Source organism: Sander lucioperca, chromosome 11 (assembly GCF_008315115.2).
Source record: "Sander lucioperca isolate FBNREF2018 chromosome 11, SLUC_FBN_1.2, whole genome shotgun sequence".
Taxonomy (NCBI): domain Eukaryota; kingdom Metazoa; phylum Chordata; class Actinopteri; order Perciformes; family Percidae; genus Sander; species Sander lucioperca.
In genome coordinates, this window is record NC_050183.1 from 1,592,022 (window position 1) to 1,662,912 (window position 70,891).

Here is a 70,891-nt window from a genome sequence, read left to right on the forward strand (position 1 = left end):
TGCTGCACTGATTTTTAGCTTACTTTTTTGAAAATGTGTATCTTGCAAGTCTTTCAACTTTCTGGAAGTGCAGTAATAAATTGCTGGAGTACCACTTAATGCGTATGGTATTTGGCATGACTGAAAACCTTTCCTAATCTTAACCAAACCTTAGTTTCGTGTGTCTTCCTCCTACCAGTGTGGTTGCCAGATCTGTTCATATGGGTTATGGGTTATTTTGGATGCACAAGCAGACAACTGTTTTGTTGGGGGGGGGGTTGTTAGTGTTAGTTTAGGTATGCTGAGCTGTTGCAATTGGCATAAGGATTTTTTATTTATTTTTTAGAAAAGTTTAAAAGACTTCTGATTCCTCACTTGCTGTAGATGTTTTCCACCACTGCCCATTACTTTGATTGCCCATGGCTGTTCTACAAGACAGTGTCAGTGTGGAAGTCCATGTTTTGCCTTGGGCTCTGTGTTTCAAGTGTTAATCCATTTTGTATTTAGTTTTAAAGCTACATTTACCATTTGGTTACTTACAATGCAGTTAAACCTGTTTTGTCCTTAATTCATCATTATCGTGAAAAGGTTGACAGATCTAGTTTCAAGATGCATTTAAAAAAATATCTTAAACATAAAAATTGCACACCAGGCAATATTTCCTCATTCTTAGATGAATTTGATTCAGTGTACAAAGTGGGATGTCATTTGGGCTCTGTGGCTGACAAGAAAGAAACATTTTCCTTGTTAAGGTTTTTACCACATATGCCCATACAAGGCCAAGGAATGAAGGAATGTATCTGGCAAGAATTACTCTGAATTACTTGGAATTATATAGAGACAGTCATTATTCATGGCCTAGAAACACCAAGAGCAGTAAGCTTTGTACTCAAACAGAAAAGTCTTATATCTCGAGAAAACTGTTCTTCTACAGTTGTTTCTAAAAATAAAAATAAAAAAAAAAATTCTAAAAAACTAATTTGGACTTTGGTCTCAAATGTCAGCTAAAACACTCGCAAAACAAGCTCAGTACTGTAGGGATAATGGTTCTGTAATGGGAAACAGAGCGTATGAATGATGGCAGAGAATAAAACCCCACAGTGCTATCTGCTCTGTGATGCTCTCAAGTGAATTTTACAGTAATGATTAAGGATACATGAAACCATCCGCAATGGAACCATTAAAGCCTCCCTGTAAACATGTCCATTTGAGCACAATTAAATCACATTCCAGCACTAGCTGAGAAATGATGATAATGTTTTATTATTATAGTTTGGAGTCCTCTGACAGGGCACCTCTCATTCTAGCGGATCCACACACTAAAATTTGCATAATGCTCAGTCAGCCACCCAGGCCTCAACCTGCAAATATGAGCCTGAAAAAAAAAAGAGGGCGTTCACTAACCACTGCATCCACGGAAGTTCCCCACATAATGAATTGGGCTCTCTGCCTGTGTTCTTAATGTAACCTTTATGGGTTTAGGGGGCAAAAATCAGTCTGAATGACTTTCCTACCATTCTGTATCCTTCATCTGACTGTGGTTGTGTTTACACAAAATGGATGAGCCATCGACATGAGACCTCTATGATGGTAAATGTGTCCTCCTATGTGACATTCCATGTCATGCTTAAGCAGAACTCAGCTCTACTGCCTGTGTCAGAACTTGTTTGCTGAGATGCGACCAGGCCATGACGATAAGCTCATCCAAAGAGAAGACACCTCTTTCCCCCTAGTGTCTCTGCTGTTCCAGTGCATCTTCAAGGTGTAGTATGCTGGGGATGAAGCTGGTTGTATTCTAAAAGAAAGCTATGGTTTATGACAACTAGGTTTTGTTTTTGTAGCTTAGGCCCTCGGATCCTTCTGTCATGATAATGTTGTGCCCACCAAAGTAAATGCTGAGATCTCAGAACTGTGTGTATAATATAAATAGCTTAAAAATAGGTCCAATAGGGTCACAAGTACAAGAAGGCCAGACAAGGATTCTGCCAGATTACAGTAGCTACCTGTTTATACACAAGTGAGAACAAGAGTGGGCCCACCTTTAATGTCACTAATAATCCCTATTTGCACATGAAAACCGTGAGTGCTCACAGTTAGGGTATGTTCGTTAGGTCAAAGGTGAAGCAGGAAGTCTGTAAACTGTAATGGATGTTGTCTTATCCATCCATGATGTTACACTCTGGGTAGTCTATATCCACGACGTTTCACTTCCTGGATTGCTCCGTTGTCACAAGAAATCCCGCCCGATGCATGTCGTTTCCTTCCACTTTCTTTGTGTTGGAATTTTAAACTCTGGTTGATTTATGAGGATTATGGTTAACTGCTCCTCAGATCTCTGCATTGTAAATTAAGACAGTTAGCTAGACTATCTGTCTATCTGAGTTTTCTCTCGCATGACTAAAAGAACTTTTGAACGTACACATTCCACCAAAACAAGTTCCTTCCTGAGGCTATTTTGCAGCGGCTTCGTGCAGAGCTTAGCGCCGCCCATGACGATTGTGATTGGTTTAAAGAAATGCCAATAAACCAGAGCACGTTTTTCTCCCATCCTGGAATCCTATGTGGAGTAGCCAGACCTTCCTCCGCAGCGTGTGGAGGATGGTCTGGCAAAGCGAGACTACACTCTGAGTTAAAACTTTGTCATTTGCTCATTTTTTGCATGGGCTCCAAGCTGTCTGCCTTTCTGTTTAGTTGTTTGTGTTGGCTTGTGTTGATTTCATGAGAATAGGTCTTTTAAGGCAATGCAAGAAAGGAAGAAACTAAAAAAAACACTAAAAAAAGGAGCCCAATCTCCTCTATTACAATGACCATGTGGACTTAATTGTGGCCTTTGTGTTACTGTTGAACTGTGAGAGCGTGGGATTATTTAGGGGGGGCAGGGGAGCATAATTAACAGATCTCCAGTGGGCCTACAAAGTTACTTTTAAATGACAGTAGCTGAGAAGTTGAGCTGTTGGATTAATGTGAGTGCAATAATGATCTTGGACCTAATTGTTTTTTTCTGGGAGTTCTTTTGCTCCAGGATCTGAAGCCAAGTTAACTTGAGAGGGGAACAATAAATTGGAGTACTGTCGTGAAAAGGAAAGATAGGCCTACTCTATTTGGTTTACTTCTCATCCACAGTTCAATGACTCAGCAAGTACGATGAAATCTGTGGCATGTTCAGGAAGAACTAGCAGTTAAAGGTACAATATGTAATACTGACAGCTAGTGTTTAAAATAGTTACTGCATTACAAATTCAAAATACTGGAGAGAGTCGTCTCACCCGCCCCCTCCTGCCCAGACTCGAAGTTCACGTTGGTTGCCAGGCTGAGACCACAGCATCCAACAATGTTAGACAGTGGAGTAGCTAATGTTAGATGCTGGCTATATTGACAGTCATAAAAGCCCATGCTCACACGGAGCTCTGTACCCAACTGACAGGCACACTTTTTCGGCTTAGAATTACAGTAGGAACCGCTAAAAACCTGACAACCTCGTCGTGCTCTCCACACGCCAGGATAGGAACTACTAAAAATAAAACCTTACCGTCCTATTCCACCCGACTGAACACACTTCATTGGCTCAGAATTGCGGCAACACTTGCTAAAAACACTGCAAACTCACGGTCCTCTCTTTCCGATTCACAGCCTCCCTCTCTTGGCTTAACAGTTAGCAGGGTTAGGGTTAGCATAGCGTCATTTGCCAGGACCAGTCGGGATCACTTTACTGGCTGTGTCTCAATTGTTTTTGCGATTAACCAACTCGGGTACTCTAGCTATATAATTCAATGTGAGTACACAAATTAGAGTTTAGATTCTCGGCCCAAGCCCGAGCCCGACCCGAGGTCCGGTCGGGCTCGGGTCGTTATTTTCCGCTGCATCCTCGGGCCGGGCCGGGCCCGGGCCGAACCCTTGATCAAGCAATTTTTTTTTTTTTATCCATTACCTTATTATCCTATTTGGGTGGGGAGATAGCTATGCCATAATCAGAAATATTATATATATAATAAATATATAGGCTATATAAAAGTAACAAATGTGTACAAAAGTTAGGCTGCAGTTACAAAATGCAGCACTTCATGCGCGGAGTCTCCTCCTCTCGCACGCATCACACCGGGAGCTTGAAGATGTAAAGGAAAAAAAGAAAAACAGGAGAATTAACTTTGAGCAAGTGTGGGGGAAAGTCTGAGGTATGGAAGCAGTTTAAACAAGTCGTGGGCAGTGACAACAATATGTTGTTCATCATTGTTTTTGTTTTTTTTACGTTTCTTCATTCGGATCCACTTGCGATCCGTTCCATTCTAAACAAACAGCGCAGTTTACAGCTTCGTCCTTGTTGTATTATTCTAAACAGATTTCTGCAGTTCAAACAACTCTGAATTGTAGTTGAGAACGTCAGTTATAACGGCCCACGTATTAAAAAATTGTTGGGTTTAAATCGGGCTCGGGCTCATAATTACAGTTAATGTGTCGTGCCGGGCCGGGCTCGGACGCAACGTGCTCGGGCTCGGGCAGGTTCGGGCTTGATCTTTTGGGCCGATCTAAGCTCTAACACAAATGCTTAAATTACATAAAATGCCCGTCCCTTGTAGCTGTGATAAATTAGCCCGAAGCTAATGCTTACCTGTTCAGGAGTAAATTAGCCAACTCAGCGTCCTTAAGCTGTCTCCATCTTTCAAATACATCTCCAATATTTACCATAGACTGTATATAAGAATGGACCAACAGATCCCGTAGCTCTGGACGGAGACCAGTGAAGGCCGTTAGAAGCATTTTTCCGGTGATGGCTGAGCGTTACTGCGCAGCTGCAAACTGAGAGAGACGACGTAAATGTGCCGTGAGCAACGTGTCTGAAAGTTGTAAGTCTTCTGGTAGCTGTGCCAAGAGAAATCTCAATCATTCCGAATATTGCAGAGACGGAGAGCGTAGGTAAGGAGATAACATAGGCACAGGCTAGTAATTGCTAACTAAAACGCTAGTTAACATTAGTAATTACACTTAAACAGCTAATGTGAGACGAAACTGCCTGCGCGCTTCTCCTGTACTATACGGTAATTCCTCTATTATGCGACAGTAAGTCGCGTGGTTATGACACAAACGTTAGCCTATTTTTACAAAAACGTCTGCTACGGAGCCATAACGTGAGGTACAAGGTAATGGAGTCTTTTATACATTGTCGTGTTTCTTTAGAAATAAACAATGGACAAATATAGTCTTTAAACGCTTCAGATGTAAAGTTATTTGCTGTTAAAGTGGCGCCAAAATGAATGGCAGTCAATGGAATGCTAACGGGAGGTGATGGCTTATTAACATCAAAATGGGGCCATAGGAGGTTCGCGGTCCGAGGAGAAGCTTACCCCCTTGATACTTACCCGGGGTTTGTTTCCATGGGCGTAAATCCCAGGGGGCGGGGGGGTCAGGACCCCCATCTAAGGGTTGTCCCCCCCCTAGAAAACCATGCTGTGTATTGTAAATAACATAAATATGTATACTTAAAATATCTGTGTAAGTAGTAAAACAATACAAACCCCAAAAAATGCTTTTTAAGTTTAGGAACATTTTGAGTTCCCCCTCCTTTGCCTCACAGTGGTTTGGTCCACTGCCTGCTGTACTAGGAATCGGATCGTCTGCACAGTCACATCGGTAGTGACAGGAATGTAGCTATAAGTAGGCGGTTCAAGGCTATTTTATTCACATTAAACATCGGATGACGTTGTTCTTTTCTCAAATGGAAATGATGCTGAGTAATTAATGAATTAGTCATGACAAAAAGTTTGCTATGTTAGTAATATAATGTAACGTTACCTAGCTTGTTTAATAGCTTGTTGGATAAAAATGCACCCACTACAACTAACGTTACCACGGCGATAAGCCTAACGTTATGTGTGTGAACTGATATTAGGGTTTTTATCATAGACTGTATATTGAAGATCTACAGTTGTGTTTTGTTTAATATGATGTTAAGTGGCTGATCAGTGGGTTTGCTGCAGACAGTGTGGCTCATGTGGCCGTCAGGGTTAGCAGATGAGCTTTACCAGTGGCTCACTAATTAACATTATGATCAGCTAATTTAACAAGTGTACAAAAGTATTGTATTTCTTTTATATGGGGACACTTTTTCAAATTAAGTCATTATGTTTTAAGGTATTTTTGTGGCTTGATTGTAAACAACTTAAAATAAATACATGGTTTTAAAGAAGAATATTTTGGTCAATTTAGCAGCTTTTTCAATGAATCAAGAGAACCACTGAAAAGAAGAATAATGGTACAGTCTCCATGCTACACTAATGATAGTATTAAGGCTTTCATCTGTGTACACATGTCCTCTACGAGTATAATTGTGGCTGTATTATTTGTGTCCCCTTCAAAAATTGCTCTTCAGAAATGTTACGTTTATTGTCCCCCCCTACTATTAGATCAGATTTACGCCCATGTTTGTTACGTCTCTGGTCATGCAACTGTTAGAAACTTGCAGGTTTTTTTTAGGTTGTGTAGAATCTATCTCCGTTGATCCCGTTCGTTTGTGTGCTGCTTCCATGGCTGTACTACAGCTGTAGCGTGCTGGGTTTACGTTTCTACAGGTATATCTGGCATAAATTTCAAAAATAAAAAATACTGACATTAGCATTGTTGTCAAAAAAGATAGTATTTCAGCTTAACATGTTTCCTTAATATCTGATGAGGCATTGGTGTCATTTTTGGATTTATTACAGTACATATATTACATATTGGACCTTTAAAAGAGAGGCATCTAACATGTTTGATTCTTACAAACAGCCATCAGCCATGCGGCCTGTCAAGGTGTCCATCTCCTTGCTAGCATAAGCAAAATGGCAGCTCAGTGAAATGTATTAAGAGACTGTCTTTCCCCGTAAAAAGTTCCCATAAGTTGTTTGTTCAAGCAGCAATTACGACTCATACTTACGTTTAAAGTGGCGGCACCCTCTAGTGGCCTCCAGTAATTATTACGGGAGCAAAGCACGAAGTAAGGTGATGATGCATTAGAGCGCCATATTCCGGTTGTGGTGGCGAATGGGTAAAACAAACACAGGACATTAACCCAGGGGACTGGGGTTAATTTTTTTTAGAACAAACAGACCTACGTCAAGTTCTGCGTCGTGTGCGTTACCAGAAGTGAAGTAACATAACCCAAACCACGATCTTTCTCTAAACCTAACTAAGTAGTTTTGGTGCCTAAACCTAACCAAACTGCAACCGTTTTACAACGTTTTACAACGTTAACAAAGGGTTTTTAAACCACAACCGTTACGTTCTGTGGTTTATCTGTGAGGACAGAAAACGCTCCTGTAGTTCATATTTCCTGCCACTACTAGGGGCGTTAATTTATGAAATGCTCCTATGGGTCGTATTAGAGGGTATGAATAAACGACCTATGAGGAATAGTTGTGTATTAAAAATAGCAGTATGAGTCACATCTTTCACCATGAGTAATTGGTAACTTCTGTTTCAACATGCCTAAAGTACACAGATGGGGATGAAGTTAGAAGAGACCTTCTTTTTCAGCTATATTTCAAGGTGCATTCATGCCTAAAGGAGGCAAAGGAAATCAACAACAACTCTCAGCATTTCCCAGATAATGTTTTGTCAATGTATCATTGCTTTGCTTTAAGAACAAAACATTTGTTTTGTCTGCGCTGCATCTATGGAGACATTTACTACAGGTATGACCCTGTGGCTGAGTTTAGGCGAAGTTCAGTTAGTTGTTTTCTTGTGCAGCTTTGGTGCACTATCTTTTCCACTACACTTTTACAGCTCATTAGAGTAAAAACGAAACAGCATGCTTGGGGCTGGTGTTCGTAGACAGATGTATGTCAGCCATAGTGTCACACAGTGTGTGTGTGTGTGTGTGTGTGTGTGTGTGTGTGTGTGTGTGTGTGTGTGTGTGTGCGTGTGTGGGTGTGTGTTTTTGTTTTTTTATGGATTCTCTCTTTGTGTGTTTGTTATATTAAGTGTATCTGAATATACTGAGCATTAATCACTTTCCACTTCTGCCTCGCTCGACAGATTAAGTCAGACAAAGTTGTGCCAGGGAACTGTTTTCTGTTCCAACAGCTGAAAACTCTCTTGGTTGTTTACCACTGAGCAGCTTTAATGGACTTCTTTTAGAGAGCCGTTAACCAACATCCTGATTTACCAGCAGCTAGGTGGATGGTGCACATTGTTTTGCACCTGGATAAAATATTAAATAAATATGAATTTAAATAAAATGTCTTATGTATGAAAAATTATGGCTCATGTTGCACAACATCAGAATCATGGTTTGAAGTCATGAAGGTGAGCAATAGTCCAAGTTTGCAAAAATATGTAATTTAATTATTGGCAGAGACAAAAGATATTCTATAGGCGAGTTGCACTGATTAGTATGTATTCCCCTCATTTCCCATTTAAGAATTTTATAAAAGAAAGAGAGAAAAAAAGAGACATTTAAGATCACTTTCTTGGTGATTAGAATCACTCTTGTGGTAAAGCACGAGTGCATAATTGCTGATCACTATAATCTATGGAGCAGTTATGGGATTCAGGTGGTGTGGTGATCACAAGCATGGTTGTTCTGTGTGCATGGTGAATAGATGTCAGATTCAGGTTAAGGTATGGTGATTTTGTTTCCATTTAACGTAATACTGTGTTGGATAGGATAGATTGTTGAAGTGGCTTCTGGGCCTTTACATAAAGTAATATCTCAGCTGTATATAGGCTGATTTTGTGGTTAGTGTTAAGAATTTGGGTTTCTGTTGTGTTGGTGTTTTGTCAAAATTGCAGACTCAATACAAATGCCGAACAGAGATAGAGAGCCCGAACACCTTTTCCTGTGAAACTTTGTGAAGTTAATCTACAAAGGATGATGCTATCAAGAATTTTGGGTTCACTTTCTCAAAAGCTTTTTGTCAAGTGATGTTCTGGCTGTTTCATATGGAGCGATTGGTGGTTGGCCAAAAGTGATTGTAGAATTCGTTAGGTCTGTATTGGATAAAGTGATTGCCAACTATAACCAAGGTCTAATTCACACATGTTAATTTTTCAATGGATATCCATTTTCTTAAAATACTTGGGAAACTTTGATTGTCTAGGTGTTAATACCTGTATTAAAATCTCTTATCACGATTTTAGCAATTGAACAGTTTCTTAGGAGAGAGAAAACGTAATCATCTAAATTTGGGATATAGGTATCAAATATGGTATATCATTAATGTAATAATAATTAAACTACAGTACCATAAAAGTCTTTAATGACAAAGCTATGAGATAATGTTAATGGATTAAATTAGATACCTCTCTTTGAAGATAAGAGGAATTGTAACAAATTAACAAATATCATATTCTAGTTTGCCAAAATGATTAAATCCTTTTTTTTTAAAGATTATTTTTTGGGCATTTTAGGCCTTTATTTGTATAGGACAGCTCAGACATGAAAGGGGAGAGAGAGGGGGAATGACATGCAGCAAAGGGCCGCAGGTTGGAGTAACCTGCGTCCGCGAGTATATGTATTGTGTGAATGTAGATACCTTTGGTATATGCACTATGGATGGCCGTGTGTGTGTGTGTGTGTGTGTGTGTGTGTGTGTGTAGTCATGTACAATAAATGCAATAACAAAATAGATAGAGGTGGGTTATGTGAATGTGAGTAAATGTATGGATGTGTATGTATGGATGCAGAAAAGAGGGGCCACTGGTGAAGTGTTTGTGTTAGGAGAGATATGAAAAGGGATGACAATTGTCTTAGTTAATGTTGAGGAAATCACTCAGAATTCTTTTAAGGTGTTAGCCGGAGTGCAGTGTAATATAATTTACTAGGATACGGTGATCTTACATACACAGATCTAGCTACAAAGAGATAAATGGAGCAGAGCAGATCATTTATACTGTGAACAGAATGGTACAGTAGGAACTGATGCATGCAAATTAAATTGTGAGGTTAATAGGGGTTTCAGGCTGCTCTGTAGTTAAACAATAGAACCAATATTTGGTTTACAATGACATATAGAGAGCAATGAAGTCGATGTGATGAGATCAGAGGGGGTTAGATTGCATGTATGACATCACAAAAGCAGAGAATGGGGCGCTTCAAGGTGTCTCTGATGAGTCTGTTGTTCTTATGTTCTTGTGTATCTCCTAAATGTGCATTATTTTCCTTTATCACATATACAGATTCCTGTTTAGGCAATAGAGAGTATACTGCGCTGTAATTTGTTAGTTTTGAGAAAACTACAAGTGTGTATGTGTATGCAGGTTGTCTGTAAATATATATGGTTATGAAAATTTGAATAGTATTGTGGAAACATGCTGTGTCTGTGCTGAGATGAGGGGAGCAAGAAGGAGTATGGGTGGAAAATAGATACAGATTGACCACCGCTGAGCCCATATAGATATAAAGGTGCACAGTGAAGAAATGTTTTGAATTATAGTTAATAGGTGATCAAATAATTTTCATTAAAGAATTGACCATCTACATACAATTTGTATTTCATTGTTCTTCCACCATTAAACATGTCCTATTTTCCAGGTTCTTGCATCTCTCCACAGGCTTACTTTTTCAGTTTTTTTTCTCCGCGATGGTATGGCCAGTTTTTTTATGCCGTGGTGTCACCAAGCGTGTTATTTTATTCGACAGTAAGGAACATCATCATGAAGGCATAACGCTTGTGTAGAGCCATGCTATCCCCAAGAGATCACCCTGCTTGTTTTCCTTGTTACATTTTGCTGAGGTTTTTGTTTAGTGTGTTTGGTGAGCTGTTCCTGGCTGAAAATGAGACTGTCCTTCAAGGGCTGGAGCTTTTTGTGTAAAGACCTCAATAAAATGTAATTCTGGATTCAAGAACGGAAAGATTTAAGTCTAAGAAAGGATTTTATTGGTGCACTGTTTCAGGAAAGGTCTTCTGTGAGTTAATGAGATATAGCTTTGTGTCTGGAAACTGTGCAAAGTCGTTGGTAGCATAAGGGCAGTTGGATATTGTGTTTAAATAGACCTTTAAGAAGAATAACTACAAGAGTGGTCTCAGATAGAATTTAACATTGATGAACTAAGGCTCAAGAGTGAAAACAAAAGGCCTCCCTTTTGTCCGTGTCTTCCTCTTTCCTTTAGACTTGCACCCTCTCAATCTCAATATTTCTTTAAATTCTGCATCCACATCATATATTTTTATAACAGACCTTGCCATTTGTTTCAGAACAATATTTTAATGTACTTTGTGTTTGTCTCTCATTGTGGGTGAAATGCTTCTTTGATGCATTTCTGTGGGTCTGATCTAAACTAATCCGCAGCTGTCTGAGATCCGTTTAATGAATGGATGGTTGATTGAATGCAGCGTTTATAAACTTTGTGTGCACTTTCAAGTCAGGAACCCTGATGAAGCCAGCTTCTCTGGACAAATGTTGGTTTAGTTAAGCTACATGGAATCCCTTAGTGTGCTTCAGTGTGTTTTCCAAGTTTTATAGCTAGGTCTGTGTGTCTGCACCTTAAATCGTCAAGAGTCCTTTTGTTTCCTAATTCACAAATTTTTACTTTTTATATATTATTATATATATTTTAGTGTACAGGTATAGATAACATGTACAGTATGTTGTTTCTAAGATGTGATCTATGTACAAAAAAGACAAGGCCATCTTGATATTAACACACCACAGGTGAATCTATAACCTTTAACCTCCACCACTGTGTGCTTCAGGAACCACATCTTGCCAGCCCTGAGTTGAGACATTAGAGTGGTGACCTGAGTACATTAGCATCTGACCCTTAATGCAATTAGCTACCAAATGGACCACTTTAGAGTGCAACCTAACAGAACCTGCCTGTTTGTTCCCAGCAGCTGGACGCTTCATTTTAGAGGCAGGGAGGAACCGCAAGGCCACCACAAACAGTGATGCTTTGCAGATTGCCTTGATGATGAGGACATCATTCTTCTAGCTTTTGTTCACGTTCTTCCAGTTAGCATTTTATTTGGTTGTGTTTTTTTTGTTTTTGCAGCATGTTTCTATATTTGGTTGTGTTTTCTGAGTTTGCAGCATTTCGTTCTCTAAATGCTGCACATGTGTTGCAAAATTGGGTGTTTTATATGTTTTGCTATTGTTTGATCTATTTGCATGTGTTTTTTAGGCTGCAGTGTCTTTATCGTCATCACCACCAAATTCCATATGACAGCAGCAAACATTTTGCGCATGTGCAGAACGGATCGTGCAGGCAGAACGGATCGTGTACCGACAGACTGTATGGTTGTTGTCAGTGTGCGATTTACCATGTGTCAACACTTTACGACCAAACATTACAACTTTTTTATTAAATCTTTTTTTATTAAATCTTTATTATACAATAGTCATAGCTACAAACATTTGAAACTTGTCACTGATCCAAAACAGTGTAGCGACATCGTTGTTGTGTTGTTTACGTTAATGTTTTTACCTTTAATACTTCGTCTTGACTAATAACCATAGACTGTCTATTATTAATGCGATGAAGTGTAAACGTACATAAGTGTCCTTTTGACGATGGGATGACAGCTCTCCCAGCCACCACTGTACACCACTATTGTAGCTACATGCCAACGGCAGTAAACACTATAGTAGCTACATGCCAACGGCAGTAAACACTATAGTAGCTACATGCTAACGGTCATTTTAGCTGGCAATGTTGTTAAATTCTCCCCAATTCCGGGTCACATTCCTGTCCGATTGTGTAGTGTTTGGTTCAGAAGCCTTTATCTGTGATTTTTGACGTTAGAAAGTGCTGCTTCGTTCCACAACAATCTAACGTTAGCATACTCATAGCTAACTATTGTAGCTGCATGCTAACGCGACATAGCGGAGCATATAGCTAGCTATTGACGTATGTAGCAGGACTTTATACCGTAAAAATCACCAATAAAGGCTTCTAAACCAAATACTAAACAAATACAAATACAGTAAAGTGACCGGAATTAGGGGTGAAATGTCCAGCATTGAGCTACATAATAGTTTGCTAGGAGTTAGCTGGTCTCTCACAGAGGTCTCATTTGTAGCCCTGTTTTTACCTGATACTTTTATAAAAGTACAAACACATGAAGTGAGAGGTATACACATGCTTAAACTTTATTTAAAACATGGTTAACCTGAAGCAGCAACACCAAAGCAAGGCTTCTAGCTCAGGCTAGCTAGCGTTAGCAAATTACCTTCAAAGTTGCAAAGAAATGACGAAACGTAAAATTTGAAGCCTTTATTTAATTTGCTACATGGTGTTGTACTGGATGGCCGGACGACCCTCCGTATATCATTAACAGATACTTTAGGCAACTCCAGCAAACACCTTGTAAACTTCATCTCTGCCATCATAACGGTCTACTGTCACTGTCTAATGTTTTCTTCCGGTAACCGGGAATGTCCAAACATCCTTACGCCAATGCGTGCATAGAGCTGTGAAGTTTGCCGGTGTTCGCGCAAGCGTAGAACTGATCAGGCAGTGCACAGAACGGATTTTACAGGCGGTACGGAAAAAGGAATAAGATTTATACACACATTTTAATTTTCGAGTTCCATCTACAAATACATCAAAGACAATCGGATAACGAGATTGTTTTTCGTTTTTCGATTTTTAATATCAAAACAAAAAACGAATAATGGGTTGTTTTCCGTTTTTTGTTTTCCTATTTATAATGGTAATTGGGAAACTGGCCGTTTTTCGTTTTTGTTTTTTTCCTTTCAAAACGAAAATCCGTTGGCCACCAAGTACACGGACCGTTTACCCAGGCTATTGTTTAGACGCTCCTGTAGATGGACTAATGGAAAATATTGACAATAATGGTTCATTTGGTGTGTGTGTGTGTGTGTGTGTGTGTGTGTGTGTGTGTGTGTGTGTGTGTGTGTGTGTGTGTGTGTGTGTGTGTGTGTTCTCGTTTAACTACATTCGTGGGCTCCTAAAACCAGGAATACACTATACTTGAGGGGTCCGGATAGCTTTGTGGGGCCAAAATGCTGGACCCTACAAGTTTAAAGGTCTGTTTGAGGGTTAAGACTTGGTTTTAGGATTAGGGTTAGAATTAGGTTATGGTTAGGGTGAGGGTAAGGGTTAAGGTTAGGCATTTAGTTGTGATGGTTAAGGTTAGGGTAAGGGGCTAGGAAATGCATTATGTCAATGGCGGGTCCCCACAAAGATAGTGAAACGCACTATGTGTGTGTGTGTGTGCGTGCGCTGAAGTAGACCAGAGCCAAAGTAAACAACTATTATTAAGTCTTTATTGTTAAATCTTTGCAGGTAAAAATTAGATAATTGAAAAACTTTGTAAATAGCATCTCCAAATTTAGCGCCGAAACCAAATGGAGTTTTTACAGTAAGTGAGAACGCATCTGACATGGACAATCTCCTGTTGTGTGTGAAAGGGAAAATTATGTCGGGACCTAATTCCTCAGATATTGTCCAAAGTTCAAATGTCAATTGGGCTTACCATAGGCTACTTCACCTATTGGCTAATGTATTTTTGTGAAGGAAGCACCATCTCCAATTACATCAAGGCAAATTTCTTGCAAGTGAAAACTTATTTTGCAATACAGCTGATTCTGATCTTATTGTGACATGCTGTAATGGAATGGTTGGGCGTTTTCCAGTGGAATCTAGACATTCCCAACAGGAGGAGGGGGAGGGGCACTCCCATCGCTGGAGATTGGCTGGAGATTGGGAGGGAATTGGAAGGCAGTCGAAAGGCCTTTGGTTAGGAGGGGAAATTCTAGGTGGCTGCATCTATAAAAAACATTTTCAAAAGATTTTACCCCACATTTATCCCCAGAGAGAGAAACTTGTAATTATTCATGGGTAATGTTGAATAATATAAGTAAGTTAACACTAAATGAGTATTATTGCGTTTATTGTTGTTTGTGTATCGTTAGTCTTTTGGAAAACCAAACCTATTGTGGTGGTGGTGGTGGGGGTATGTAACGGTTGTGCTTAATAAATTTGTTAGCCCTAAAATTGCATGTGGCACCAGCCTGGACACCGGGGTTCGTGTCCCATTTGAAAACAAAAATAGACAGTGAGCGTTATAAAAACAAGCCGATGACGATAGTTTTGTGGGATATATCCTATCATCTATTGGCTTGACCTCTGTGAGACTATTCTGAAAGCAGTTACATGAATAGGGTTCAGTTCACCATGTTCTAATGTTTAAATGAGACACACAAGGATATATAAATTTTCTAACAATCGCTTCATTCACTTAGATGACATGAGAGTAGAAAGAGGCTCCATAGAAAAGGAGGATTGCTCAAGGTAGGTTGAAGCAGATACACTATCGTATCACATACATCGTATGGTTTGGAGGACTTGTTGTTCAAACCACCACTGGCCAGGCTAGCGGTTTTCCCCCAGCTTCCAGTCTTTATGCTAAGCTAAGCTAATCGCCTCCCCAATATAACTCTGTACTTAACGCACAGACATTGAGAGTACATCAATCTACTCATCTAACTCTCAGCAAGAAAGACAATAAGCATATTTTTCAAGGTTTTGAACTATTCTTTTAAGACTGTTTACTTAATGTCTACTGATGCACATTATGCCAAGAAAAATTGCAGTTAGCAGACTATTTTCCTCAGACTCAACACACATTTATGGACTGTACATATTCATCAGGCAAGAAAATGACAACTGACTTTTATCATTAATAATCCTGTAATCTCTCTTTTACCTTTATTCCTGCTAGATTCTCCTTGTAACTGATTTGGAGGCCTGCGCTTAGCTGAAAGTGTTTGGCAGCCATGATAACCATCTGCACTGCATATTTCAATCTGAACAAGTCATTCAGTTTTATAAACTCTGTGAAGGTCAGGTTCTAAATAAAACCTGAAATAAAAGTAAAAACATCTGCTGATGGCATGTCCAGCTTTTTCCAGTTGTGAATCTAATCTCAGAGTTGTTAAATGAGGTTGATTACTCCATTTGCTTGAGTCTCTGGTCAGCAAAAGTCTTGCTACATTTGTATTAGAAACATTATTGTCGGACAACAACAAAAAAAAGAAGAAATCCTATGTTTTGGTGTGTTGACTAATCTTTCATTGATCCCTTTCTACAGCCTGTAGGGACCGCACCTCCACCTTCCCATCACACATACTAATGAGACAAACGCCCATTTTCCCCCACTGTGCACCACTGACTGTTCCAGTGAAGTGCTTAATGACTTTTCTCTGTTGCTCATTCTTCTGCCTAAAATACTGTGGTGTCTTCCTAGAGCCCTTCCCCTTTGTCTTCCGGGGAGGGATTTACTGCTCAAAAGGAAGCCTGTGTGGAGGGGGAAAGATGAGTATCTGAGCTTCGGGGGAAGAGTGCAGATGATCGTGGGCTCCTGCTAACAGCCTGCTGCAGTACTTCATTTAGGACTTTATTTCCATCAGATGGGACTTTTTGGGACTTGGTGTGTGTGGCATGTTTCCCACCTCTTTCTGTGACTATTGTTTGTGTTATTAATTTTACAAGTGCAGAAAGATCGTTCGGATGGAGTGGTGCAAAACCCAACTGAGAGTCAACTTGGTCCTTTAAAGAGCTTCTGTGGTGGTAAGACACATTTTAATCACTTTGTAAGCAACCTTTAAAAAAAAAAAAACAGCCATGTTTATGTTTATGAAACATGACAGATTACCTAAAATGTATCATTTAATGTATCTAAACTGTAGAGGAACCCCAAAAACTGTTTGAATATAGAATTGTCTTTAGTAGGGTCTTTATGATATTGGTTAGCCCACCCTTCCCTTGTACATTTATGATTAAAAATGTTGTTACAGTTTATCAGAATAAATAGGGTTGTTATAGGATTCTTATTTGTCAGGGCACCCAGTAGAAGTTGCATTTTGTCGATTTTAATGGTTTTGTTTTGTTTTGCTGCTATTAATTTGCAAATGTAAATGCAAGCATTAGATATTGTTGTTCACATTTCAGAGACATTCAGTAGCCTACCATTGAGAGAAAGCTGCACTAACTCAGTTCAGTCTTAACCAAATATCGACAAACACAGCCTTGGGATTATTATGATGCAATGATAGAACTTTGTTTCACCGATTAAAAATGATCATTCAAACTTTTCAAAACTCTTTTCTTCAAATAAGAATTTTTCCTGAGCTTAATGGGTAATAGGCTACATGACATCAACAGTGGCCAGGTTTTAACAATTAACTCCCACTGATGATGCATATTTGATAATAAACAAAAGCTCAACCCCTGTGGGAGAATTGTTTGCCAGGAACTGAAACCTTGGACCCTAGATTTTTGGAAATGGTGCTGGATTGTGTTTCAATCCAGTTTCAGAAGATGCCTCCTCAATTCTGAAAGCACAGCAGCACACTGTCAGACCCATGCATATGACCCATAGAGTTGGTGTAGCATAAGATATTGCTTTTAATGACTTAGGTCTTCCTAAATCAAACATTCACAGTAACCAATGCTCTTTGATCAAATCTCTTTCTACCCAGCCTGCAAACACATATTGCCTAAGGGTCAGCTCCACAATCTTTGAAACTTGAAACTGTCTTCTCTCTCTCTCCCTCTCTCAGAATCAGTGTTGTTGGCCAAGTATGCTTACATACAAGGAATTTGACTTCAGTAGGTGTTAACTCTAGTAGTAAACATTCAGTAAACAAATAGTAATAATATAATAATAATAAGTAATATACATACTGTACAATAGAGACAACATTATACATATAGACACATCAACATAATATACAAAAATAAAAATGTACAAATAAGACATAATATCAAGACAAGTACACATGGAGTGGGATGTAAAGTGCAAAAAGTAATTGTGCAAAGTAGTGTGCAAGATGCATATTGGAATGCTAAGTATGTAATGTGTAAAGAGGTGGGTGAGTGGCCAAAGTGGGGTAACCCCACTTATCCACACATCAGTAGAATGATGGCTCGCTCTCTTTCTCTCTCTCTCTCTCTCTCTCTCTCTCTCTCTCTCTCTCTCTCTCTCTCTATCTCTCTCTATCTCTCTTTTCATCTAGCAGGCTGAGAAGTTTCTCTTTTATTTGTTGACCTCACTGAGAGCACAATGTCAAAACCACTGCATTGGCCAAGTAGACTAAATGCAATAGAATTTGGCTATGGCTTGTTTTTATAGTCTTGCATATTTTTGCTCGCTCTCATGTGCTTTTGTCCCTTTTGCCCTTATAAAGTCATGCATAACAACCTTTTTTATTAAGGAATATTAGGGATAACAATACAAACAAGGAAAAGAAACCATTGTGATGGACTGAGCAGGATATTAGATGGACAGCAGACTGTCTCAAAAATGGTTTCATTTCAAGCAACCACAAGTACAGCAGCTAATGTTTCGCATCACAAACCGTATTTGAATAGTGTCTTGTGATCCATGGCAGTTACCGATCCTCAGTTCAGGAACCTCTCGACAGATATTTTTCACATACTCTGCATTCTCCATGGCATAGAGTACATGCACCTCATCATTACGCTTCTGTGGTTTCCCATTAGTTTGAATAGGAAACCACTGGTCTGCCTCAGTGAAGCAATTTTGGTTATGACATATTGATTTTAGATGCTAACAGACTCTTTTAGCTAATGGCACACTCTAAAGGTTTTCAGGGTCATACAAGAGCTGGCGCCAAGTATGTCTGTCTCATCCTAGTATCCCCTAAGGTATGGAAGGACCTGTGTAGTTAGCTTTTAACGGAAGATTCTCTCATTTCATGTGTCTTTACATTTTCAGCCATTTTGGAAAGAATTGACAATTAGGCAGACAAAAAATTCATGGCTACTGGGTAATAACAATATGTATTTAAAATAAGTATAACGTTTGAACAATGTGCACTGAACATTACTTATGTATGTATCCATTTCCCATACTGGATGTATACAGCAGCACATTTCTTATGCCCACTTTGTTAATGCCAGAATATAATCAAATATTTTAAGAATTCAAGATTTTCAAGACTGTCAAAGCGTTTAACCCAGGTGTGAATCAGCCACAGCATATAAGTACTAAAGTAAAACGAAGTAAACCAACTCAAACTCAACTGTAATTTGTGTGCTGCATGCAAGTTGCTCTAATTTTGTTTTTGCTAAATGAGAAATTAATTAGTTTCACAGAATTTCATGATATGCAAATACATTCCAAACAGAGCAGTAGCTGGCCTGCATGAAGTCTTTATAAACAGCAACACCAGTCCTGTCTAAAGGCTTAAACGTAGGCTGAAGTAACAGTAACAGTGCTCAAGGACTGTTGAATTTATGGTAACAAAGACATTTTTTTAACGAGCTGGAAATTATATACTGTATAGGATTCAACATGTTTTCCCCCACTGTTAGTAGATTTGTTGTTTCTCACTTTGAAGACGTAAATTCAGGGGTGGGGCTGGCTAAAAAAAGGCACCCATTTGCTGTTTTTGTTGTGGTGCAGCTGAACCGTCAGATGTTTTTATTTTTTCCTGGAAAAGTACCAGCGTGTGCTACATCAGGCGTGTAAAAGTCTGCAATGCAGCAGTGCTCAGTTGCATCATTACACATGATTGTGTTTTGTGCCAAATGTTTTTATTTTTATTTTGTTCTTCAGTTTCCCAAAGTTTAACACTAACATTACAGAATATTTATGAGAGAAGTAATAAGTGTTGGAACTTAATGCAAAAAAGCGGGAACACATTAAAATAACAGATGGTGGTAATGGTGGTGGTAAAATAAAGTAAGGGCTGATAACAAGTAAATTGCTGAGATCTGGTCAGATGATCAGACAGTTTCTGAACTCCCAGTTCACAAAGAAAGAAAGAAATTGAAAGAAAAGGGTGAAATAATTACAGCGACTATCCTTTGTAACCATCCATTACAGTTTACAGCCCAACTTCCTAGTTCACCTTTGACTTGCTGCGCATGCTAACTACTATTATTTTTTGTAGTTTCAGCGCTTATTCTTATTGGTAACAATTATTGTACCTACCAAGTAAATTGCTGAGATCTGGACAAACGACAAGAGCGGTCAGATGATTAGACAGGTTTTCTGGGTGTTGAATTTAATAGTTTTCAAACAAATATCACTCTCTGCCACCAAATGCAAAGTTTTCTAGCGCAGTTTTCAGTTCTATAATGATCCAACCAGTTTTCTTTTTCTTTTTTCTTCTTTTAGACCCAGTTTCCTTCTTCCTAAAAGTTTTATCGTATCTTGAAAAACATTACACCTACATAATACCTACAGTATAGTATACCCTTACCCCTTTTGTTCACTGATAAAATGAGTGTCATTTTAGTAAAAGTCATTTTTGAATGGTGACTTAAATACATATAGTTGGTTCATCAGGTAACAACAATAAACATTACATCGTATGGGTTTATTTGGGAAAGGTTCATCATCGTACATCATGGTATTTTAATACTTCCTGTTCATTTCTGTATTTTATTCAGAATGATATCAATACCCACATGATGATCCCATCTACCAAATAATTGTGTATATATTTGTTTAAGTAAAATTATGCCTATATTTGATTTTACTTATTTGCCTAATGTGTACCTCCACTTTGCTTGAAGCCAGTCTCATACCATCTGACTATAACAGGCAGTATATTGGGAACAGACCACTAGGGACAACATCATAGACTGATTGCGATATTATGTGTTTATTTCCTGTTTGCTACTCTGTCAGTACTGTTCACATAACTGCATTTCCTGCCAGGATATGGCAGCTCTCTCTATATCTATATATCGGTCTTTGTGTCACTCTGTCCCATGCTGTCCTGTCTGCTTGTGTTGGTGTGGGTGTTATGTACTTGCTGTATCTGAGCTGTTACATTGACTTTCATCCAAAAATGCACTCAATGTACTCCAAGATGCTTTGGATTTAAACATAGTTTTTTAAAGGATAGAGTCTTATTTTTTTGTAGTTTCACTACTACTCGCTCATTCTAATTGGTAACAATTATTGTACCTACCAAGTAAATTGCTGAGATCTGGACAAACATCAAAAGCGGTCAGATGATCAGACAGGTTTTAAACCCCCAGTTCAGAAAGAGAAATTGAAAGAAAATGGTGAAATATTTACAGCGACTATTACAGTTTACAGCCCAACTTCCTAGTTCACCTTTGACTTACTGTAGTTGTGCATGCACAGTTTTCCTATAAAATGAGAAAATATTACCAGCATTTTCAGTAGAACCTCCAAATAAAGTTTAGATAATCTGGTTTGTTTAATCATCAGACCAACTCCTGTTTCCCTCAATATATGCAGTCATGTTCCAAGATCATGTAAATACTTTATTAAATACAGTACAGTGATATAATAACCAATACAAAATATGTAAAGTAACATTTTAATAAACCAGAATGATCCTTTAACATTTTTAATCAAAAGACTGTGATGACTGCCAACCAATAAAGGGTGGTTCCTGCAGCCACACATGACTCTAGATAGGAATAAGCATGTATAAAAAATGTATGGATAAATGGAAACCAATTTTCAGCACCAGCAGTTTCAACATACTCAGTTTGAATAGAGTTGATAAGCACCATTTAGCATTGTATCAACAAAAGTAAAGAAAAATGCCATGCCACATTTGAAGTGCAACAAAACCAGCCCAATTCTCATAGTAGCTGGACTGTTTGCTCATTTCATTGGTATTGAATGTTTCAATATTTGACTTTTCTCTTTTTACTTTTGAGGTCGAAGAGAGAAATGAAATTCCTCACGCTGGTATTGTCTATCCATCTCTGAGTCATCTGAAATCAACGACCCCACACCATGAATGCCTCCGCCATGCCACTCGCCAACAACACCCCACTCTGCTACTCTATCAACAGCCCTCCATTCAAACACCACCTTACCATCGCCTCAGCATACTTCTCATCCATCTTCGGCACTTTGGGTCTCATCTCCAATCTCATCGCCTTCATAGTTCTCCTCAAATCCTTCCAGCAGAAACATAGCCGCTCACGCTCCTTTTTCCTGATCTTCCTGGGTGGCCTGGTGGTCACTGACTTCATGGGTCTTCTGGTCACTAGCTCCATCGTGATCTCCTTCCATGTTACGCACTTTAATTGGCGCCATTTAGATCCAAACTGCCACTTCTGCAACTTCATGGGTATGTCCATGGTCTTCTACGGACTGTGCCCACTCATGCTTGGTGCCGCTATGGCTGTGGAGCGTTTCTTTGGCATCAACCTTCCATTTGCACGCTCCACCAGCATGCCCAAGAGACGGGCGGTCTACATGGTGCTGATGGTGTGGTTGATTGCAGGTGGCATAGCTTTGCTGCCCCTAACGGGCATTGGGAACTACCACATGCAGATGCCCGGCTCCTGGTGTTTTTTCAACATCAGCTCGGAGGGAAATGACCTGGCCTTCTCCCTGGTCTTCTCTCTGGTCGGGTTGATGTGCATCACTGTGTCATTTTTGCTGAATACGGTAAGCGTTGTGACCCTAATCAGGGTGTGCTGCGGACAGGATAGGCTCCAGCGTCGCAGAGACTACGAAATAGAGATGATGCTTCAGCTCATCCTCATCATGGTCATCGCTTCTATCTGCTGGTGCCCCCTTCTGGTGAGTTTGCATTTTAAATAAGTAGGCCCTATATGTGTGTATGCAATATGTTTAGGACTGGCTTTATGCAAAATGATAAAGCCACAGTAAAAAGCACACTTCACACTCTTCCCTGTTGTAGTGCTGTCTTCATGTATCTTTGCATTAATTAAGGTTGATACAGATGTTGGCTGATGAGACTTTTTCCAACTGAGCACAGTCAATGAGACAAATATCTCTTCACATTAAAGTCTTCTGTATTTTGTTTTTTAAGCTGCTTTGGGCCAGCATTACACATAAAGGTCTCTGGTCCTGTTTCAACTTGTTTGAATGAGGCTAGGCACATTTTTTAGCAATTGACTATAAACATCTTAGAATATAATTATTCACTAGAAAGCTATTCACAAGACTTCATCCTTTCATCAGCTCCATATGTCTATCGTACAAAGATTTTGATTCTAATTTGTAAAAGCATCTTAAAATGTGGGATCTAATAGACTCAATTTTGACCAAAAGTAACAATGAAACAACATCACTTAAGGTTGTTGATGTAGTAGTAGTAGTAGTAGTAGTAGTAGTAGTAGTAGTAGTAGTAGTAGTAGTAAGTCAGTTATGAAATGGCAAAGCACTTTTAGTAATTGTGTCCACCAAATTACGGGTTTCTCAGGTATCTAAAAAAACACCAGACCCAGACCCATCTATCCCTTGATATCAGCGCTGCCTTGTTACCATAATAAGGCATCACAAGGTCCTAAGCTTCTTTTCTCCACCCCCCTCTATATGCTTCATTTCTCCTTAGCAATGCAGCTTCCTATCTAGTTGATCTCTGATCTCTGACCCCTTAACGCCTTAGTTGAGATGACATATCTCAGCTTTAGACCAGGGTTTAAATCAGTGTCTTTAAAAGGTAAAACTCCAGTTTATTACAACTTGGATTATACTTGTGTATACGAAAGCATATTACATTCACCATAGAAAAAAAAAATGTAGACACCTTATCTCGTAATTACGAGAAAATAACTCATAATTTTGAGAAAAGATCTCGTAATTATGAGAAAATAACTCATACTTTTGAGAAAAGATCTCATAATTACGAGATCCTGATCTCGTAATTTTGAGAAAAGATAATTTTAGACACCTGGAAGGTGGCATATCTAGCTAGTTATCAGTAGGCCATGGCTCAGTGATCAACTGTACCACCGAGAGGTAACATTAAATTCAGCTGGGTTAAGTTAGCGTGATACTTCTTATGTAACTTAATAGATGCTGCTGTTTTTCTGAGATTTTGAGTCTTTTAACTGTTCTGCTGGAGTCTTAAAGGGGTGGTTCAGAATTTTGGACATAGGACCTCATTTCCAAGTTAGCCAGTGTGTTATTTATCAGTGGAGACCGTTTTCAACACTTTTCATCCAGTCCTTCCAGTTGCAGAGTTCACTGGTGCTAGGCTAGCGCAAGTCAACAGTATCTGCTAGCCTGCCACTAAAAACAGTCTTACCCACTCCACAGTACACCCAAGGCAAATAAATTATAACGCCAGACTATCGATGTAAATGTCTAGTGTTGATAGAATAATGTTGGAAATAAAACTACCCTTGCATTGCAATAGTTATACTTTGTTCCCTGTAGTTGGTAGCATAGGCTACAGCAGCAGCGGAGTGATATTACCTAGGCTACTGAGAAAGCCGGTTTCCATGACAATCACACAAGTTTATTTACCTGCCTGCAATTTGCATGTAAACTGTCCAAGCTTACATGACTTTTCTGTCATCAATTACCTAAAGTTAGCGGTTAGCCCAGCCAGGTATCTACCAAGAGTGTAGCTATACTGTTAGCTAACGTTGTCCCTCTCCACAATACATTGAACTGTAACGTTATCTCCACTAATGTTGTCAGTCTCAATCTATCAGTAGCAGCTAGGCTAACGTTATGAAAGGGGCTAGATTTATTAGCTAGAGTAGCCTACCAAAAGTTATTACCTGTTCATCAGTAGCTGTTGGTGCATCTGGAAAGACGGATGGAACCGCATTCGTTGTCAGTGACTTGTGGTCCTTTAGATTGCGGGTTTTTCAAAGTCGTCGGGTCTAAAATGATCACTACACATTTGCCACTTGAGTAGAGTCTACGCCTTGATGTCCAAGCCAGCAGCAAGAAGCCACAGTTGGTTCTTTTCTGGATCTCCCAATGTAAATTTGTGGAAACTTTGTGGTGCCCATCTGTTTGGTTTATTTTTACAATTTCTAAATGCACACTGAATCACCATGTTGCATAGTCCTTAGTTTCCAATCCAATGCTTCAATACCACTGTACTAGGCTACTACTAGGTGTCCCGACTGTAGTGCGCTTCTCTGTTTACTTTTCGGCGCAGTACTACTAACCGGAGAAAAGTAAAATTCCGCTGCTGCTGAGAAACTAGTCCCTCAAAATGTAATGCGATCATTAAGATGCAAGGGTAGTTTTATTTCTAACATTATTCTATCAACACAGACATTTACATCGATAGTCTGGTGTTATAATTTATTTGCCTCTGGTGTACTGTGGAGTCGGTAAGACTGTTTTTAGTGGTAGGCTAGCAGATACTGTTGACTTGCGCTAGCCTAGCACCAGTGAACTCTGCAACTGGAAGGACTGGTTGAAAAGTGTTGAAAACGGTCTCCACTGATAAATAACACACTGGCTAACTTGGAAATGAGGTCCTATTTCTAAAATTCTGACTCACCCCTTTAATAAAGCTCATAACTATAGAAGCCCCATGAAGAATTTAATCCAACCTACTTAATCTCCACCACTGACATCCTCTTCCTTGCCCCTCCTTCCACTGTGTCCCCATCAGAGTAAAGAACAAAAGTGCTAAAGCTACAGTACCTGACTGGTGCACATATTTTTCTGCAGTCCTGTCAAACTAACTAAAGTTGTGTGACACTCTGCACAGATATATATTCTGATGAGCGTGGAGACTACTGATCCTGTAGCTGCCTTGTCTGTAAAAGATGAAACAGTTTTGTTCTGCATACGAATGGCCACCTGCAATCAGATATTTGACCCCTGGATATACATCATGTGTAAAGTGTCCCGGCTAAGGCGAGTAAAAAGTAAAACGAAAACTTTGAAAGGTTATTACAATAACACAGCTTCCCTATAGTGACTGCACACCCCCATCATAACTCAGCATGTCCTAAACATCAGCCAATGAAACTTACAGATGGACTATACAACACTGTTTACTCCATGGCTTGCAGCTTCCAAACCATTACCCATAAGCTCAAAGTATTATTGGAAGCATGCTTCATAGTGCATCCAGTGTCTCATCTTGTTTTTGCTGCTGTTATCTATACTTTCCATTCCTTTTTAGTTAATAAACAGTTCACTTAAATAGTTCCAGCCCTTTGTCATGATTGTTTATTGCCCTTGCGTTTGCTTTCATTCCCTGAAACTAACACAGATGGTTTCTCATCCAAAACAACTACACTCTGCAGATCATTAAACTATAAAGCTTAACAATCTGCAGATTGTAGTTGTAATTGTTTAGTTACTCAAACATTTCTTTGAAGCAGAGCTGCAGAAATCTTTACAGATAAGGGTTAAACATCAAGAAAGTTATTCAAGCTCAGTATTGTAATGCTCCTGAAAAATGCATTCTCATTACAGTAACTTATCTAGCTGGAAATAGCCTGTTGCCAGCAAAACCATGAATGGCACTTTCTGTGAAAGTTGAAGCAACTAAGCTAACATGCACACTGGACAACTGTGCTTCTTTGGTTGTTTCAGTCTCTGGAGCACCTCTGCCTCTGAGAAAAGTTTACCTTACTAAAAAAAACTGTGGTTTGCACTTCATTACAACACTTGCATGCAACAGTTTTTAATATTTATATAACTTTGTCCTCGCATTGCTCTGGTGTAAACCACAGTTGAACTGTTTTTTTTGGCACCAGCTGAATTTGGAACAGAGACAATAATAAGCCATGTCATTCCTTAAGGACCTTGTTAGCATGTTTTCCCACCACAAGAGACTGTTGGGCTAATGCTAATAAGGCTATGCCTCACATACAATGATGCATCTTAATTTAAGCAGGGGGATAATTATGTTGCAGAAGCCACTGCCTGCCTCAGGATGGCCATGGAAAATTGGTCGAGCCATTCCCTCAGTATGTGTGTCTCTGCGTGTGTGTGTGTGTGTGTGTGCATTTGCAATATTAACCAATTTCATCTTTTCTCTCTTGTTCCTTATTTCTAATCTCTCCTGCCCACTCTTTTCAACTATAATTTGCTGTCTTTCATAATTTACATCTTTTTTCCTGTTTTCTCCTTACTGTTTGGCTTCCTCTCTTCAAACCTCTCATCCCTCCCCCACTTCTTCCCTCCATCATTCCCCTCTTTGCCTCTTCTTTTCTTCATCCTTATCCCCACTTCCACCAGATCTTTATTGCACAAACTGTGCTATCCGGAAGTCCCCTCCAGATCAAATCCCTCCTGCTATGGCTACGCTTTGCCACCTGGAACCAGATCCTGGATCCGTGGGTATACATCCTGTTCCGGAGATCAGTTCTTAAGAGAGTCAACCCCCGCCTCGACTGGTCTCGGGGTTCCATCATGAGCTTGTACCCATCTTTCAACGACACCGTCCGAAGATTCACACACTCTTCACTTAGGATCACCCTGAGCCAAGATGAAACAGGAGAGATGCAGAAATCAAACGTAATACCCCCATCTACACTAAAGCCACCACCTCCTTCTCCGTGATGGTTTGGATTTGAGTTGTTGCCACAGACTGAGTGACATCGTTGGGGTTACAGTATGTGTTAGACTGTGTTTCCATGCTCTGAAGGAGTTTTCATGTTAACTGTGACCAAGATAAGAAGCAGGATTGCACCAACATTGTTATTTTATTGCATACCTTTGAAACAGTATTAGCAATGACACTTTCATTTAGAGCAACGTTTAAAGAGAGAGGCCACTATACAGCGCACAGCAGTCACCTAAAATAGATTTAAAGCTACTTACATGGACTGCACTCTTCCATCAAGTTTTTTTTTTATATGAATATGAACAACTTTTTACAGTGCATATGGGCATTCTGTGGTAATTCAGGTGAAATGTGATACTACATTCTGATGGGACATAATGCCTTTTATGTTCATGTACACTTTGTTCAGATGCTCTTGAGTGTCACATTATCATTTAATTGTTTTTTTCCAGCTCATACTGTTCATGTTTTGTTCCCTTTGTGAAAGTATTTAGCTGGATTTTGAAGGAAGATGTGAAGTGAAGATGCTTTAACAAAAATGAAATATAGCTTAGACTGCCAGAAGCATCCTACATTATTTCCATTTCAAGAGTTTATACAATACATGACAATGCATGTGTTTTCTATGTGTCAAATGTTTTGATAATGCATGTGAATCAAACCAAACTTTCCAGACCCTTGAAATGATCAGTTATCCCCGAATGGGACCCTCTAGTTCAGTCCTCATGCTTGTCATTAAGAGACATACCCGGGTTTGGCAGAAGAAGAAAAAAGGAAAATAAAGTGGATGCCAATGAGAATGTGATTATTGTACGAATTAAATATTTACGAAGACCCTGAAAATTTTAAGATTATGTTGTCAGTGGTACAACAATCTTTTCCACTGTCAACTTTAGGCATGCAAACAAAAATGCAACAGTAACAGCATTATTTTGAGATATATTATGCTGCATGAAGGGTCATATCTACATAAATAGTTTGAAATCCTTATCTGCTAAAGAACAAGACAAAAACCTAGTTATGGCTGGACCGTGTATGGTCAATGTGCTTAATTGTGGCCAAATTGTTACAGGGATATTCAGCGGTGGTGTCTCTAATGTGAATATAAATTTAACCTTCATCTGTAATGGTAATATTTGTTTGTTGTGTACTGAAGTAGCATACCATATGACATGGTAAAGATACGTTTGACACAAATAATTTAGGACTGCTTTTCAACACAATCATGTTATTTTTAAGAAGTTATTGTTCTGGATTACTCATCTGAAGTGTTATGTGTAATGTATGTTACTTTGTTAAACAGACCAGACCTAAGTTTCACCCCTTGACATTTATGAATGTTGGTCTTGAGATAGTCTCACTTTACCAAACCTACCTCCACAGCGCTGTGTCTGGCTAGTCCACACAGCATTCCGAGATGGGAGAAAAACGTGCTGTGGTTTATTGGCATTTCTTTAAAACAATCGCAATCATCATGGGCGGTGCTATGCGCCGGACGGAGCCATGGTGCCTCTGCAAAATAGCCTCGGGAAGGAACTTGTTTTGGTGGAACGTGTACATTCAAAGGTTGTTTTAGTCGTGCAACAGAAAACTCAGATTGGACAGATAGTCTAGCTAGTTGTCTGGATTTACCCTGCAGAGATCTGAGGAACAGTTAACCATAGTCCCCATACATCGACCGGAGTTTAAAATGCTTAAGTTAACAGACATCCGGCCGAAAATGAGGGACATCTGGAGGAATTACCGGCTGCACCGGAGTAATCCCGGAAGTGGAATGTCGTGGATATAGACTAGTCTTGAGGAGATGCAACATTTATTCATGGACAAATCGAAACTTACACTGTACATTTACTAGCACCTCATAACTTCACTGTTTATTTCTTCTCTGCTTTCTTCGGCGCACCAATGTTAATATCTCTGCTGGAATATGAAAGTGAAACTTAGGTTCCAATGGAATCGTTTGCTTGCGCTACTTTCAGATGGTTCTATTTTAAAGATGATTTCTTCTTTCTTCAAAATGTGTAGGCCTACTCCTTTTTGTTTCAGTAGTTAAAAACATGTCTTAAAGTGAGAAAAAATGTTAAGTAACTGCAGAAGGTTAAGTGCAAGTGTGAGTAAGGGTAGATGAGAAAATACACATGTCTAAATTTGGGTGAACTGACACAAAAAACACAGGCTTACTTAATCATCTTACTTGTCTTTGAATCAGTGAGTGACGGTGGGAGCCAGTACTAAAGTCCAATATTTACATCTGGAGAAAGTAAAATTCCTTCTTCCTCTGGGCCTCACTGCAGTGCTAGCTTGTTATTTCTGCATCTCTCAGAGATGTTTAACTGAAACGTCAACTGAGGTGTTTATGATAACTGAACAGGGAGTGGGGGATGATTTAGTTGTTCAGATGTTCAGTTGATAATTCAAATTCAGCCTGATCATTTGGGCAGTGTAATAGCAACATGGTGACATTGTAGATAGAAAATTACAATATAAATGTAATGTAATATAATGAAACTAAAAGTCATTTTTTCACCCAGCTATCCACACTGATCTGTTTTACACATTGCATTATCACACATGTCCATCAGAGTGTCACTCAATTAATTACCAAACCAATCACTGATAACGGCTGAGATGTGTCTTGCTTTAACTCTTTAGGAGTATCATCCAGTGAAAATTAAATGTAAATGTTGACTGTGCTTGATAGAAATGCACGTGATTGTACCTGTAAAGGATTAGTAAAATGCAGAAAATAAAAAAATCTTTTAAATGGGCTTTTCTGTTAAACACACAAAGGCTTGACAACTATGATTTCAACCTTTTTACTAACAATTTAAACATGTGAATTGCGCCATACATTTTCAGGTCTTCATTAAGGGGTGCAATCATTTACAAAGAGTTAAAAGAAAACATTGCTATTAGACAAATATTGATGTAGCTGAAACAGTGTAGCCAGAATGAGTGAAGTCGAGTCAAACTGCATTTTGAAACTTGGAAGTTCAGTGTTTACTGGCTTACATGTATGCAACAAATATGACTTTAATTCTTTGATTAAATTGTTTGATAAGGCAGAAAACATGAAACTTTCAAACTCCAACATGTAGTTTGATGTTTCTTTTTGTTTTGGTTTATTTTACAGTAAATACTCTCCTATGCAGAGACAGACAGAGAGAGCAGCACATTGAAACTAAGTGGTACTGTATAAAGACGGCAACAAACTGGTCAAGTATATTTACATTCTCTCTCTGAATCAAACCAGAAACGTTTTCTGTGAACTTTTAGCAACAGTGGGAAGCAAGTGAATATGTGATACAATGGTATTTTAATATTAGTGGGGCATGAAGACCTTCATTTTTTTCAGGCAACAATTGCTGCAAGAAACCCCAAGGAAATGGTTTGCATGCACACAAGATAGCTTTGTTTGTCTTGCTTTTTTGTTTTATCATGGGAATTTTGGGCTTGGTTCTTATTTGACAGTAATGATAATGTAGGAAAATGTGAATTGCAGAGCAGGACCATACATCTGGAGAATATCCCCATGACATTAATTATCATATGATTACATTTTCAGATGACAATTGTGTCTTAAAACAGAGATTCATATCAGTCACTTAGACTATTTAAATTGCAATTTCTTTTTTGAAGTTTTAATTGCACTGGGGCCAGTTGGTAATTGAAAAGAGTAAACCAGTTCTATATAAATATAATGCAACCTGTGCAAACATATTATAACTTACACTAGCTTGCATAGATTATTGGTAATGGAGAAGTAGACCACATTCTGACTTTGGGATGACTCAAACATGTCTCCTTGTTGCTCCCCTGTTTTTCCAAGTGGGTCTTCATCAGAGGAAAAAAGTTTACGTAGCTTATCTAACTTCCTTGATTCCTAGATGGCTGGCTGATTGTCCCCTTGTGTTTCCTGACACATTGTTAGCATATCCTTTACATAATGGTATAAACGGGAAGGGAGGCATACAAACATTTTGTATACTTTTTTTCTATAATCAAAAGAGGAAGAGTTCTTGTAAACTAGCTAATTTGACTGTCACTGTTTTCCTGAACAAGATCATCAGCTAAATTGCTACACCATAAAGGTTCATTTCAATCTTTGAGTCTTTCAGTACAAATGTATTAAAAACCTACACTGCAATTTTCTGTGTTTTGTGTTTATTGTAAATATTTGTCAAACTTCAGGACAATATTAAGAGTGATGATCTGCTTAAGGGCAGATTATTGTAATTTGACTGTTCAAAGGGAAATGGTTGAATTAATTGCAGTCCCTGGCATGGTTTTAATTAAAGTGATTAAAAGTTAAAAGCTTCTACACATTCTTTTTTTCCCAGTTAGATGTACCAGAGAAGAGAGCGCTCTCTTTATCTTGATGTTGTGTATACGGTAAATGACTCTACATTTTACCATTCTTGACATCTCCAATAGCTCCCCATACTTCAAATAAAAACACATCAGGGAAAGCAAAATCTCCCAGAACTGAGTCCAAGGCCTCTGCAAAGTCATCAGGGTTCTTCTTATCTTTACCTGCTTCCACGATGGTGGTTGCTGCGGAAAAGAAGGGACGGGACAGATTTTAATCAATCCAGGTTTAACTAACTACCACCAAATGCTGGTAAGGCATCAAAAATGTATTTAGACATAGCTAATATTCTATTATTTTACATCATGAAATTGGCCGATTAGTCATGATTTAGGGGAGCAGGGATTTGGGAGCAACCTTAATGATCTCAAACTGTATTAATGAACCATCAAACATAACAATGATTAAAATGGGCACAGCCCGCTTCTTCGTGTGCAGGAAATACATGCATTCAAAATCTTCATTGAACTGCGTATTTTGATGTTATTTTGATGTTCAAATTACATAGCAAACCGAATCAGTTAACCAGCAGGCAAAATTGAGTGTACTGTAATCCCCACGTTAAATGCACTGTCAGACTATTTAAATCTTCTCTAATTCATGTGTCAATACTATCTCAGTATGTACTGTATATACTTTGCCTAAACAACAGGAACTGAAAAATAGTTTGTTTCTCTAAGCCTGAAGATATCTGAATAAAAGGACGGTATGTATCCCCCAGTGATAGATGATATCTAGCTGAATGTTGTTGCATTAGGTCATCAACAGAATTTCTTTCAAATACCTTTCTCACCATTATTTTTTGTTAATTAACCATATACCCTCCACAATATTTGGATGAAAATATGCAGCCAAACAGCAGATAAAAGATCATGAGCCTTTTTTTTAAAAATGAGGTCTCAAGAGCCAAACGTCCATCTGAAAAACAGGCCACTGCCCTTGGAAGTCTGGGAAAGGGCAAACTAGTATCATTGAAAATGTTAATAATGTGGCCGGGTTGGGTCAGTGGGTAGAGCAGGCGCACACATGAGGCAGTTTGCCAATCTTTTACAGCCCTCAGTAAACCCCACTGACTGTGTATGAACATGTCTTTACATCCAAACATAGACTCAAATGTGTTGTGTATGTTAAGGACCCGAGTGTTATGTGGTTGGTCTTACCCAGCTCCAGATCTCTGATGCCCATGTAGCTCTCCAGCAGGTCGTCCACTTTCTTCATGGCACGTTCATCAAACTCATTCTGCTGGCAGAGCGGACAGGAAAATACAGAGGTGGATTTCATGGTGTTCACACTCTAAATATGGTGATACAAACTCTGTGAGAGCGTACCTTCTCATGCCAAAACATGTAAGAGTCATGCATATCTTGGGCTATTGTTTATCACTTATCTTTATGTTACATAAATATATCAAAGTTTATAAGATGACATTGAGTATTGCTGGTAGGTCTTCACTGCTTGTTAGGGCCCGAGCGCCGACAGCGGCAAAGGCCCTATTGAAACTGAAGGAATTATTATTATTATTATTACACCAAATTAATTGGCTTTTTGAGGGGCTTAACATATTCAAAAACTCACCAAAAAAAAACCCCTTAAAGATAAAAAGTTATTAAAAGAAAAACTTTTCGTCAAACGGTGTGTGCGTGGCGTGGCAGCCATTTTGAGTGTTTAGCGATGAACAAAGAAGTTGTTGTAACTTGAGTGTACGTTGTCATATATGCCCGAAAATTCTCACGATTGACAAGGGTCCAAGCCTGAGGACAGCTCCAGGCCAAAATTGACTTTTGGTCATAGCGCCCCCCGCTAGCAACAGGAAATGCGCCTTATATGATAAACATCATCCGATTTACATGAAACTTAGAATTCTTTCTTCATTGGTGATGGTTTGGCCCGCCCCCTATGATTAAGCCATGCCCCCTTTCATTACTGGTTAACCATTTAAGGTAGAGTATTGTGTGAGGTGTCATTGAACTCAGCAGAGAGTTCCTTCTTCATTGGTGATAGTTTGGCCCGCCCCCTATGTTTAAGCCACGCCCCCTTTCATAACATTTGAACCGTTTAAGGTAGACCCTTGTGTGAGATATCATTGAACTCAGCAGAGAGTTCCTTTTTAATTGGTGATGGTTTGACCCACCCCCTATAACTTAGCCACGCCCCTTTTCACAGCTAATTAACTGTATGACGTAGAGTCTTGTGTGAGGTATCGTTGAACTCAGCAGAGAGTTTGTTTTTGATTGGTGATGGTTTGGCCCGCCCCCTATACTTAAGCCACGCCCCCTTTCATAACATTTTAACCATTTAAGGTAGAGCCTTGTGTGAGGTATCATTGAACTCAGCAGATAATTTCTTTTTAAATGGTAAAGGTTTCCCCGACCCCTATGCTTTGGCCACGCCCCCTTTCACAGCTGATGAACTGTATGACGTACGTGACGAGTCTTGTGTGAGGTATCATTGAACTCAGCAGGGAGTTCCCTTTTCATTGGTGACGATTTGCGCAAACTCACGGTCGCAAGGAGCGGCGACTGCGAGGGCCCGTCCATCGTTGCTTGCAGCTTTAATTCTATTTGTTCCTTCTTGAGTTTACCCCAGTTAACCTTTTCAGCCTCCAAATTTTCTCAGAGGATTCACATCATAGTTCAGTGTGATGTGAAACATCCTTTAGGAAGTCTGAATCAATTTATTTACAGAGGTCACTTCCGGCGAAGCTGATGTAGACATTGTTCCAGGAATAATGAATATTTTGTGACTGTGTGTTGATTTGTGATCAGAGTCAACTGGGGCTGTTCAGTTCAGTTCAGGGTTATTACTAAAACTGAAACTAAAACTAAAACTGTAAGGGGTGGAAAATAGCTTTTGTAAACTGAAAATAAATACAAAATGAAACTAAACAAAAACAATTTTGCATGGTTAAAACATTTATTTCAGTTTTCGTTTTTAAGATAATATTTAACTACCATAAAAGACAGCATGAATTTCTGTCAACTCTCGTGACATTGACAGTAATTAAGTGGTCATTGTCCAGTAGAGTGTGTGAAACTCACCACTTCCTGAACTGTAGCAGCACCCTTGGAGCGAAGACGCAGCGTCTCCCTCCCGTTTACCATCTTGCCCTCGGTAGATTTTGGCGCTCTCGTCCTCATTCCGATCATGTCTGACCACACGCACACACACACACACACACACACACACACACACACACACAAACAGGATGATAACGATTAATCAAATTAAAGAGATAATCTGTGGAATTTTTATTTGTGACATCGTCACAGTGGTCACCTGTCCTTTTCAACATTGTTTCTGCAGGTGGCATTCCTTCCTCTGTGACCATTGTGGCTCTTACTGCTAACCACCATGTTCTGCTTCTATCATTTAGAAACCACAAGTCTTTCCCACACAGTACATTTCTCCGAGGATAGACAAAGACCAAAGCAACAAACTATAATTCACATACTGTTGTTCAGATGTGTATTTCTTGTCTCTTACCATAAGACATGAAATATTGTTTTAATAACTTGGTGTATGATAAAATGATAATTCATTTTTAAAGAGGCATGCTGCCTGTGGGCAAGACATTTCAAATCAAATTTCAGTGTGTAGCTTGTTGTGATGTCGTGTCCCACCTACACAAAGAACAGTGTCGAAGCCAGTCGTGTTTATGCGTTTTTATTTTTAGGATGTCTCCAAAGTTACAGTAAAGGAATAGTTGTGTAATAGACTGAATGTGTACCATGCTCCCTAACTGACAAGCCTAATAACTTTGTTTGTGTTAACAATTATGTTGCTTGCACTCTGCGCACCATGTATTCTCTCTCTATTATTTCTGACATTTAGGGCAATAAAGAGGTCCCACCTCTGTTACTTTCAGGATTGTAATTAGTGTAATAAATCATTTTACACATGAAATCTAATCCATCATATGCAGATTTGGCAGCCAGCCATTGTGTGTGTGTGTTTCAATTATTAAGAGATTTACTTCACACCCATTAAAATTGGGAATGGCAGGTTTATACAGCAAAAGGACTCTGAGGGGATGTCATACCAGATACAAAATGTCTGCTCCTGTTTATTTGTAGACGAAGCTTCCAGGAGGTTGTTTCTCTATTCCTATAAAAGGTGTGCTTTATTTCCTGTTTTGCATGTCTTATGCCTGAAGATGAATTGTAAACTAAGAAAAAAGAAATTGAAATTCATTACAGTATACTTTTTGAAGAGCCTCGTTTTCTCCTGTGGCTGATGAAAAATACCTCAAGCCTTTTCAATTTTGTCTCGGTACATGATTGAGAATGAAAACTTATTTCAGTAACTGACTTTAAAGAGGTGATTAGCCATATACTGCATATTTAATTTTTCACAAAAACAATTAACAAAGTACTTCAATTTCTCTGTAATATTAAAGACTCAGTCTGTAAACAAGAACTGACAACCAAAGAAATGTATTTTGTTTCTATGTTTTGCTAAGAGTTTTTCAAAGTTTATTTATTCAAATCTCTTCTAACATAGCCATACTTTTCCCTGCAGAGCTACTTCAGACCATCTACTGTCACATAAGATTCTTCAGGCTAAGGCATAACAACCGTAATACTGGTCAATTAATTGTAGCTGCTCAGTTTAATAACTTTTCCAGGCTCATTGGCAGATAGCCAGTAATCTCTTCAATGTTCCTATCTCCTCTTCCTGTTTGGCTGATGATATATGAAAAAGTACTGGAGAAGGCTGAAATCCATCAACCACTCGGACCAACTGTGGACAACAGAGTCTGTGGACAATAGAGTGTGGCCTTATTAGGAGAAATCAGCTGTTGGTGCTACACCTTGTATGGACAGTCCTATCATAAGACACGTACCTTCGGGGCAGCTTTTGGCGCTGATGATATTTAATGTCAGTTTTAATAATCATGGCCAACACACAATTCTGCTTTTTGAGAGCTTAGGATGGCAATAATAGTAATTTTTCTTTTTCATGCGTTTTATTCTAGTGTTTTCACTTCCTGGCAAAAACTTTGCTCTTGGTACTGAGTCTTTTTATCCCATTATTTAATCAGGAATGGATTTATACCGTGCAAGTGATTACAAAGTCAGATGTGTGCAAAGACTATTGAGTGTTAATGGTATCAGTGCACAGACCCAGTGTCAACTCATACAGGGTATAGAGACAGCAGTGCCTTCTCATTATAGTATTTGTCACATGTAGGCTAGCAATATTTAGTGTCAGGCCATGTTACATAAAAGCCATTGTATTTTTTTCTTTGCAGAAATGTACTACAAGGTGAACCCCATCTGTAAATGATAATATGTTTGCTTTCAATTGCCATTTCGGACTGATTTAGGAATGCATGTCTAGAATTCCCAATCTTCATCTGTTCTGCACATGACAGTGAAGCCCAGTAATCGAGAAACATTTTCCACTCACCAAAGGCCTTCTTGGGCCCCACCAGACGGAGAGTGAAGGGGATGCCTCTTGGTTGCTCTTTTAGCATCTTTGCCACCTCGTAGTGTCGACAGCCTACAATGCTCTGGTCATTGATGGCCTCGATGTGGTCACCAACACATACTGTCTTCAGCTGGTCTATGGTGCTGCCCTCCTTTATCCTCTGTAATAAATAAATTGAAATGTTTCACATGTGCTGAGATTCCCAGTTTGGAGCCTTCTACAAATTGAGATGACAGTGCCCAGACTGTTTAGCTCTGCCACTTGTTTACCTTGATGAAAGCATATCCAGCTCCATTGTCTGTGATAGTGAGGCCCAATGCGTCTTCCGTCTTCGTCACTTCAACCTCTTTGGTCTCCCCTCTGACGTGAGCGAAGATGAAGTCTTCCAGTCCAATCTGGCCACCCAGTAGCTTCTGCATGTCCACTTTATGAGAGTTGAGGGTGCAGAACAGAATCTAATTCGAGGAAATGGGCCAACATGTTAGCTGTTTCTGTTAATAACTTAGCAGCATCCATCTATGCAAAAGTGAAACACATATTATATTTTATTGTTTATGATATGATGTCCACACTCTGTAGTAAACAAGATTAAGACTCCACCAAGCTTTCCATTTAGAAATATAATAATGTAATACTATTACATTTACCATTTTAAAGTGGCCCCTAAATATTTGAGAGCACATTATTCAATTAGAAAAAGTATACTATTTTACTTTTTAAATAATGTCAGTAACATTGCCCAAGACTAACTACAACTTCAATCTGCTTTTGGTTAAAACAAGTGCATGTAGTAGTGTAGATATGGACATCCCTGGCAAATTAGTTTTAATTAAAAAAAATATATGTTTTGGAAAACAATAATTCCCTACCTATTTACAATACATGTGATAGTTTAGTTTCTGTATAGTTTCTGTGGCATTCCTTGGTGTTTTTTTTCTTCATTTCTTCCTCCATCAGAATTCCTTTAGCTGTGCTGTATAGGGATTAAGCAGCAGAGGGCAGTAGAGTCAACAATTTGATTTAGCTATTGTGGCCATTTTGTATGAGTCATAAATGTGACAACTCATTAAGAGCCTCTCTATATTTTAAGATCAATGTTTGAGTCAATCACAGCACACATACTGCTTGATTAAACATGTTTCTGTTTGTTTGAGGGCTTAAATCATGCTTGTTTTCAAAGGTTTGTTTCTGAATTATTGACTGAAAATGATAAGTAGCTGATAGTAATATACTGTAGACTTAAGATATTAAGATCAAATGTAACTAACTCTCAGGATTACACCATCAATTATCAGCCATGTATTGGAGCAAACATTGGCACAACAACACATGACTCTCTCCAGGCTGCCCTTTTTATAGTTTATTTATAGTTTACAACTATAACTGTTTTGTTTTTGAAATAACTTTAGTTTTTGCAAATTCTCCCAAAGTCTTTTTTGTCTGTTTGCTTGATATTCTGAAGCCTGAGGTTGAAGTTCAACTTTGACTTTATTATCCATGACGGAAATTCAAGATAACACAAGTGAACTGTTATCTCACTTGGTGCAGTTCCTGTTAGATATTGCTCATAGTAGCCTAGTTCTCTTGACAAGTGGAACAGTCTGCTTGCAGTCCAAGGTTTTCTTCGGCATCTGGCTGTGCTGTAACTTTATGCTGCTGCTGTTCAGTCCCGAGGAGGTCAAGGGAACTGCTCTCACTATCACCATCTAGGTGCCTGCTATTTCCTATAGAAAGTCTTGTATCTTGAATTCTGAATGCAGTTCAAGGTCTTGTAGAAATACAGGCCGTTAAATCAACTATTATTTGAATAATGTCTGACAAAACCATTCAATTATTGGTAAAAGACGTATTAATGTCTTGATTAAACAACAATTCATGCAAGACCAAAAAAAGGTGTGTTATTAATGTTATTAATCATTTATCAATCACTCTAGTCTTCTGCATTAGATATAAACAGTTTTTTAAAGCAACATCTGACAAAAACTTGAAAGTCTCAAGGTTTAAAAGATTATTTTTTAGTATTTATTATTATGTATTTGTTACAGTGTAAGGCTCCAACAATGCATTGTTTACGATTAATGGTAATCTATCCGACCGTTATTTAAACTGCTTATTCTTTCAGGACCACTGGAGATTATCCCAGCATACACTTGGCAGAGTTTACCCTGGACAGGCTGCCAAGCTACCACATGGCTTACATATAAGAAGACAAACACATTCACAGGAATTTAGAGTGTCTAATTAAATTTGGACAAGAGTGTCTGATATATCAAGTAAGATATCATACAAATTGTTATGCATAAGTTTTCATAAGTTTTCATACGATATCATACAAACCCATTTATGAGAATGCATTGGAGAGCTACAACATACAAACTCCACGCAGACTGCACACAACTGGCAAATAAACAGGATCCCTTCGCACAATCACGGTTGGTAGTTGCGTTATAAGATCATCAAGGTTGGCTCTTATGAAATGCACATATCCCTTCATCTCCAGTCATTGATATCCAACAGGTACATTGATAGGAAAGCCTTCATGCATGGTGGCCTTCATAATACTGATAAGTATTAGATTAGTTGAATGTTAATTGCTCTGTTGCCATAAAATACTGGAGAACCATGCAGAACAGCAGCATTCCGCCACCATTTTTTAAATTTAACCTTAATTAAATACATTTTTTAAAGATTACACTATTTTTACAGTTTATCCTTGTAGTATAATGTTGAACTGCATAAACAACCACAGCTTAGTTAAGTAAACCAATTTCTAGAGACAAAACATGCACATGTACAAGACAGAAAATCGGTTGCTTACACATAAAGCCCTGCTAGTCTTTCCGCAACTATGAGTTTCGTCCTACACACTCTTTGATCACTCTACTGTTGCACCTACTTCCAGCTTATCTGTATAAATGTCATCTAAATGCCTGTATAAAATACAAAAATTAAGTGTAGCCATTGATAAGTCTTTCTGTGACATCCGCCTGTGGCCTTTGATTGTGTTTAGCATTGAGAGCAGTATCAGGCTGCATGCATGATTTGGCCAGCCCCGACCTGCTAAAGGTTTAGTTATTAGACTCCTTCTCAAGGATTCTGACCTTGTGAGCAGCTGCCTGCTGTCACCTGACTGCATAGCCTACCACACCTTTAATCCCCATGCAGTGCTATGAATGAACTGTTTAGTCCTATAATGTTGTATAACCATTTTGGAAATATGATTTCCCTTTAATTTACAATTTAATGTCTCTAAAACACAGACAGTTCAGTCACTTGTTACAGCTTCACTTGACACAGTATTTAGATATTTAGGGTAATGTTACTTCTTGGAGTGTTTTAAAAGGGAACTACATTTTTACACACAAAAGATCAGCATACTAGTCATGTGGAGTACTAGTCAGACTGTGAAAACAGTTGTTTTGTAATGTCTTACGTGGCTTTGGAGGAGCTTTGTCAAGTCCGAGAAAAAAAGCCTTGCTATGTTATCGGGAGATTATCTTCGATTGGGCTTGGACGCCACAACAACATAAAAGAAACCTGTGTTTCAAACGATGTGGGCATTTACAAGGCAAGAAGGGTCCAATGAAAAGTTTCTAATATTTGCATCATGGGAAATGTAGGACCAAGTGTTTTTGGAGCTTCACCCATAGGGACTACCTCTGCCTCTGCTGCTTCTACACTTAATCACTGGAGTGCCCCTTTGAAAGGCTGTTTTTAGTTGAGTATTTGACCACTTTAGCTTGCTTTCTGTTTGAGCTGAAATGTAGCTCTGCTGGACATAATGCTGATAATCATCTGTCAGATTATTTCCAATTAATTAGGCAAAAGAGCTACCGTAATATTCTGTGATTGTTAAAAATAGGTTGAAATTTTGACGATATTTGCATCAATGTAACTGAGCACCTATATCTTATCCCCAAGTTTGTAGTTTGAATAACTTTCAAAGCAAAATTTTCGTCACCTGGTTTTGTTTTGCTCACGTCACTCAAGTCACTTCCCTTACTATAAGCCTATCTTGTTGTGTTGTATGTGTTACACATAACATTATCTGGTTATTTGTTTCCATTATTGATCCTGGTCAAGGTGCAGACAAGAACAAAGTCTGGCAGATAGTAGTGAGACCAAAAGATCTTCAATAGTGCATCATGGAAAATAGCCTAGAAAGGAAACCTAATACCTATTTGCAACTTGCCTGCCAGACCAGAAATGCAAGAAAGGCATAACACCATTTTATTATCTTGAAAAAAAAAAGTGTATCATAACAGTGTGTCATTTCTCACAAAAGTGGAAATGCCACTAATTAGCCTAATCATGTTTACATGCATAGCTTGGTTTGTTCTGTACCTCTGAGGGGGAGATGTTGAACACTTCAGCGATCTTGGCGTACAGCTCCTTGACGTTTGTGAATCCGTGGATGCGGCCTGTGGGACTCCCATGAGCCAGCTGGGTGTGGAAGATGAGCTTAGGTCTCAGGTATTCTGGTGGCCCTGATGGTGGTGGTGAAGGTGGAGGAAGCGGAGGCGCTGTAGGCTCTACACTCCCCTGATTCTGGCTCTGGTTCTGGGCCTTTTGTACCTCCATGGCCTCAGCCCCTGCTGCCTTGTCCTGCGGGCTCAAAGCCTCCCCGTTCTGCATTGGGCCCCAGCTCAGGTAAGGGCCTCCTCTGGGAGCCCTGGTGGTGTACTGCTCTAGCAAAGTGAGAAACTCTGTCCTTCCCCCCGCTTAGCTGACCAACCAACAAATAGCCACCCAGAGCTTTGGGGTGAAGAGCGCAGATGAATTAGTGATGAGAGTAGCCTGGTAACAGTAGCTGGAAGAGGCCAGCCAGACGCTGCTGGATAGAAACCCAACACCCTATGAGTTCAGGACTGTGTGTGTTACACCTGAGCCTCTGGCAGCTCACGCATAAAGATCACAAACAAAACACATCAGGTTAGGTTTTTTTATACACATGACACGGTTAAGACTCTAATCCCCCAGATCAGTCTGGGTGCCAGACAGACATGACCCTGAATAGGTGAACATCCCTCTGAAGTGTGAAATTGGCTAGTATATTACCACATAATAAATGATTTCCAAAGTGGGCGGCTCAGAGATGGCCACAGACAATGTCCCAGTGTTACAGGTAAGATGATATTATTGGGTTAGGGAGTAAGGTGCTCCCCCCTTCACTGGCCTCATTGAATGAAATTGGCTGTTGCCGGGGTGAATCCTTGGTGATGCACTGACCTTTTTGACCCCACAGACAGCCCACAGATACAGAAGATGACAGTTACAGCCGCTAAATAGATGTTTAATTCACCGATTCAAGGATTTAAAATATCAGTTTCAAACCTTGCTGCACCAAAATGTGTGTACGTATGATAGCACTTAAAATAATGATAAATAATACAATATATTGTATTAATGAGCTCTTAAAACCAACAATATACAGTATGTATAAAAGATGCTAATTTAAAAAAGTGATGGGATGGTGCACATTGATCAACATTTCAGTTCAACCTGATCTCACAGAATTTTGTGAAATGAACACGGCCCCTTAACTCCAAATCTGTGGCAGTTTCACGGAATCGCAAAAAAATCTGTGATGGGCCCACGGAAGAATTCCGTTAAATGAACACGGATCGCCGAAAATTCTGTGATGGGCCCACGGAAGAATTCCGTGAAATGAACACGGCCCCTTAAGTTAAGGAAAAGGTCGTGGGTGGGCTTACGTTTCCATGACATGCGGGACAACAACGAGACAGTTGGGTTTAGGAAAAGAAGAAACATTTGGGATTTGGTTTCAGGGTTGTCATTTTGTGAAATGATGGAGTATCTTGACTCGGAACAAAATGCGTTATATACAAGTGACAAATAATGGAAATAGTGCTAAGGTACTAAAATGTATAATGAGAGACACATGTTCTCTATATCTTGAATCTGAGACAGATGTATTGAAACCGATAAAAGACTTAAATAGCTTGGTAAGGGGATTTCCTCTCATCAGCCAACCTGAAGCTTGACAGACAATTACTGAAAGATGTTCTTCTTCTGAATAGTGGATAAACACCTAAACCCTGAAAATCCATGATTAACATATTCCTATTTTGTTCTGCCATGATGGTTGTTTCTGTTTGCCTTGACAATTTTCTTTGTGACACTTTTTCCCATGTGATGCATCACTCGTGCAAACCAAGGATGCTGTCATGCCAGGACACAAAAAGCTATCTATCTCTATCAGATCTGGAAATTCCACAAAATGTGAAATTTGTGGGATTGTGTCGCCTGCATTGTGATTCCTGTGTAATTCCCTTCAGACAAAGATTTTTTTTAGTATGTATGGTATGTATCAACAAAGTTTTGAAATGTGCAAATAGTTGAATAGTTCAAATGTCTGAAGTTAAAAGTCTTTAATATTTGGCATTCAAATTGCCATTGTATGCTGCCATGACATAATGCTTTACTGTATTTTTTGTGTGTATACCGTGTTGTATTAAGCCAAACATTTGTATTCCATCATTGTACTGTAAGGGTAATGTGATGTACTTTGTTTTACTGCTTCACAAGCATTCCTACACACCTGTGCTGTATCGTGCATAGCTGCAGCTGCCTGTGCGTCATAGCCTCGTTTTTCCAGGCCAAGGTGTTTTCAGCCTCCCAAGGTCAGAGTGTTTACACCAGCAGCTGATAATAAGGATCTCACTGACAAACCATTCCTTTTGCAATAGATAATAGGCAGTCCTAAGCAAAGGGCATCTCACTTTCTCTTCTTGCAGAGACATACATGCTGATGACCTCTATCTACATTTTCTAAAGCAAACAGATGCCTGGTTTCCCAGATGTGCATCTGGCAGGAAAAATATGTTAGAATTTAGCTATCATCATCATTTAGAAGGACTTCGTCCCTCCTTAACAATAAGCTGCACAAATATTTCTTCTGTTTGCAAAAGCATATTTTAAATATGCCTTTCTTATGTGTCTCTCAGCTCATTGGCTCCGAACAGATGGTGTGTCATTTACAAATATTGACTACATCAGGCTTCATGACTCAGACAGTTAATATTAGCTACATGTGTGGTCTTATAGGACTAAAGGCATTTACAGTGATGAATAAACATGTTTCTTTTATTCAGTTTTTTTATACTTGTTTTCATTCAGCAGTGACGGTCTACTGTGCTGAATGTGGATTTTACGTCAATTTCACATCTTACTGACACACGGTGCCTTTCTACGGGAAAGGGCCTCAAGGTTGTGATATTGTGCATACTTTGTGCATATTTTCCCAAACAAATTACCTCGAACCAATTGACACACCGTGATGCTGGGGCTTTTGTGAGTGGTACTTGCGTAGTTCCCCAATTATCTATCCAGCTTTCACAGTGATGAATCAACATAGAAAGGCCTTTTGTTGCTTACGTTGCATGTACACCCCCTTATTGCATCACATACTTCCTTATGAAGCGTGATTTCCTCCTATCTATCTGATTTGTTTCCTGGCAGGGGAGACAGGAGGGAAGACCGTGGGCTGGCTGGTGTAGGCCAGATTACGTGAGTGGGTGGGTGGGTAGGTGGCTGGGTGGTGTGTTTACTGCATGTGACAATACACTGCCTCTTCTGTTTCTGGTGGCGTGTTGGTGCCTCAACTGCCTGGTCAGAAAAAAAGGACTTTGCTAAGATCTATGTGAATTTCTCTAAACTGCCACCTAATAATAATTGGTTTTCTTTTTTATATATGATCAGGGTCTCCATCAATGGAGTGGTAAAATACTTTATACTTGAGAAAGCTGTGCTGTATTCAGAGTGAATTGTGTTTCAATACAAACCCATTGATTTGTCATAAGGTGATGGTGTATGGTGATGTCATGTATCAATGACATCAAGAGGAATTCTGGGACAATTATTGAAATTTACTTATATGTATAGTCACACAAAATATCCATGTTAAAAAACATGAATATTCAGTTAACATTGGAGGAACTTGATAGCAAGGGCTGTAAAACGTTGTCAGACAATATAAGAACTTGTAAATCTTCAATTGAATTTCAGTAATACGAATTGTAAAAACAGGACATCCTTCTCCTTCTGCCATGATCTTTGTATTTTTTTATTAGTGGAGCCCTCTTTACATGGAGGTCAAAGTTCAGGGTCAACTACAGAAAACCCTCACACAGTTTGTTCAAGGACACTTTAAATAATCGATGTAACAGCAAGCACAAACCCAATCTTATAACATAATAAAAAGATTGTCTCAGGTCTCAATACACCACCCCTCTAGAGCATATTCCATTTTTTTAACACACAAGGTAGTCACAAGTAACACACAGTCATCCAATGTGACTACAATGTGACTTAGCTGATGATTTAGCTTTGGCCTTATGGCCTTGGTCTGCTGATTGTACAGTAAGTGTAAGACTGCCATTTGTCGCTGCCTTTTTCTCCAGTAAAGGCTGTTTTATGGTTCTGTGGAGGCTCCACGCAGAGCTTTCGCCGTAGCCTACGTAAGTGGCCTGATATTTATTTGTGCGCTGGTGTGTGTGTCGCGCTGGTGTGTGTGTGTGTGTGTGGGGAGTGTGTGGTAGAGCGATGGAGAAATGAGAGAATGACTGCGATTAGCTTTGGAGCGAGCCCAGACTCTAGAGTCATAGTGAGAGAAACAAAGTGTCTCTCACGCTGCGACATGTAGTTACATTTTTCGAGAGGTGCACATCAGGCTATGGCGTAGGGTCTGGCGTAGGTTTGTGTCTTCACATACCTATACGTACATAGCAACGGCGTAGATTTTACACAGAAGTATAAATCAGCTTTAAGGGGGAAGTTAGCGACTTGGCCCTTCACTAGCTGCATGCACAATGCTGGGCCGAAATTAAGTGTTTCATGCTGTGGCATTAAAAGCCACCAACTGAGCAATTGACTGAGTCACTAGCCTCCACTTCCCTTCATAAGAACAGAGATAAATGCTCATTTGTTTCCTGGCTCATTATAATTCATGAGATAAGAGTCATTTCACTTTTGAACTTTATGGCTGCTGCCAGCTTTTACTACTCAGCTCTGTGCTTTTCAAAGGAATACAGCTATTTGTTCTGGTTTAAAAGCATAAATATAATTATGTAATTTCAAAAATAAACAGCAGTATACCTTATTCAGATAAACATGTGTGCTATTTTATGTTACTATTATTAATATTATGGTAATAATATAAAACAGCCCCACCCTGGTGTACCAGTATCTTTAAGATTTAGCATAGTGTGATAAATTATCACACGATGCTGATATGCTGAACAATAGTGTTTATTATCAGTGATAATAAACACTATTGTTAAATCACAATATGTATTCCCCAAGTGGTTCAAACGTGAGATGTTAAAACTACATGTAAATCATTTATTTAAAGGACCAGACCACCAGCACAATTATAACACAGGCCTTGTAGGTCTCAAGAAGGGAACAACCCGACTACCATATAAGGTAATGGGCGGTCGGTGAAAGCCATCTACCCCGTTCTGATTGGAGAACCGGGCTGACATGACTGTTTTTTCACAAATCATATCCGACGCTGATTGGTCAGCCGACTTGGTCCGATATAGGGTCATTATCATAATCAGCCGTGGATGGAGTGAGGGTAAAAAAAAAAAAGCCGGAGCCAAACAAGAACGGTGGAGTCTGGCGTGGAACGTCGACCACTGGCTGAGGGAAGAATGCTTGAAAACAAGAGAGACAGGTTGAAAACTTTCCTCAGGAAGATCGACGAGAAGGCCATCGTCAGAATCAAGCATTTCATGAAAGAAAGGTAAGCGGAGTGAATGTGGCGAGCTGAAACGCTATCTAACGGTAAGCAACATCAACAGGGTGGATGCTAACGGTTAACGTTAGCATTTATTTGGTGATGACAACCTGTCCGATAAGATTGGATTGTTTTATCTAATGTTATGGTGCTGTTTAACACACAACAGGAAATTTGTTTGTAGAATTGATTTGAACTGAAACCTATTTAAGGGGAGAATACGTATTTCAGTCAATGAGTAACGTCAGATAATGCTAGCAGGTTAGCAACACGCCTGACTGAATATGTGTTGGCATATACATTCTTTTGCTAACGTTACAATAAATTACACTCACTGGCACTGATATTAAACCGTAACGTTAAACAAACAGTAACTGTTGGCTTCTGAGTTAAAATACACTTGGTAGTTTTAGACGGTGGCTGTTGCGAGTAGCCTATATTTGCAATATTTAATGTAACGTTAACATTGCATTAGCACAAATGGAGAATCTACACTGTGTTTAAGCATACGCTATACGTTACGTTGTTGGCCTAGCTAACTGTCATGTTTGAACTGTTGGTGACCTAAACACCTGACCATCGTTAATATATGTATAATGCTTAAAGACAAACTTGGATAACACTACATAAAATGCTTTTTAGTGGTAAAATGCAAATACGTGTTAGCATAATGGTTGCCATTTATCTTGGAAGTATTTTCATGGGTTTGTTTGGCCATTTTTTTTAAGTGTTTGTACAGACACAATGCAAGGGTTTCATTTGTGTCCTTTCTCATTGGGCCATTTCCAAGAACACAATGATTGGCCCATATTAGCACTGTAAAGTGGTGTTATGCATGTGTTGTTAGTGTCTTGTACCTGGCTAATCAATTCTAGGCAGTGTAAATAAACAGCATTGCATATGGTTGAGTGCCATAAAGGGATGCTAGTCCAGATCTGGTTGGTTCTTAATCTCGCCTGTGCCTCCTGCTCAGAATGTATATGGGTGAGATTGGCATCACTTTTTTGTCCTTCTGTCATGGACTATCCAGCCCTATTGAGATCCACAGCAGACCAGACCACATTTGTGCACAACCACATTCACTCATACACTCTTTTAAACATGCACACATATATTGTGTCATCCCCAGGGAAAGACACACACACGCTTGTCACACATGGGACTAGCAAGTCTTATGTTTTCCCAGAAAATATGGTACATGGTGTTATGCAAATTCTCCCTGTATCTCACTGTTAGTACACCTCATCCTCTGAGCTTGGCCTTTCACTTTCCTCCCCATAGATAGCCATTTGATGGAGTACAAGAGCCCTCCTAATCAGTCTTGGCTTGCTGCTTATCAGCATAGCTATGATGTGTCTGCAGTATGGTATGTGGGGTGATTATCTGTTCCCACAACACGCACACAAATGTAAATGTGTGTTATGTCAGGCCTCAGTTAGTCTCGCTTTGCCAGACCCTCCTCCAAAGCACGCTGGAGGAGGGTCTGGCTACTCCACATAACATTCGGGGATGGGAGGAAAACGTGTTCTGGTTTATTGGAATTTCTTTAAACCAATCACAGTCGTCTTAGGCGGTGCTAAGCACTGGAGAAAAGCAGCAGAGCCTCTGCAAAATAGGCTCCGAAGGAACTTGTTTTGGTGGAACGTGTACGTTTAAAAAGTTGTTTTAGTCGTGCAACAGAAAATGTAGATTGGACAGATAGTCTAGCTAGCTGTCTGGATTTACCCTGCAGAGATCTGAGAAAAGGTTAACCATAGTCCTCATAAATCAACCGGAGTTTAAAATGCCAACACAAAGGAAGCCCAAGGCAACGGATATCCGGTCTAAATGAGTGAAATCCGGGCAGATTTTCCGGCGGCAACGGAACAATCCCAGAAGTGGAACGTCAGTGATATACTGTAGTCCTCAGTGAGCCAAGGATCTTATCATGTAAATGCAGTATCCATCTATAGTCATTTATTCCGCTCTATGTTCTCGTCAGTTTGTTCTTAAATCTTCCTTTTTATGAGGTGAAAATGGCAACAAAAAAAGTGTTAAAGTTAAACGTGAGTAGCCAAGTAGTTGATGGTAGGAAATGAGTACATCACATGCTTTAACACTAAACACCTACTTGCCAGCTCATTGTAAGTTGCTGCATACAGGTTTGCAATGCACACAGTGGCAAAATATGAATGGCCTTGTTTCAATAGGGAAGAACATTGCTGTAAAGCTAGTTTAGACGGAGGAGCCTGGAATAGGCTGGGTGGGGCTGCTTTGCAGGCGTTCTGTTGGCTCCAGGAAGATGCTCCCAGGACAGAGCTTCCTTGCCGCTGTGGGCAGTGAATGCTGTGTAGGTCTAAATTATGAGATGAGCTGCAGGCGTAGAGGAAAACCCCAAGTTAGAGGATGAAAACCACATCTGCAGAACTGTTTATCGCTCACTGAGGGGTTGCGTGCTAACCAGCTGGTCACAGTTGAAGTTGTGTGTTGCCTCTGTCAGGAAAGTCCTAATGACCACTCCACTTGTCACAGAGCCAAGAAAGGCTATATTCTTCTTAACTGTTTCACCTTTTGGTACTCACAGTAGCCTGGTGAATTCCATCTAAAGTAGCCAAGTTGCCGTAGGTCGGACTAATTTCAGACACATGCAAGCTTATCTAAAAGCTGGGTGTTCTGCTTTTTTTAAATAGTAACTTACTTTCAAGATAAACCCAGTCCTTTGGAAAGTAGGTATACATCCTTGGCATCACTGTGTCAAGGTAAGCTGCTCATTGAAGGTTGGAGTATCTGTAGGAAAAACAGCCAAATAAAGAAAAATGCAATCCACTCTTCTGAGAAAAAAGTTTCAGCCTAGGCAGATGTAGCCTAATAGTTTTGGATATGATTATTTACCTGGGCAACCTGCTGCTCTACTTTTAACGATTTTAAAGTCCGGCAGGACTTTCCAGCCACCACCACACCACGCCATCCCCCCCAGCTCACATGCCTGGTAGCTGAAAGTACTCTTGAGTCGCCTTGAAGAAAGACCCTCTCTGTCTCTGTGTCCAGTTAGCACAGAGGAATTGGCGGGTGATGCTGCATGCGCAAGGCCACATGACTTCCCACTCACACACAGTTGTTCTGTAACACATGTACACAGACTCGCTCTATTCCATTTGGCACACATGCACACCCAGTTTTCTAGCAGCTGAGGTCTGGCCGGGCGCCACAGACGGCATGTTATTTCGCCATAACCACTGGCTCGCTCCCTTACCCTTCCTGACTGCTCTATTGAAGCTCACACACATGCACGTGTCTGTGCATGTATGTACACAGAATCCCTTTCAGTCCAACCCAGAATAATATTTTGGGTTGTCTTTAATTTTTGCATTTTGGCAATTATTTGTCAGTTTCTGATTTTTTTTAAAGTAGGTAAAATAACAACAGAAAACTAAACTAGGTTATCACAGATTAGGACTGTCAGGTGTGTGTGCATGGTTGCAAAAAACTTTAATTATATTAATGATCCCATTGGGCTCAATGAAGCACAGCTGCTTTTTTTTTTTTTTTTTGGATTATGATGGTTTTGATTGGATGTTGGGGAATCGGCTGTTCGTGACATGACAAAAATGATCCACGGCTCTCCAGAAGATGGTGCTCTCACACTATCTGGTTTTGCAAATTCTCTGATCTCATGGAGATTACATGGCTGTAAAAGTTGTGTCCGCCTCACATTTAAACCTAGGGCTCATGTTGTTGGAGCAGTAATGTTGCCTGTGGGAAAACTTTGACATAGGCATATACGGAAGCAGATTTGTGTAAAGGGCACTAGCACTAAAGAGCTGACGTCTGCAGCAGGACTCCTGGGATCATATGTCCCGTCTCGGGACAGCAAGTCAAAGCATCATAATTCTATACCCAGAAGAGTTATTTTGTCGGCTGGAGAAATCGGTCGCCATGTCAGTCCAAACTAGTTTCCAGTGAATTTAAACATAATTTTATAAGTCCAGTGTAGATTTAATATATAACTTGCCGGTGATTTATTTTTTAAATATTAAATAGCTATGATCAATGAATAGAAAGAGGCATTTCCTTCCCTGTTTTATACCATAAGAGGGCCAGTGTCAGCCTTGTGCACATGCATTTTAATTTGTGCAATTCAGAAGTTTATAGATGAATATCATGAGAAGTGCCCTTGCACCCACTCACAAGCACTGTGCAGTCTTACCTGTAGATAAAATGGAGAGCATGACCAAAATAGTCATACATTATGTCATTGTGTAACTTATTGATAACACTATAGTGAAAATGAATGATTCCCTTTTTTTGCTGGGGACCCCCTGGAACACCCTGAAGGACCCTTGGTGGTCCCCGGACCCCACTTTGGGAAGCACTGGTGTAAGCTATATGTTGTGGACTGGACTGTTTGTATTTCTGCAGAGATTTAGGAAGTGACTTTATGCAATCAGGGATAGCAGGGTTAAAGGATAACACAGTGGCCCATTAAACCTTTGACATCTCATAGCCTGCAATCCAACATTGAGTGTTTGAGTTGTTGGGACACAGGACAAATGTGTAGTCTGTTGGTGAGCAAGTTGGGGTTTCAGTTTCAGGCTCAAGAACTCTGAGAGGCCACACGGCTGTAACAAGGAACAAACCTGTGCCATTTTGATTATGGCAAAATGTATTTATAACCACATTCATCCTGCAGCTCGACGACGAGAGTTGTACAGTGAAAACATGGCAGGCATTGGGGAGACGGGAGAGGTAAAGGGTGATATGTGGTGGCTAAATTTGGACTGATGTCACAAGTGCAGTTGGGCTCCATCTCGACTTTCCTGAATAGTGATTTAATAGGTATAGAAATGGCCTATTGAACTGCAGCACTCAGCTGAGGTTTGTGAATGAAACAGGGGTCTGTTACATTTACAGTACATAGTGTACTATGTTAATCTACTGCTTTTCATTATAAATTATTCTTTGCTTTTCTCCCATTTTCCCTGCAGTCAAACACAAATAGTCTTGTGTGTGATGGCTCCATTTACATCATCCACAAAGAGTATGTGCTAGCAATTGTCATGCACATTGCACTGGCTGCTTTTAAAGCCATCTTCTTGTTGTCATTGAAAACAGGCTATTGAATTTTGTTGTTTGGCCTTCTAAACAAAGAATAACCTAGCACTCTTTCTCTCACCCCCACATTTCCACCGTCTACCCCCTGCTGTTGTAGCTGTTTTCCATTACATCTAGACTGAGAAAGGACTCTGAAAGGACAAAGCTTGGGAGGGCATTTCAGGCTTGAACCCCAACCAGTCTTTTTTGTTACTCTTTTCACCCCCTCTTTCTTTTTTACTTTCCTGCTTTGTGTTTCTGGCACTATCTTCACGTTGTGATCTTTGGTGCTCTAAAACATGCAGTAAAACAGACCTTTACACCCTTGTGTTTTGGCTCAGTGCTCAGGGTCTAAGTGCAAAAGATGCAGCCGCCATACTCATTTGGCTGCCTGGACCAGTGGTGGCTACAAGCTTTTAGAGATTGTGGAAAACGTGGAGGGAGAAGTCGGTTGGTTATGGAGAGAGGGAAAGGCTTGTTGAACCAGCAGGGTGCTGTGGCCGACTCTCATTGCTCTGAGGATCTGGGAAGGTAAGGCGAGCACGCATATCCAATTTCTGATCTCAGCCAGTACTTCTCAACCCGTCTCAGATAAGGAAGGGCTAACTTAAGCAACATTGAGGAAATGTAGGCTTATTGTTTTTTTTAAAATAGGGAGAAAACCTAGCCAAAGGCTGGCTACGTGTTTTTATTCCCACTGTGGGAGAACTTTGGAAAAATAGTTTTGTTGGACTTCTATCATGTGGTCATCAGTCTCATATCAGTGCTTCAAATACGGAAAATAAAATTGTGATCAACATCCAGTTTGCCTCTGTGATGAAGTGATTTATCTGGTCTCTAAAGCCGCTTTCTGACCGGAGGGATTTTTGCAGTTCCTAGAACATAAAATTCCTAGAACCCTTTTTTTCTCGTGTTCCGACTGGACCAATTTGGGGATTTTTAAGTCCCTCTGGCTGCAGTTCCTGTAACTCTTTCAGCTCCTACTTCAGGGCTGGGTCTTTTCGCTGTTCCCTTTTCATCATAGGAACCTAGGTCAACGAGGGTCGGGTTTCCGGTACAGACAGACCAACAACGGGACAATTTTAACAATTTTCACCATCTTATTCATCACTAAATTCACTTCTGACAACGTTTTAGGTGAGAAATTAACTGTTTAGATTTCGAATATAAGCAGTCTTTGCGAAAATTGATGCCGAATTGACAATTTGCTTCAAAGTTTTTGGAGTTGAGAAGCTCCATGAAGTGAGGCGACAGCCAGCAGGCGCCTGCCCCGGTCGCTAGCTCGTCGCTCGGCCATGACTGGCTCAGAGACCCCGCTGTAAGCTGGAGATCTCTCAGACCGCTCTCATAAATCAGAGGCTTTTATTTCGCCGTTGACGGTTCGTTTGTTTAAATATCACAACACATGTTCATCATAAGAGTCTTTTCAGAGTTAAACTCCACCTCGCTGGCTGACCGACACACACGCACACACACACACACACACACACGGTCACAGCGCAGCAGGCAGAGGCGGGGGAGAGAGAGATATCCGTTTCTCTTCGGGAGACTTGTTTAAATTATGACAAATATGCTATATACATTAGATTTAGTATTTAGTTCATACTTTTTTTTGGTGTATTTGTTTTCTGATTTTAACGCTATAAAGGCCGTTGCCGTGCTTGCGTCACTCCCTTACCCGCCCTCCTATAGTCCCTATGGCCACTTGGCCAAATGGGAAAAACGGTTTTGGGGGAGAGTAGTTAGTAGATCTGCTTAGAAGTGGACTTTTCCTATAACTACATTCCTGTAACTACTTGGTCGGAAAGCGGCTTATGATGATACCAGAACAAATGAAGATAAATAAATTGATCAGTATGTTTGTCAGTAATCTTCTATTTCACAGAACATGTTTCATGTGAGGTTGCTGTTTGTTCTGTAATTTCCACCACCACCACTCTGAAGCAAGTCCAGATAAATATGCCTCTATTACCTCGTGCATGTCCATTTTAATTTGCTGCCGCAGAGAATTTGATTAGCCTATGCCTGCTTTGAAATGTCAGGCGTGGTGGTACAAATAGGCCCAACATTGATATATGTCCATTTTAATCCGCTCCTGCAGAGAATTTGTTGTGCCTATGCCTGCTTTGAAATGTCAGGCGTGGCGATACAACTATGCCTAACGTTGATTGTGTCAGGTCAGGTGGTACGACGCAGTGTTCCAACAAGGAAGTAGGTCAGAGGTCAAGGCCTCTGTCTGGCCATAACACACCCAATTCAGGCAGGCTGCCTCAAGCTTTGTAAATATGAACTATGCATTGCATAGCTAATTTTGTAAAAAGGTTTTTCTCCATGCTTTAACCGTTTGGTTATTACAATGGTTATTGTCACGCACCTGTTCACCCTTAATGGCTGTGGCCTTGAACATTTTTATAGGTTATTATTAGGCTGACTTTCCTTTTCGTTTCACTATTGGATCTTAGATCATTATATTGTATATGACAATTTCTCGGAACCTCTGCAATAAACATACACAGTATTATTGAGTGGCTGACTGCCAGACTGTCTGTGTGTGTTTTGACACAAACTGCATGGTTATGAGGGTACAGATAATCATAGTCGGAGGGGCGGTCGTCAGAGTAGTGCAGGGACTTTACTGTGACAATATTACCAAGAAATTCAATTAAAATTCCAGAATCTGTAGAAACATTGCAACCCTTAACCTGATGCTGAGCGCTTCTTAAATATAAAGCACATCCATCTGAAAGAACTGAGGAGTGCTGGCGGCTGCCTGAGTGTTACAGGAAGCCGCTTCAACCTGACCCTGTTAATGGTTAGGGTTAGTCCTGAGTAAAGAGAGGAAGTTGTTGAGAAATTCAAACAGTCAATAGTCTTTAAATACCACCTATATTGCCCTGCCACTTTAAATGGTTTCAGGTGAGCATATTTGAACAGAGTCAACGGTTGACCACATGGTCAGCGGTTCAGCACTGAAATAGTTCTCACAGTGTGTTGCCTTTTATCTAAGCACCAGCCATAGTAGCTTACTTGCCCCAAAGTTTACTAAGCTGATCTGGTATTGCCTTGATATTTTATAATTCATTACATTTTATTTATAGTGTCAAATCATAACACTTTGTAAATTGTAGAGTAGGTCTAGACCTACTCTATCTGTAAAGACCCAACAATTCCCCACCAAGAGCAAGCATTTGGTGGGACAGTGGCGAGGAAAAACTCCCTTTTTACAGGCAGAAACCTCGGACAGACCCTGACTCTTGGTGGGGGGCCATCTGCCGCTGCCGGTTGGGACACAGAGACACTGATACAGATATAGAGAAAATAAGTATAGCAGGTGTGATGAACAGTGGCAATTATGGTAACAATAAAGATAATAGAACTATCACTAGAAATAATAAGTTATAGTTATAAGTATTTTATAGGACTTCACTTAACATGATTAATAACTAACAGGCATAAGCTTTCATGACACTTAAGAATGTAAATAGATTCAACTACACAAGCAGGAAATCACTCTGTTTTTTTTTTTAAATCTCTTTTTGTACTGATATAAGGAAGTGTTGCTGGTCGCAATTTCATAATCAGAAGTTCAGTTACAGGTTTGGCATCCACCTGAAGGGTGAAGATGCCACCCACTCAGTCTTTCTCTTTCTCTTTTTGACCTTCTCCACTCACTCAGTTGATGCGGTACATAAATTGTTCAGGGATAACTGATGGGATAAAAGATAGTAGCACAAACTCCTCATCAACCCAGACTGATTTTTTTTTTTTTTGATTTAAAAAAAAAAAAAAGTTAATGTGCAGGATTTAGGCAGTGAAACGGCCTATGCACTCTTAAGTAGCCTATTTTTTATTATGCTGCCAGTTGTTGAGTCTGTGTCACTTTTTTCAAATGATTTCTTTTGAAGTTCTTAACACCTTGAGTGTGTTTAAGGAAGACTTGAGGTTGTGTTGTGGTGTTTTGCTATTTCCTTGGTATGATTCATTGCCTGAGGGGAGAAGGATAATATACCACTCCTAGATCGGGCCAGTCTGAGCACATCACAAGTATTTTACTCTTTTAATAACACACCAAGCCTTTTTATAAAGTCTCTGCCGTGCTTTGCCGCACCAGAACAAATACCAACAAGACTAGATTTTGATGTCGGATAATGTTTGTCAGTGGATTTTCCTTGTTTTCTTAAGTGTGTGTGTGCGTGCGCATGCGCATGGCTCTGGGGGAGTGGCTGAGTTTGACATCATCCACTACGGAGTGTCACACCATTCTCATCACAAAGTTGCTTCCTCGTACAGGCACGTTCACACTGCAATACAGCAACAGGGTTGTTTGTTTTTTTTCTGGCAGGATGTGGCAAAGGAAACCTTGACTTAACTAGGACAACAATTCATCTTGGACCACATATTTAAAACGGAGAGAACTATACAAATCTTTTTGGGCGTTTTTATTATCTCGGAGTCTTTTATTTTAAAAGTTCTCAGCTTTGATGGCGTGAGCCCAGTAAGCATAGCTTATAGATAACAAAGCGTTTTGACTTGGGATTTTTTTCTATAGGAAAAGGAAATGCCTACTGTCGGTGGGTATATGAGTTTTCGTTCATCAAAGCGATTTAAATTGACCAGGTAAGGTGGTCTTTGTTTGTCTTTAGTAGTTTAGTAGTTGAAGATGTGTTTTGTTGTTTTTTTAACGTGAGATGGAGGCTTCACTCAAACAGTTGGTTGGTCTTGTGTAGTCTCATATTAGTCCTGTATCGTCATTGTTAATATGATTTACAGGTTTAGATTGTGTCATTAGATTTCAGCAAACTCTCTTTCAATCTATCTATGAATTTGTGGCTTGTTAGTTCCTGGCCATGGCCTTTAAAGAGTGCATTGGCTATAGTAAATCCTGCAACCTTCCTTTTTACAGGCTGGTTTGTTTTTTACAGTTTATTGAAATGGCATATTTGCCTTGTCAGTTTTGGAGCATGAGCCTACGTTGATCAGCTTGTAAAGCAGCCAGGAGGTGCACCTCCAGAGCGTTGACGCAACGTATATCAATACAACTTTGTGATTTGGAAGTGTGTAATCTTTCCCAACACACCATAAAGATAAGCCCATTGTCTGCATAGGCTTTTATTTAGAGTAGAAATGGAGTGATTTAAGTTACTAAGACCTGTTTAATGACTGTTCTTTGGTGCTAGATGATAACACTCTATAGAGTACAGGAGATTGTTACAGGCATCTTTGACAGTAATAGATCTAGGTTCATTAGATGGTGGCTGGTGTCTTTTTCCTACACTTACATCCTACTGTCTTATTTTAATGTGTTCTCATCATTTCAGTCTTCATCATCTATGTTCATGTTTTTAGCTGTGGTAGAGTCACGTACTATTTTTGAAAGTATGTTTTCCACAGAAGTAAAGTTTTATCAGTGGGTGTAATCGTGCTGTTTGTTTTGTAATGTCCTTGCTGTAAGTCTTTTTAGAGAAATTCCCCATGCCCAGTGTATGTGCACACGGAAATGATTGTAAAACAATATATTGCATATTTCTAAATCTAATTCCCACCCCCCAATGTCCAGCAGCTACCCAGTAGAGAGCAGTGGTGGCGGGCTGCCAGCCAAAGTGAAGAAAAGCAGGAGCAGCTCAAGCAATGGCAGCATCAAGAAGGTGAAGAGCAAGAAAGACCTGAGCATGGAGGCGTCCCAGCTCGACATCCAGCAACAGCACAAAACCATCACCAGACAAGCAGCCATCAGGTAGGACTGATGGGAAAAGAGTGGGAATTATACAAAACGCAACAACAACAAAAAATCTATGACTCAAATGATCAAAAAAATAAAGCCTTACAGCTCTTAAATGTTTTTGAATATAATCCTTTACAAGCACACACAGACTGTGCTAAATGTTTTTCAGATTCATGAAGTAGCCTGCAGAACTCTAAATCTTAGACAAGACAGTGACAAAGATCGAAGAAAACAAAAAACTCTTGCACTCAGAGATACATTATGTTCTTTATTACTTCTCTGTGAGTGCCAAAGTTTTTGTATTCATAGATCCATGATGAACCACTTATGAAAACACAGATCTACATTCAGCCAAGAGAAGGTCTTACTTTCACACGTATTTCCAATTTTAAAAAACAAATTTAAATCTAAAAACTGAAATGTTAGTGATAAACCTCGCAGACTCTTATCAAGTCTTATCAGATGTGGGGAAAATGCTATTTCTCCGTCTTGAAATGCAAACGACAGGGATGAGTGGAGGCTATTCTCAACACGTATCACAAGACCTAACCCTCAGCTTGTGTTCAGTCGTGACGCACTCATGACTGCACAGCTTTGTACACTGACTGTCTTCTCACATGATTCAAATATTTCAGCTAGATTTGTGTTGGTATGAAGAGTGATATTCATCCCCAACTGCTGCCTACGTGACAATGTGTTTACCCAGCCACTCTCAACACCATTTTGGATTGAGGAACATAAACACTAACCAAAGTTCAATCAAGAGAAAGGCCTGTTAAAAATACTAGTATTTTCCAAGTGGGCATGCTGAATACTGCCTTACTTTGCCGTTGCAGTTTCGAGCCCCCACTGCCCTGCCACCATAGTCAGATAAAACGTACTGTATTTATAAAACAAACATGGAACTAATCCTTTTTACACTAAATTATTTTGTCATCAAATATTCATTCGGTATGGAGATGTAGGCAAGTTGTGGAGTCTGTCTGTATCTTCTCACATAAACCCGCTGAAGCCACAGACTTCCTTTTCAAATTGACAGTTGTTCTTTTTCTCTGCAGGTCACAGACGTTTGATGACAGCAGAGGCTTTGAGAGGACGGAGGGCACTGGCACACAAAGTGTAAGTCCACATCTTTTCATTTAAACATTTGAAGTAGATTATCATACTTCAGGTGGTACAGACCATTGTGGTACTTTTAGTGCACCATGATGTTGGGTGAAAGCTGCTCTGCTGAAGTGTCTGGATTTTTGCTTAAATTGTTTTCTCTCTTAGAGTTTCATAAAGCACAACAAGACATTCCACAAGTTGTTTCCAGAAATTTCTGAGAGTGAAGACTTGATACACGGTAGGTAAACAAACAAAAAAGGAAAGGGAGAATAAATGACAAAATGAATGAACCACATAAAACTAAAGGCGTTTGTCTTCCTTTCCTCTCCCAGCATACATCTGTGCCCTGCAGAAGGAAGTGCCCTACCATGGTCGACTGTACATCACTGACACCAATGCCTGTTTCTACTCCTCAGTTCTGCTCAAGGACACTAAGGTAGGCTGCAGCTCTGCCCTGGCTATACATATGTAAATAATCAATTTTCTTTTTGTAATTGGTATTTCACCACATTGTTCCACTTTTCCTAACCTTTTCTGTTTGTGGCTGTGTCCTCTTGTAGTTAGTTATTCCCGTTTCCTGCATCCACATAGTGAAGAAGCAGAACACAGCTTTACTGGTACCCAACGCCTTGTCGATTCGCACCACAGAAGGAGACAAGGTCAGTTTCTCACCTACAGCCCCACACAGGCATCTTAGTAAACACTTGTGATGGCCATACCGTCTATTTAATAACTAGAGAGGTTTAAAGTCAAATGTAAGCTTTAGATGTAATCTAATCAATGACTGAGTGTATTTATGGTGCAGGTTTGGCAGATGGCTAATATTTTTAATTCCCTCTCATTGTTCAGTACCTGTTTGTGTCGCTGCGGAACAGAGAATCATGTTATCAGCTGCTGCGTTCAGTATCTCCTCAGCTAGAGGTGAGTTGCTCAGGTCATGGTAAATGTGATTTAAAGAAAATTGAAGGAAAACCGTACATTTGCTCAAAAAATACAAAAAATGTAGTTCTGGAAATGTATTTAGTTTTAGTGGAAAGAGGGCAGCAACCCTGCTGTTGTAACCTTGTTGCACATTTCTAAACAATTTATTTATATTTTGACTAAATGCAAGTCCGAGCATGCAGACTATCAAATCCATTCGCCAGAACTAACTTCATGATAAGTTACTTTTCAAAAATACAAGTTTTAATGCATCTAAAAATCGAAACATTTCTCTCTGTTACAGGATGGCAGCACAAACAGTAGCCCTATCTTCTCCTCAGCTGAGAACAGCTTCGATAAGAGCAAACTTGAGGTAAGAGACCTTTTTTCAATATTGCAAACATGTAGTCTCACGTTATTGTCACAGGGCTCAAAGGTAACATTTTTATAGGAGTACATAATGTCCCTGTAAGTACAACATTGTGGATATGGCTGAATTATAGGATAGACCAGTTTGTGATGGTGTTCCTTGCTCTCGTATCTCAACAGAACTCCAGCCAGTCCAGTCTGGACAACAGCTTGGACCAATTCGATGGCTCCGCGTCACAATCTTTACAGGACCACCCTCTGCACAGACCACACAGAGGTTAGAGTCCTTTAAATTATGTTTACATACAAAACGGCAAACCTAGTTGTTAATGTAACAACTGTTACCTTTTACCTAGAATCATCTTGCATGATAGAGGACTCTAAACAATATTTCTAAGTAACCTACGGTGCATTGAAGTGCCTGCAAGAATTTCTTTGGGAAGTTGACGGTAATGCTAATCCTTATATGACATCAGCCATGCGTAGCTGGACCAAAAACTGTTGACCGTTTGTTTTGGTGCCGTTATCTCTCGTTCTCATGTCTGTTCAAGCCAGTTGACATGCAAAGTCCAAGGTCTAATAGCAGGCTAACATTGATTTCTTTTCTCCCATCTCTCTCTCTCCCTTCTTCAGAGGCAGTGCCTAATGGGAATGTCCCAGCTTTCAGGAACCTAAACATGCAGCAGAGTGACAGCTCATCGTTTGAGGAGCTGTCAGTATCAGGTGAGACACGCATACAGATTGCAATTAGTTACCAGCTAAATCCTAAACTCTCAGCTAACCTCTTGACTGTGGTTGGTTTACTTATCAAAGTTGCTGGTAGAGTAGACAACTGATGGTCATTTTACTGATCTGATGTTATTTTGCAATAACAAAAAATGGCTTGTTTTAATTCCCAGATAGACAGCAGAGGCGGGCAAATATAATTTTGGAAAAGTGTTAGTTGAATCTTATTTGAATCTTGCAGTTACAAAGAAGCCCATCATTTCCTTTCTAATCATAAGGGTTTTCATGATATTGAGATAATTTCTCTGTTTGCTCCTAGCTTCATTGTGCATCTCGCTCTCTGCAGTCATGTCTGTAATCTGCATGTACTGTACATACTGTACATACGTAAATTACATCCTACCAACATGAGAGCATTGATAATCACGCTATGTTTACTTTTCATTTTCCAGGTTCAGGTGGATCGTGGGTTTGGAACGTAACAGAAAAGGCCAAATCCCTGCTGGTTCAGAGAGAGGCCAACACCCTCAACACTCTACTCTTTATTTACTTGATTTTGTGAGTAGCACTTCCTCTCTATAATATGTTATATCTTCTGCTCTCTATCTTTGCCTCCCTTTATCCTCAAATCCAATGCCTTATCTTACCTTTCCTATGTGCTAAAGTCACGGCCCTTAAAAGAGAGGCTGAGGACTTTCAGAAACCTGCCGCAGTAGTAACGAACTAGGTGATCTTGTAGTCTCATTACGTATTAGAAAATCCAAGCTTCACTAGCATAATAAATGTACAGCAGTCCCTTAAAGTATATAGTAACCCATTAAGGCTGAGACCCTTTTTTTTCTCTGCCTGCTTACATACAATAAGTAGTCCTCCAGTGTTGTAAAAGGTAATGTTTTATTGACAGTGCAGTTAATTGATATGCAAGTGTGACATGCAGTTCTTTTGATGCCTTCTTGAAAGGACTATAAAAAATGTAAGCATTAACCAAGTGTTGAGCTGTTGTTAGTTCTCTATGTACCTGCTATCAGCCAAAATCATTGACCTTTATCACGGTGAATACGTAAGCATGAAAAAGGCAATACGTGTGACTTTTATATATATATATAAATATATATATATATATATATATATTTTTTTTTTTTTTTTGTCTGTTACAGGGTAGTGCTGCTGCTGTTGTCTTCTGGCTATATTGGCTTACGTATCGTGGCCCTGGAGGAACAGCTGACATCTCTAGGGGCGCTGTCTGAGTTCACTTTACAGAGCGGGTAAGAAGTCTTTCTCTTAATATAAACACCCACCTTATAGGTTGGCTGCAAAAGAGATAGAAAAGTTGAAGCGAGCAGTTTATATTTACCCAGTACAGCAGTTCTGCCTCACAACTACACTGAGCCATTAAAGACAAATTCAGTAAATTCAGCCTTATGGTCCTCAATCAGTACACATTACTGCCACTTCTTTAATAATTCTTTATTCCCCATGACAAACTAATCTTAGTTTCACAAAGCTCTAAAAAAAGATAAACATATCCTGTTCACCTCAAGACTGTATTGAGGCGTAGGAATTGGGAATGTTGCATATGTTTGCAGAATATATCTACATATTCCCTTTTACTCTGGTATTATATTATTGTGTTCTCTTTCAAGGAAACGGGTTAAATTAATTCCGGTAATGGGCGTAGCCTTGTTGCCAAGCAATTAAATACTGAAGTGTTCTTAGTTTGCTTTTTAATATGCCACTCAACTGGTTCCCTCTTGTCTTTCCATAGGTACCAAGACACATAACACTCAGTGACTGAAGGAGAGATAGGTTGACTCATGATTGGAGGATTACTTCAACCTCTTCCAGCAGAACGCAGCTGGGGAAATTGAATGTACTCAAGACTGTGCTCCCAACGTGGCCTGTGCTGTCGGCTAAAAGAAAAATGGCCAACCTGTGCAATTTTAGAGGCAACTTGTTAACTTGAAGGGCTATACTTCCTCCTAGTAGACAAATGGACATGCCACGATTTAGTTACACAGCCGAACCAAAATCCATACACACCCTGCCTGGTTGCAGCGTGTCTGTCGTTGAAACCAAAGCCAAACGGCTCCAATTTAACAATGTTCCCCGCTGGCCAGGTTGATGGGCACTGGCCTGACAGAAACGTTTCCACATCTGTGAAGTCACGTTATCCATCGTCCTTCACACAGACTCCTCTCCCTGAGCATGCGGTCTGAACAGGGCTATACCAATCAGCATTAGCCTGCTGTGGTGCTTATTATTGCACCTCAACACCAGAGACGTACTGCTATGCATAACCAAAGATACACACAGTGCACGTCTTTATAGCATGGGTGCACGGGGAGGATTTTAAAATGACTTTCTATCTTATTTACCCATCCAACAGCGGAATTTACAAATCTGTCTTTGTCCTTAAATTCTGTCGGGTACTGCTCTCCGAATGGTTCTCATCTTTCTAATCAGGTGTGGGTTGAAATGATGAAGCTGAAACCTCAACATCAGATCAGCCCATGGAGGTGTGATACTCTCCTGATGGTCTTAGCCTTTCTCTCTTTCGCCAATCAGCAATGATTGCAGTATTACTTTCCTCGTCTTTGGCGCGATTTAACCCCGTTGATCACTGTTCAGAGGTTATTTCCCCTGCAGTCTCTACTGTGGATGAATGCATCATCAATGCACAAATATGTGATACAATAGGACACGAGGAGGTTGTTTTAGAGGCATCGATATGTTTTTGTGTATGGCTTTTCTACTTTGGTCTTCAAGAGTCAGTTTCAGACGTCTGATGTACTGTCTACCAGTCTGACCACGTTTCTCTGACAGGCCTCTTGAAGACCAAGTGACATTTCTCAAATTTTCAGGTTATTTCAAGTAGCACCAATAATGTATTTCTAATGTTCATGAATGCGTCGATATCGACACTCCTGACTGATACTGTATATGCGTTCTCACTCTTGTCACCTGAGGAGAATTTGCAGCCACACTTGCTGTAAGGTCCCTCGTTTTCAACAGCAAAAACAAGTGGTCCCAAGACGAAATTTCAATATGCAACAAATTATTATGCATGGCAAAATGTAATTTATCTTTGTGTGCCGTTTTTAATGGAGCTTGGTGTTTGTGGGTAAGAAATTGTGTAAGAAAAAAAGCAAAACAAAAAGATTTGAGTGAAAGGAGCAGCTCAATCGAGCGAGCGCACTTTAAAAAAAAAAGAAGTGTTGTGCCTGTCACAATCGGGACTGAGAAGAAATGTCAAAGCTGGCATTTTGTGGTATCTGACGGTGCTAAGACCTTTTTTTTAAAAAACAAAACAAAAATTGTTTTCACTCAGGGGTGGTGGGCACTACCTGCCACATGGTTTATCTTTTACTTTGTCATTTCAAAGTCTCGTGCTAGTGATGGGGTTCATGTTTTGTACATGTTGGCTTTGGTGATTTCTCAAATGTCCATTTGAGAAAGAACACTACTTTTCATTGAGATTCACTTGACTTTACTACTTGACTGTATTCAGCTTCTCAGAATGCTTGCTCCTCTCCCCCCTTGACACTTTCTAAACTAACCTAATAATACATATCCACGCCACATCTCAATGACTTAAAGGAACATGCCGACTTATTGGGACTTTAGCTTATTCACAGTAACCCCCAGAGTTAGATAAGTCGATACATACCCTTCTCATCTCCGTGAGAACTAGCCTACTGCTCCCAATAAGTGACAAAATAACGCCAACATGTTCCTATTTACATGTTGTGATTTGTATAGTCACAGGATGTACAAATAACAAGGTCACATGAGACACAGCCATCTTCTAACCGTATACAAACTGGGAACTATATTCTCAGAAAGGCGAAGCACTGCTACTACTGCTACTTGGGCGGAGTGATTTGTTAGCAGCACCTGAAGCCCTGTGGTGAGGAGCAGAGAGTTCGCTCAAAGATGGAGTAATAGAGTCAACAATTACTAGATAGTAAAGCATAGTGACCTTGTTATTTGTACACCCAGTGACTATACAAATCACAACGTGAATAGGAACATGGCGTTACTTTGTCACTTATTTGGAGCAGTAGGCTAGTTGGAACCGGTTACCTCCAGGATATGTGCTAGGCTAAGCTAGCGCTGGGGGCGTCAGAGTTACAACACGCACGGAGATGAGAAGGGTATGTATCGACTTGTCTAACTCTGGGGGTTACTGTGAATAAGCTAAAGTCCCAATAAGTCGGCTCGTTCCTTTAACATCACTCTTGTTGTCGAAGCTGTTCTTGACGAGGTGTAGCAATGGGGTTTACTTTTGCTACATCCTGTTTTGAAGAGAGTCGTATTCTTATATTCAGCAAAGGTTATTGTCAGCATGTCCTATACAGTACTGTCAGTTCTCCTAATCTCCCACCAGGGGGCAGCACACACATCCACTGTCCTTGAATGGACTCGCAATGCAAGAAACTCAATGATGAGGGCAGTTTGTGTGGTTTTGCACTATTCAAAGTGTTGTAAATAATTTTGTATCAGTTGTTAATGTCCTTAATTCTACTATGGTCCTATTTGCATTCTGTGTAATTTAAAGTAGTCTCTGTGAGATGACTTTGCTATTGTTAAAAAAATAAATATGTTGCGAAGTAAATGTTTTGTGTATTTGCTGTTGCTTGATCAAGTTACGTTTTTTTTAGGAATGGCACACAAGTGAACATTGACAAAACAAATTGCACATTTGCATTCCACACCTAGTTTGTGTTATACATGTACAGACAGTGATTTAAAATGTTTATATTCAATAAAATAAGATCTATAAATTTTGACACAAAAAAAATTAAATTGCTGGGAAGTGCAGATGGTTTGACAGAAACGTCTTACTGTTTTGGAGCATTAAAACTCAACTGAATCTACTGTTTATACTTATAATTCTAACTATTGCGTTTGATATTTTATCGTTCTTACACCGTATATATCTTACTAGGATATTTTGGAAGTGCAAAGTCAAATTTAACTGTACTAGCTGTAGCTTTCTTAGACATTTTTCCTCTAATGCAAAAAGATTTTTCAGTTCTGAGCTGAAGACATCTACATTTTCAAGCAATCTGAAGTCGAGTTGCCTGTGACTTAGGATATTGCTCTATATATTCTATTTTTTATTGTAAACATATACTTAGATTCTATCAATAACCTAAATTTCCTGAGGGACTAACAACTTCATCACCTGTTAAATGTGCTGCTCCTGAACTGTGTATTGGGCTTAAGATTGCGTGTTTGTTCCAAAGCCAACTGGTAACCAGTTTTTAAAAACCAGTCAGCTAGGGTTTTCATTATTAGGTGAATAAGTGGAACTAGATAACTCAAAAAGCGTGAGTAATGTTAACTCACTTTACCACACAGGCCTTATCTTTCAGCAGTGGGGTTTGTGCCTCGTGTGTGTGTGTGTGTGTGGTACAATACCACCATCCAGTGGAGAATCACTAGATGCAGACAATACAGCAGAAAACTACACTACATTATGAATGGGCATTTTAATTCTGATTAGTGGCACACATCACCCAGAGATTGTTACAGGAAGTCCTTGCATGTTTTAGCAAAATCAATAATAGTCCATATGTTATTTCAGTTAGTGCTGTTAAAAATGTAGTAAATTAAAAGTAGTATTATGATGGGATGTTTCTCACTATCCATTGTTTTGTCTGGGTAAATAAAATAAACAACCCGAAAAATAAAAATGATCAGTGGCCTAACAAATTATGTTTTATGGGGTCGGGTGGTCTTGAGTATGATAGAGTGTTTGATCGTTTGATCTAGGTGTATGGTGTCAAAAAAGCAGATCTTACAATTTACCCTGAAAAAAAGGTAAGATGTTTTCTAAATTTTGGGGTCAAAATAAATAAAAAAAAAAAAAAAAGATGGTCAGTGAATCAGAGTTGCAGTGAAACCACACAGGAGTCTATGATTTCTATTTATTCCATTCTAGGTACTCAAAAGCAGCAGTGACATCCATTAGAACGGTCCTAATCGGCATGCTCATCTTGTTTAGCTGTCCGGGTTATTTGAAGGAGCAGGTTCTGCAGTGGTTTGCTGGTAAGCACAGAGCTGAAACACACCTGAAAAAAATAAATCAAAAAGCCAAAGTAACACAGTAATCTCCAAATAGAACTGGTAGTCTAATTCTTAAGTGACATCCATCTCACTATGACCAATGATTGTTGTCAAAGAAAGTGAAAAGTATACTTTTGTTACTAAGTTGTGGATCAGTGTTAGTTTTACTGAAGACTGAGACTTTCAAATCCTACACATACTTAAATAACTATAAACCTCTTTAAAGTTCTGCTTATTTGGGAGCCCACTGGTTTAATGCAGATCCATGGACACCGCCTCTGTGTAACCATGTCATCTAAAGTAGTTTTTCCAATGAACAACATCATTAAAGTGTTAGATCCTGATCCACAATACAGTATCTGGCAGAGTCACTTAAAGTATGTGTTTACTCACTTCAGAGTAAGGATATCTAAAGGTGCAACTGACCCAAGAATGTGAAATGTTGCAATGCACACATTTGGATACTCTTGTCCAGGCTGCTGCCAACAATGATTGACAATAAACTTTTTTTACAAATACATTAATAACTGATAACAGTTAATACCTGCTGCAAAAGCCAAAATGATGGCCACCCAGCCGATGATGTAGGACCAGGAAAAGCGCCAGTCCACGAAACGTTTGCCAAAGAAAGTGACTGTCACTCCAGTGTAAATCGCCAAAGCAAGCAGAGCAAGAAAACCTGAGAACGGAGGGTGAGACGAAATAAAAAAATAAATAAAAAATAAGTCTATATAACCTGTCAACAAGTATGATTCAAGGAAATAACAACCATATAAGCCTACATGTTTTTGGAACTGACTGTTAAGAACAATCACGTTTATAATGTGATGAACATGCTAATTGTGTGCGTTACCTGACAGGACCAGGGCGATGCCGCCTGTACGGACCCTCCTGTTCTTGGTGCCATTAGTGAAGGCGCTCAGGCCGAGCACCACGCCGGCGAAGCAGCTCAGCACCGCCAGCAACATAAAGGCCCGTGTGGCATCCCAGAAGGCTGGACACAAAAAGGTCAGGACCACATACACGTCAACAGATACTTACACTTAGGCCTGGATTTCACACTCACAAAACAGAGTTCCTCTGTAGTACTGTACGGGACATTTGGACTTTTTGAAAAGTGTTCTCGATATATTTACTTTATTTACTTTTACTATGGGGAATTCTCGCCTGAGTCTTTCTTTAATCCGCTCTTCTTTCCATCAATAACAAAATAAGGTTGCCATGTCTGTAAACAGCCTAATTCATGTCACTAGTAAATCTATCTTGATACTTTTTAAAGAGGTGTAACATGCTTTGACCTGCAGAAATTACCAACTTTTGTAGGTTGCTGTCAATGTGTTTGATATCATATTTACTGTCATTTATCAAGAAGGGCACTGCTCTTTCACTTTCCCCAGCCAGATGTATCCTGCTGTTCTGGGGATTAAACGGCTTTGCTTCTATAACCTTTAGGCACCTTTAGGTCTCGTCCTCTTGTCCAAATGCCACTTCTGAAGTACTCACCTACACTTATGGTGTGGGCATGGCATTTGTGGTTAATGCAGAACCTCCAAAGCCCCTGATTGGCTGAGCTACCCGAGTATCGATACTGCATCCAGAAGTCTGTTGCCGTAGAAACAATGAGAAGCACAAGGGCAGCCACACCGCAAAGTGTGCCCCCTCCCGCTAAAGTATACAGCATCGTGGAGAAGCCAGGGGAAGCACTGTCCTCCTACACATTCAGCAACTGTTAGGGAAGAGAGGACGGGGGGGGGGGGTTACATCATTTGGTTACACTTTACTTGAAGGTATCTACATAAGAGTGACATGACACTGTCATGAACGTGTCATAAACATTATAAACAAGTCATAAACGTTTATGACACGCTTGACGACATGACACAACGCTTTTTTTAGTAAGCGTCATTTGGTTTTTGTCATGACAAGTTATGGTTAGGGTTAGGGTTACCAAGTGTTACCCATCATTAGACGTCATACTCATTGATTTATTCCTTGATGCCCTGAATGCCAAAAATATCCATTATACATCATTATCTATGTCTGGTCAAGAAAACAAAGCATTCCAGTATACTACCCTCTCTCCCATCCACCCCTTATGCAAATCAGACACCTTTGTTATTTTAAGTCGGAACAGAACTTATTAAGTTTCTTGGATGTGTGACAGGTCTAAATCAGCAAAACATCGGTTATGAGAGGTGTTCACTGACCTGCTGTAAACCTGCTGAGAGAGCCAGGTTTAAGTACATTTAAGTGCTCCCTGTAGTTTCTGAGCAGACAGAATATATTGACCACACTCCAAAACTAAATGTCCAAAGAAGAAACTACTTGTTTAAAGAGTTTAAAAACAATAGCAAGAGTAATTTTCCCCAAATGATCCTCATTAAGCATTTTTCTTCAAATATAAGAGCCAGAGATTTGACATGAACATTAGACATGCTCGCCACACATTAGACAAGAGAGTGAATTATTCTTTAGTGAAGCTGTCATATTGGTCACAGCCAGCAAAGCACTTGACCCAAACTGCTGTGTGACAATAAGCTTGCCTATCAGGCAGTTCAGAGCCATTGTTCGCCACTAATTCCCCTCCATGCACTGCAAACTAATCTTCCAATACTGAGCAACTGAACCGTCAGCAGTGTCGCTCTGTCACACAGCCAGCAAACCAATGAATTCATACACTGGTTTTCAACTACCGTACTCCCCGCTCTTGAAAAAAAAAAACATATTCCAAAACCACATCCGAATAAGACCTATTCATCTAAATCCCAAATGTGTCTGACAATATTGTTGTTTGTCAAGAAACGTGAACAAACGACAGGTCCCTAGGCCCAATTTGTAAGCTGTAAAGATCTTTTCCATAGACAGAGGTCTCCACACTTCATCTCTCCGGTCTTTGAAGTTCCGCTTGTTCTCCAAAAGCAGGTTCTTAGCTGTGGATTTGCCTTTTAAACTTTCAAAGAAAGTAGTCCTAAAAGTACAATAAAAAACAGGTTCTGTGTAAGTCCAAGTTGTTTTCTGATACCTCTGGGTTGGCTGGTGTCTCTCCAAGGTTGCTGGCTGTGACACTGTGCGTATCCTTTTTAAGCCCTGTACCCCTGGCTCTCATTGTCCACCGCACAAAAGAGGGAATGATCGAGCGCAGCATGTGAGTGATGGTAAATCCCCCCCTTGCGCTCTTCTCTACAGTTACCTCCATCCCTCTATCACCTCTCTGTCTCTCTAACCTCTTGCACTTTGTCTATCTCTTTGTGTCCTGGATGACTTCTTCTCATTCTTCCCGTCTTCAATTTCTTTCTCTGTGTTTTCCACAAATTAGCTGATCATACCTGGCACCTACAGTAAATGCATCATGAGGTTTTTTTCTGCCAAAATCCCATGAGCATGTCCCAACCCCCACAGTTTAGCCATGCAAGCGATGGTAGTATGCAGGGCAGTCATTCAGTCCTTCTATGCATAAGCAACATAGGCAATTACCTCGAGCAGAAAATATGCATTTGTGAATCCTGCATATATATCAGAGAAATAAAAAAAAACATTTTTATTTAATTACACTTGTGCTAAACAACACACACTATAATGAGCAGTGTGATGACACGTTGTTTCTTTATTCCATTAGTTAATTTACAGCTCCAAAGTGTAACTTAAAAATACCATTATTCATTCGAAAGCACAACTTGTGGGGTTAGACAGCCACTTTTTGATTATTTTAACAGTTTGCACCCCACTGACCCCTTGGCAGTTCCATCATTAAACATTTCAATCAGGAGAGACTTTGTTGCAGATATGCAAAGTTTATTGTACATATGCATAATATGAAATGTACAGAGTCTTTGGAGATTAGACTCCATCGTTATAAATACATTTTTAAAGGGGTAAAGAAGCCAAGACATATCCCCCCGATGGAGCCTAGATACTGGTGATGGTGGAGAAGGAACCCGGAGACCGAACGTAGGAGCTGTCTGCTGGAAGGGGACTCAGGGTGCTGTGGTTGACGATGACCAGAGGTGGAAGGGGAGGAGGAGGGTTGCACGTTTGCCTGAAAAGACAGCTGACAGCACGGAGAAGACATTTAAAGCAGGATGTCATGCTGTGATTGGATCATGAACTTCGTGGCCAATTGGTTGGTTTACTGAAAAGTGAACACCTCTAAACA

At 39.7% G+C, this 70,891-nt stretch overlaps 4 protein-coding genes across 17 annotated transcripts; 2 read left to right on the top strand and 2 right to left on the bottom strand.

Annotated features, from left to right (window-relative positions):
• The first annotated feature begins 16,168 nt into the window (after positions 1–16,168).
• On the top strand, positions 16,169–28,489 carry tbxa2r (thromboxane A2 receptor). 5 transcript variants are annotated; one of them, XM_031307452.2, is made up of 4 exons: positions 16,169–16,486; positions 21,593–22,469; positions 25,378–25,537; positions 26,862–28,489. In XM_031307452.2, exons 2-4 carry the CDS (start codon positions 21,672–21,674, stop codon positions 26,993–26,995), a joined length of 1,092 nt encoding a protein of 363 aa, XP_031163312.1. In that variant the 5' UTR covers positions 16,169–16,486; positions 21,593–21,671; the 3' UTR covers positions 26,996–28,489. The 5 variants fall into 5 exon arrangements, with proteins under 5 accessions (XP_031163312.1, XP_031163308.1, XP_031163313.1 ...); XM_031307448.2 differs by having other exon boundaries at positions 16,170–16,486; positions 25,378–25,526; XM_031307453.2 differs by lacking the exon at positions 25,378–25,537 and having other exon boundaries at positions 16,177–16,486; positions 26,862–27,128; positions 27,168–28,489.
• A 1,500-nt stretch (positions 28,490–29,989) lies between these two features.
• Positions 29,990–41,704, bottom strand: gipc3 (GIPC PDZ domain containing family, member 3). The gene is made up of 6 exons (XM_031307487.2): positions 41,333–41,704; positions 37,258–37,443; positions 36,968–37,148; positions 34,597–34,706; positions 32,719–32,800; positions 29,990–31,743 (listed from the first exon to the last, which is right to left on the bottom strand). The coding sequence occupies exons 1-6, from the start codon at positions 41,621–41,623 to the stop codon at positions 31,592–31,594; spliced, it is 1,002 nt and encodes a 333-aa protein (XP_031163347.1). The 5' UTR covers positions 41,624–41,704; the 3' UTR covers positions 29,990–31,591.
• Positions 41,705–46,550: 4,846 nt separating this feature from the next.
• On the top strand, positions 46,551–63,960 carry si:zfos-943e10.1 (GRAM domain-containing protein 2B). Of its 9 annotated transcripts, none has more exons than XM_031307297.2 (13): positions 46,551–46,757; positions 57,379–57,555; positions 58,602–58,662; positions 58,816–58,888; positions 58,983–59,086; positions 59,211–59,309; positions 59,500–59,571; positions 59,876–59,944; positions 60,121–60,217; positions 60,574–60,663; positions 61,119–61,224; positions 61,824–61,931; positions 62,432–63,960. In XM_031307297.2, the coding sequence occupies exons 1-13, from the start codon at positions 46,666–46,668 to the stop codon at positions 62,445–62,447; spliced, it is 1,164 nt and encodes a 387-aa protein (XP_031163157.1). In that variant the 5' UTR covers positions 46,551–46,665; the 3' UTR covers positions 62,448–63,960. The 9 variants fall into 9 exon arrangements, with proteins under 9 accessions (XP_031163157.1, XP_031163159.1, XP_031163158.1 ...); XM_031307299.2 differs by having other exon boundaries at positions 61,125–61,224; XM_031307298.2 differs by having other exon boundaries at positions 46,566–46,757; positions 57,382–57,555.
• A 2,597-nt stretch (positions 63,961–66,557) lies between these two features.
• lim2.2 (lens intrinsic membrane protein 2.2) lies at positions 66,558–69,869 on the bottom strand. Of its 2 annotated transcripts, none has more exons than XM_031307381.2 (5): positions 69,761–69,869; positions 68,242–68,464; positions 67,592–67,732; positions 67,283–67,417; positions 66,558–66,743 (listed from the first exon to the last, which is right to left on the bottom strand). In XM_031307381.2, exons 2-5 carry the CDS (start codon positions 68,417–68,419, stop codon positions 66,673–66,675), a joined length of 525 nt encoding a protein of 174 aa, XP_031163241.1. In that variant the 5' UTR covers positions 68,420–68,464; positions 69,761–69,869; the 3' UTR covers positions 66,558–66,672. The 2 variants fall into 2 exon arrangements, with proteins under 2 accessions (XP_031163241.1, XP_031163242.1); XM_031307382.2 differs by lacking the exon at positions 69,761–69,869 and adding an exon at positions 68,946–69,123.
• Between the last annotated feature and the right edge of the window lie 1,022 nt (positions 69,870–70,891).

What these genes read in the sequence shown, in the direction of transcription:
- tbxa2r (XM_031307448.2), top strand. Translation starts at nt 21,672, where the DNA reads ATGAATGCCTCCGCCATGCCACTCGCCAACAACACCCCACTCTGCTAC. An exon ending in TCTGCTGGTGCCCCCTTCTG is followed by an intron (nt 22,470 to 25,377) that starts GTGAGTTTGCAT and finishes CACTCTGCACAG; the next exon opens with ATATATATTCTGATGAGCGT. An exon ending in TGTAAAGTGTCCCGGCTAAG is followed by an intron (nt 25,527 to 26,861) that starts GCGAGTAAAAAG and finishes CACTTCCACCAG; the next exon opens with ATCTTTATTGCACAAACTGT.
- si:zfos-943e10.1 (XM_031307294.2), top strand. Translation starts at nt 52,186, where the DNA reads ATGCAGCCGCCATACTCATTTGGCTGCCTGGACCAGTGGTGGCTACAA. An exon ending in GAGTGAAGACTTGATACACG is followed by an intron (nt 58,889 to 58,982) that starts GTAGGTAAACAA and finishes TTCCTCTCCCAG; the next exon opens with CATACATCTGTGCCCTGCAG. An exon ending in CTCTTTATTTACTTGATTTT is followed by an intron (nt 61,225 to 61,823) that starts GTGAGTAGCACT and finishes TGTCTGTTACAG; the next exon opens with GGTAGTGCTGCTGCTGTTGT.
- lim2.2 (XM_031307381.2), bottom strand. Translation starts at nt 68,419, where the DNA reads ATGCTGTATACTTTAGCGGGAGGGGGCACACTTTGCGGTGTGGCTGCC. An exon ending in CATCGCCCTGGTCCTGTCAG is followed by an intron (nt 67,418 to 67,591) that starts GTAACGCACACA and finishes CTCCGTTCTCAG; the next exon opens with GTTTTCTTGCTCTGCTTGCT. An exon ending in CATTTTGGCTTTTGCAGCAG is followed by an intron (nt 66,744 to 67,282) that starts GTATTAACTGTT and finishes TATTTTTTTCAG; the next exon opens with GTGTGTTTCAGCTCTGTGCT.
- gipc3 (XM_031307487.2), bottom strand. Translation starts at nt 41,623, where the DNA reads ATGCAGAACGGGGAGGCTTTGAGCCCGCAGGACAAGGCAGCAGGGGCT. An exon ending in CTGGATATGCTTTCATCAAG is followed by an intron (nt 37,149 to 37,257) that starts GTAAACAAGTGG and finishes TATTTATTACAG; the next exon opens with AGGATAAAGGAGGGCAGCAC. An exon ending in CATCAGAGATCTGGAGCTGG is followed by an intron (nt 31,744 to 32,718) that starts GTAAGACCAACC and finishes TCTTTTCCGCAG; the next exon opens with CAACCACCATCGTGGAAGCA.